General features: G+C 56.6%; 1 protein-coding gene and 1 long non-coding RNA gene across 2 annotated transcripts; one reads left to right on the top strand and one right to left on the bottom strand.

Moving 5' to 3' along the window:
* Window positions 1-15638: 15638 nt before the first annotated feature.
* On the bottom strand, window positions 15639-17857 carry LOC147912652 (uncharacterized). Its single transcript, XR_015549741.1, has 2 exons — window positions 17253-17857; window positions 15639-16280 (listed from the first exon to the last, which is right to left on the bottom strand). It is a non-coding gene; the product is annotated as an uncharacterized LOC147912652 (long non-coding RNA).
* A 344-nt stretch (window positions 17858-18201) lies between these two features.
* CD82 (CD82 molecule) lies at window positions 18202-68838 on the top strand. The gene is made up of 10 exons (XM_014792507.2): window positions 18202-18291; window positions 39800-39859; window positions 46060-46142; window positions 51208-51280; window positions 56042-56166; window positions 56329-56403; window positions 64621-64722; window positions 67126-67326; window positions 67578-67661; window positions 67927-68838. Exons 3-10 carry the CDS (start codon window positions 46080-46082, stop codon window positions 68002-68004), a joined length of 801 nt encoding a protein of 266 aa, XP_014647993.1. The 5' UTR covers window positions 18202-18291; window positions 39800-39859; window positions 46060-46079; the 3' UTR covers window positions 68005-68838.
* The last annotated feature ends 614 nt before the right edge of the window (window positions 68839-69452 follow it).

The following is a 69452-nucleotide window of genomic DNA, read 5'->3' as shown; positions in this document are numbered from 1 at the left end:
ATCTGCTTGCACTTCCGCAGGAGACGCGGCTTGAAGCAGGCTCCTGCTAAACGTCAGCTTGAAAATTCCTGGCCTAGGCCCAACCTGTTTCACAGAGAGAACAGCCCAGAGAGGGGAAGGGACTTGCTTGAGTCACACAGCCCAGGAGGTGAGGGGACAGGGTGAGAGAGGAGCACCGACCCCACCTCCCTATCCCCTTATCTCCAGCGTGTCTGCCTCTCAAGAAAGGTCTTCAGTCTCCCTGGGTGGGCTCATGCAGGCACAGAAGAGCCACTAGGAGGTGTGGTCCACCTGGACCATCGGCTCTCCTGACATCTTTGGGCAACCCAGACAGTCTCATTTATTCTTCGTTCTTTGTCCTTTCTTCCTCAGAATTCCGGGCTGGTGAGTTTTTCATTTCATTTCCACTCAGAGAGGCAGAACTGGGGAGGTGGGAAGTCTGCAAATGCCCCCAGCCTTCCCCAACCTTCCAGGGGGGACGTCAACTTAAGAAAAAAAAAAAAAAAGCAAGCAAATCAAACCTTTATCAACTATCCCACAGGACCTGGCGGCCTACCCACGTCCTGGCATAGCAATATTGCCCCCACCTGGCAGATGAGGAAACCGAGGCTCAGAGAGGTGAATAGACTCTCCTGGTGGTCCCAGCTGAGACCAGAACGCAGGCCTCGAGACTCCACGGCGCATGCAGCTTGATACGGTGAGGCTTCTCACGCCTCTCGCGGGGCCTCGTCCTGGATGCAGAGCCACCTGCCTCCGCCCCCATCTGCTGGGCCAGCAGCATCCTCAGGTGTCATCCGCTCCGGGTGAGCCTGGACCACGGTCTCAGGGCCCGGAAGTGCCCATTTCAGAGACAAGGGCGACACCTGGTGGACGCCTGTGAGCATGACATGCTGCTACAAGTGACCGGAGTAACCTGGAAGGAGCCTGGGCCCCTTGACTCCTCCGCTGCCCGCCTCCCTCAGCGCGGATTTATTGAAGGCCTACTATGTGCCAGGCACAGCCTGAGACATCGGGAACACAGAACTAAACGTGATCTGCCTCAAGAAACTTCCAGCATATAACACGGTTTATATTATACAACAATAATTGCAATGCAAAGTATGACACCAAGTTTTCACATCTTTTTCCTTTTAGTCAGAGCAAATGAAATCCACATGGAAATGTAATTTGCAATCACAGCCAACACTTATCAAGCATTCACGACACGCGAGCACTGTCCTAAGTGTTTACCTGAACAAACTCATTTCATCCTGCCAACATCTGCTAGGAGGCAGGCCTTATCATGAACTCCATTTCACAGACAGTAAATATATTATAGCTACATCTACTATCATGTACGTGATAAGATACCATTGGCTCCGTTTTCAAACTAGTGATCAGAGAAACTGAGCAACCTAGCCAGGGTCACACAGCTCCAGAGATGAGTCAGGATTTGAGCCTGGGCAGACTGGCTCTGGAAGCCCTGCCCTTCATCTCAATGTTATACTGGCTCTGTGCACGGCTGATGCAAGCCTGGCTTCTCCGGCTGAAAGGGAGGGGATGGTGTAGGAGCCACGCTTGTTCGGCCCGTCCCACACCTCCTCTGGACACCCAGGGAGCCCTCAACAGCCGTTGAGCTCAGTGTGGAACTCAGTGCCCACCTGACGTGGAGATGTTGACAGGTTTTGAGCAGAGAAGAAGAACAATTGGGCTTGCATGTTGCAATGGTTGCTCCAGGGGAGAACAAGGGGCTCAGGACTGGAGGCTGCCATCAGAGTTAAGGGGCTGAGCTGGGGCAGCAGCCACGGGAGTAGAGGGCAGGAGGGCAGAGGTGAAAAGGTGCTCTGTCTTCACCATGGAGATCATGTGACCACAAGCTTAGTTTTTAATTTACTTGGAGGTGAAGGTGGGGGTGGGATATGTTGCTAGTTTGCTTCATGAGCCAATTAATTCATTCACAACTGTCTATAGAACATCTGCTATGTGTCAGTCATTGTTCTAGATGCTGGGGATATGGTGGGGAACAAGGATACAAGGTCCTGCTCTCACAGAACTTACACTGTATGGGGAGAGTCCAACAATAATCTAAAAAGTAAATAAGATAAACGAAAATGGTGATAAATGCCGTGGGGCAGATAAAGCAGGGCAATGTGCTGAGAGAGCAATATTTGTAGCAATTAAGAGTAGAGACTTCAGAGCCAGACCAGCTGGTATGAATTCTTACATTGCCACTGACTGTGTAGATCTGAGGACAGAGTGCTTCTGGTGGAGGGAACAGCAAGTGCAAAGGCCCTGGGATGGGAAAGTGCTTGGGGCATGAGAGAAACAAAAAGTGTGACTGAAGCATGGAGGGGAGGAAGTCAGAGAAGTAGGCAGGGGTCAGATCCCATGCATGGTGGCAAGCTTGGATTTTTGTCCGAGAACAGTTAGGAGGTGATTATATTCATCCAGGACAGAGGTGAATGGTGACTTGGAGTAGAGTGAAAGTGGCAGAGATCAAAGGAAAGGGAAAGATTCTGATGTATTTGGAGGTAGAATTGGTGGGGTTTGCTGACAGGCCATAAATAGGGGGCAGTCACGGGAAGGGAGGAATCAAAGGCATGTTCTAGAGTTTGGACCATGGATGGACGGTGCTGCACTTCACTGAGATGAGGAAGGCAGGAGGAACAGGTATGGGCAGGAGGCTGAGGGGAACGAGAGTTCTACACGTGGTTATACAAGAAGAGATGAGACATAAACTAATGGATATATGAATCTGGGAAATACTGACCAGATCAGATCTGGAACGATAGATGGTGGTGTCATCTCATTAAGAGAAGGAGAGCTATGGACTGGGAGAAGATATTCATAATTCTACATCCAGACATGTAATGAACTCCCATCAATATCACTGTTAATACCAACAGTGTCAATACCATACCATTATCAGTGGTAATGTCAGTATGTTACAGTCATCAATGCCACCACCATCACCATCACCACCAACATCACCATTAGAACCATCATCACCACCATTACCATCAGTACCATCACCATCATCACCATTACAATCACCATTACAATCACCATCATCACCACCATCACCACCATCACTATCACCACAATCATCACCCTTACAATCATCAACATCACCACCATCACTATCATCACCATCATCACAAACATCACCATTACAATCATCATCATCACCACCATCACCATCATCATTGCCATCACTACAATCATCACCATTACAATCATCAACATCACCACCATCACCATCACACCATCACCACCACCATCACCATTACAATCATCATCACCACCATCACTACTATCATCACCATCACCATTGCAATCATCACTATCACTACCACTATCATCAAAATCATCACCATCCCCACCACCACCACTATCAGTTTCACTGTTAATACCACCAGCAGCATCACCATACTCACTATCACCATCAGCAGTGCTATAGTCATCTCCATCACCAACATCACCACCAGTACCACCATTACGATTCCCATCATCACCATCACTGTCTCTATCACACCACCATCATCCCCGGCAGTAGCAGCATCGTGTCACCATTACCACCCTATCCATCACTATCATTATCATCATCATGACCGACGCCCGCATTACCTTACCATCATGCCGTCACCATCCTCCTCATCACTACAGCCATCACCATCACCATCATCATCATTACACCATCATCAGCATTATTGGCATTGCCATCATCATCATCACACCATCATCAGCATTATTGGCATTGCCATCATCATCATCATGGCCCCCACCACCATCAGTGTCACCATTAACACCCCTAATACCATTGCCATCCTCGCTATAACACTTATAATCATCTCCACCATTATCATCATCACCATCAGAAACAGCAGAATCGCCACCCCCATCACCACCACCATTTCCATTTCCATCACTGTCGTCATCATCATCATCTGTTCTGGAATTCCATCCTTCTTGTAAAGCCCAACCCCCTTGACCTGTGACCTCACTCACCTGCACTATTCCTCAGTGACGTTGAGCTCACTCTTTCCACTTGACAGATGGTTGGGGGGTGGGGGTGGGGTTCAAACAGAGGCGGTACCTTATTCAGAACCAGCCACGGAATGAGGGATGGAAGTTTTGCTTCAGGCAATGAGGACTTGAGTCAGGGGCCCTAGAATTTGAAGATGATTTTAGAAAAAAGGTCACCCTCAGAATCCATATAAACTGAGTGAATCCCTCCAAGAGAAATTGCCAGGGTACAGATTAACCTGCTGTTAGCAAGACTCCAAATCCAGCGGCTTCAGCAAGATGGAAATTTCTCTCTCTTGGGCCAGGCTGGCACGGCTGCTCAAGGTTGATGGGGACCCAGGCTTTCTATACATTTCTCCATCATCCTCAGCAGGCAGCTTCCATTCCTAGCCCGAGAAAGCTGCCCGGTTCCCACTGCTGTGTCCGCATTGCAGGCAGCGAAATGGGGGCCAGGGACGAGAAGGGCACTCTCTTCTCCCGTAAGGACTCGACTCAGAAGTGCACACCCACTGGCCGGAGAGAGGGGTCTCTGTCCACCAAGATAAGGATCTGCATTCCATTATCACTAATTGTTGTATTAATAAAATTTGCTGCTTACCAAGTCACGACTAAATGTTAACTTTTATGCAAAAATTTCACACATACCATATTTAATCTCGTGAGATAGGTATTACTGCTCTTTTCATTGTACACGTGAGAGAAAGGCTGTTCAAAGAGGTTGGGTCCCTAAGGTACTCGCCGGACTCTCCTCCGGGACAGCCAGACCTCAGCCGTGTCCATTCGCCGATCCGTCTAGTCAGGGTTAAAAGGACTCTGGAGACGGAACGCCTGGCTTCACACGCTAACTCGGCCAATTCCTGGCTGTTCGCCCTTGGACACGTGACTTAGGCTCTATTTCTCTATGCTTCAGTTTTCTCCTCTGTCAAATGGGGCCATTCAGGATGACATAATTCGTGAAAAGCCCTCAGCACAGTGCCCGGCACACAGTGAGTGCTGAGAGAATATTAAGCAGTAATAATAACACCAGTTGTAGCAGCAGCAACAGTATTTCTCAGCGGACGTCATTCCTCCTGGGTTGTGACCTGACAGCCCCTCTACTGTGAGTCCTTCCACGAGGGGCACTGATCAGTGACGCTAATGCTGCTGCGGCTGATGGAGAAAAAAGATGCTGATGGTGACTCTGATGGTGTTGAGGAAGACGATAGTGATGATGGTGAGGACGGTGTTAATAGTGGCACTGATGGTGGTGGCACTGGTGACGGGGGAGCGAAGATGATGATGACAATTGTGATGATGATGAAAGTCATGGGGCTGGTAGTGGGGGTTGTGAGGGTGGTGATAGTGGATTGTAATGGGAATGGTGAGAATGGTGAGAATGTTGGTGGTAACATTGATGACATCACTGGTGACCGTGATGATGGTGGCTGTTGATGGTGATGGTGGTCATAGTGACGCTACTGCTAAAGCTGATTTCTCTCTTATGTGAACGTCCAGGTTGGCAGACCCAGCTGAGTATGCAGTTGAAACCCCAGTACCTTCTGTCTTTGTTGCTCAGCCTCTTCAACGTTTGGCTGCTATCTTGAAGTCTAAGACGGCTGCTGCATCTCCAGCCATCACATCTGTATTCTAGCCAGTGGGAATGTGGGGGGTGGGGGTGGGAGGAGGAGGGAAAGGCACTCTCCTGCCCTTTTAAGGGCATGACCTAGAAATTTTAAAATATAAATCAGACAACATTCTTTATAAATACTGCTTTATCACGGATCAAGTTCATTATATGCCCCCATGTCAAAATATAGAAAGACCCGCAAGCAAATTCCTCTCAGACCCCGGAAAAAGGTGGTCTCTCGTGATGAACTAGACGTTTTCTTCCACTAGAGGCAGCAAAGGGCCCAGGCTCCAGAGACAGACGACTGGCTTCCCGACTGGACCAGGCGGTGGGGCCAGGCTGGGGTCTGGCACCAGCAGCGCAGACTTGGCGCCCTAACGAGGACTAGGGAAGGTTTCTAGAACGTCAGGGACAGGTCTTGGCAGAAAGCGTTTTTTGCTTCTGCTCCTTAAAACACGTTCCTAGTGGACTGAAGTTAACATTCGATGTGACTGTTTCAAGTACCGGTTAAGACAATGAACTTAGGAGTCCTGAAGACGTATTTCCTCATTTTGGCGCCCGCAGGCCCTGTTTCACAGTCTTAGGCAATTCTCTGAGTCTCGCTTTTCTTCTCTTACTTTATTTTTTATTGACTTAATTTTTTTAGAGCCGTTTTGGGTTCACAGCAAAATGAGGAGACGGTACAGAGGTTTCCCATACACCCCTGCCCCCACACAGGCACAGCCTCCCGCCTTGTCCAAATCCCCCACCAGAGTGGGACATTTGTCACAGTTGATGAACCTACATTGACACATCACTATCACCCAGAGTCCATGGTTTCCATGAGGCTTCTCTCTTGGTGTACATTCTATGGGTATGGACAAATGTGTAATGACTGTGTCCATCATTATAGTATCATACAGAGCAGTTTCACTGCCCTAAAAATCCTCTGTGCTCAGCCTATTCATCCCTCCCTCCCCAAACCCCTTAACCCCAGGCAGCCACTGATCTTTTTATTGTCTCCATAGTTTTGTCTTTTCCAGAATGTCACATAGTTGGAAGCATACAGCATGTAGCATTTTCAGATTGGCGTCTTTCACTTAGTAACATGCATTTAGGTTCCTCCGTGTCTTTTCATGGCTTGAGAGCTCATTTCTTTTTAGCAATGAATAATATTCCATTGTTTTGTTGTATCACAGTTTGTTTATCCATTCACCTACTGAAGGATATCTCGGTTTCTTCCAAATTTTGCCAATTATGAATAAAGCTGCTATAAACACTTGTGAACAGGTTTTTGTGTGGATGTAGGTTTTCAAGCCCTTTGGGTAGATATCAGGAATGTGATCGCTGGATCGTATGGTAAGAGGATGTTTAGTTTTGTAAGAAACGGCTAGACTGTCTTCCAAAGTGGCTGAACCATCTTGCATTCCCACCAGCAATGAATGAGAGTTCCTGTCTCTCCACATCCTCACCAGCATTTGCTATTGTCAGTGTTTTGGATTTGGGCCATCCTAAGGTGTGTAGTGGTGTCTTGTTGTTGTTTCAATTTGCATTTCCTGATGACACGTGACGTGGAACATCTTTTCGTATCCTTTTTTGCCATCTATATATCTTCTTTGGTGAAGTGTCTGTTAAGATCTTTGGTCCATTTTTTAATCAGATTGTTTTCTTATTGTTGAGTTTAAGGAGTTCTTTGCATATTTTGGATAAGTCTTTTATCAGATGTGTCTTTTGCAAATATTTTTTTTCTCAGTCTGTGGCTTGTCTTCTCGTTCTCTTGACATTGTCTTTCACAGGGCAAAAGTTTTTAATTTCAATGAAGTCCAGCTTATCAATTAATTATTTCTTTCATGGATCACGCCTTTGGTGTTGTATCTAAAAAGTCATTGCCATACCCCGGGTCATCTAGGTTTTCTATGTTATCTTCTAGGAGTTTTATAGGAGTTTTGCATTTTATATTTAGGTCTGTGATCCATTTTGAGTTAATTTTTGTGAAGAGTGTAAGGTCTGTGTCTAGATTCCTTTTTTTTCACATGTGGGTGTCCAGTTGTCCCAGCACCATTTGTGGAAAAGACTACCTTTGCTCCATTGTATTGCCTTTGCTCCTTTGTCAAAGAACAGTTGACACTGGTGGGTCTGTTTGTCCACTGGGCGCACGCTGTGTGGACACGATGATCGGGGGCTCCTTGGTGAATGAAGGGTGTCAGTCCACCACTCAACCATTTCTCTAGGTTTTTCAACAACACCGTGTCATGCTCTGGAAAGGTGGTAATGCATTCCAGAACGAACAACACTTTTATGATCACTCTTTACTTTCTTATACATGAAAAAAGGTATGGGCAGTAGATGTGTGGCCAAATGAATGGTTTCATCCATCATTTCTTTCATTACCAAACTTTTCTATCAGCAGATTAGATTTTCTAGTTGAGATTTTCCAGGTCTCCTGGCTCAACTTCTTTCTTCCCAGGCTTTTCCTTTTTCGTAGAAAACATTAACACTTAAAGACACGGGGAGGACGCCAGTGGTGGTTTCTGGCCTGTCACACAGTGTAGACACTGGATGTGGCTCTCCAGGAAGACCCACTGAGATGTAACCACCACTCGCATGGTCTTCTTGCCAGATCCCCCCACAGCGGGAACCTTCTTACACCGTTTGCCTGCAGAGTCATTAGAGCAGGCTTTTTGTTCATTAGTCCGAGAGTGGATTTGGGGTAAATATTTTTTTCAAAATGTTCACATTTTTTCATTGTGTGTGTGTATCACCCTTTCTTCAGAGGAAATCTTATTCTGATATGTAGTTGAACAGTTGAGAGCAGAGCTGCTGGAGGAAGGGGGTCGGGGGCCCGAAGCCCCTCCACTGAGCCTCCACCGTGGACCCCAGGCTCGTCCGCACTGTGTGAAGATGTCCATCATCCTACAGCGTGCTCCGAAGTGGAGCTCAGTTTTGTGCTCACCTGGAGCTTTCCTCAGCTGGGCTTTTTACAGATGTAACTTCCCTGGCCCTTTACGTCACGACTCTGTCTTTTTGCCTTTGTTGGTGATGTTTTCTCATCTCTTCTCCTGGTCATTGCTGGCTGCTCTTGGGGATATAAACAAATTGATAGATGTGCTTCTGAATGCCCTCTGGGCCACCGTGGCCCAGGTCAACATCTCCGGCCTGGGTTACCACAGTGGCCTCCTCCTGGTCCCCCTCTTCTAGCCTTGCCTCCCTGGGCTCTCTTCTCCACCCAGCAGCCCGAGGGATCCTGTTAAAACATGAGTCAGATCATGCCATTTCTCTGCTCAAATCCTTCCTTCTGAGTAGAAACCCAAGCCCATAAGGCCCTCCGTCACCTGGCCCCTGCCACCTCTCTGCCTCATTTCCCATTACTAGCCCTCATGCACCCTATTCCAACCTTGCTTCAGCCTCAGGGCCTTTGCACATGCAACCCTCTGCCCGGGATGCTCTTCCTCTGGGTATCCTCAAGGTCTCACTCCATCACTTCATTCAGGTCTCTGCTCACGTGTCATCTCCTCAGATGGGCTTCCCTGACCTGTTATACGAAACAACCTCCCTCTTCCAGAAACTTCCTGCCCATTACCATGCCTCAATATTCTCCAGCGCACTTGTCACCACCCGCATATTATATATAATTGTCTGTCCTTCAGGAAGGTAAGAAGCTCCAAGAGGGCAGGCCCTTGACTGTTCTGTTCACTGCTGGTGTTCTCCATGCTAGAATATTGCCCAGTACACAACAGGCCCTCAGCAATATTTGTGAGACGAAGAAATGAATTACAGTCACACGAGAGTATGAAGCAGGATTTATTCCTTCAGTTGCTTTGTAGCTGGTGTGTGAGGTAACTCCACTGCCGAGGGTCCAGCTCTCAGTCTGGAGGGGCTGGCGGTGGAGGGTCCTCTTGTTCCCAATCCTCCCCTCCCTGTCCCTGCGGGATTAGACAGCCCCGCCCACTGTCATGTGACCCGCAGCCCCTCCAGAGGGAGGACACTGCTCTGCCCACTGAGGCGGAGCTCTGCCCTGTGACTTGCCTTACCCAGTGGAAATGTGGGCAGGAGGGACAGACTCCACATCTCAGCAGAAGCTCTGAGAGCCGTTCACGGAGCTGGGCTGTGGAGAAGAGTGTATCCCTAATAGGGGCCAATTTTTCATCTTGCACCCGGGAATGATGAAGACACAGGGACAGAGCCTCACCTGATCCAGGCCATCTTCAGGGGTCATTTGACATAAAAGTGAAATAAACCTTTGTTGTTATAAGTCGATGAGATTTGGGGGGTTCTTTGTTACTGCAGCATAACCTTGCAAGAGCTGACTGATATGGGGCTAAGGGGCAGCACCGGGCAAGTGGTCAAGTTAGCTGACCTCTGAAGTCCCTTCTAGGCCCTCACTCTGGACTCCCTGGCTCTCTCTCAGTGAACAGGACGTGAGTCCTGAACAAGGAGGCGTGCTGGGGAGGCCACATAGCATATTTATGAGGTTTCAGAGTCAGGCAGTCCTGGCTTGATCCCAGCCTTGCCACTTACCAGCTGCGAGATCTTATTCAAATTATCTAAACTCCCTGAGCCTCAGTTTCCTTCTCCATAAATGGGGATGGTCATTGTTCCCACCTCAGAGGGTCGGTGTGAGGGTTAGACGAGATAATGCCCAGGGTCTGGCGTGTTGTGTGCCCTCCGTCAGGAGGAGCCGTGGTGGACACTGGTCATGGTCACAGCTGCCGTGCGTCCTCTGCAGTCTTCCTATACTCGAGGAAACTCCCCCATCACGAGTTCTACCTCCCTAAGTGGGCATCGAACTCTAACTCCCAGCCACCCCGGCAGCCAGCCTGCAGAACGGCCTAGGCCCACGCAAGGCCTGGATTCGGAGGGAACAGGCTCTGCGAGGGGCTTCTGTGCTTAGTGGTGTGACAGAGGGGACCTCCTGGTGGTGTCTCCCAGGGGTTGCGGAGCTGACTTCCTGGGGCAGAGGATGGTGACTTATTAGGCCGGTTCTGCAGTGGAGTTTGGGGCCTTATTCCTGGGAATTGAGCTTGGGCCTGACTCTCCAGCCAACCCCAACTCGCCACTCAACAATTCAGGGGGCTTTATAAGTGCCTTTGGGTAAATTTTTCTGCATAAACTAGACTGCATAGACTCTACTTTCTATGCTTATAACTCCTACTGTAGTTAATATTATTTCATCGCCATTATTAAATAAGAGTCATGGGGTCCTGGAGGCCTCCAGACACCCAGGGGACTGTAGGCCAGCCAGCATTGGCTTGTGGATCCCACACCACGTTTCCTTGTCTGGGCTGGGGGGGAATCTGTAGTTGCCCCCGTCTGCCCTCACCTGGCCCTCAGGCCAGGGCTTCACTCTGCTCCTGGGGGCCTGAAAGGACCTGAAGCCAGGAGGAACCCCCTCCACGCCCCCACCCACCCCCCACCAGCCCCAGCCCCAGCCTTTCTCCGTCTCTCCCCAGGCTGCACTGAGCGCTGTGGACACCAGAGGGCAACAAAGGCTCATTTTGGAGGGAAGTGTGTGGAGAAGTTTGCTTTTGTTTTTGTTTTTTCTCTCTCCATTTCTGTTGGTGAAAGGAATGACAGGGAGACAACTAACTAGAACATTTTATGGCCCTAAAATAGCAAATGTCGCATGTGCATTTTCTGCAGCTTACAGGCGGGAAGTGGACCCAGAGTAGGGAAGGTGTGCTTAGGGTCACACAGCTAGAAAGTTAGCAGAGCAGGGACGTGAGCCTGAACCGTCTCTCACAGGGAGGGCCGTGCTAACACTGCAGCTTTCTTAGGGAGGGCCCTGGAGAGAAGGGAAGAAAAGAATGTGGTGTCCCTGACTTCCTGCAGAGGTCTGTGTGGCACTGCTGCTACTCAGAAAGCTCTCAGAATAAACGCCAATTCAAACAGTATCTGTTGGGTTCAAGATCGCAAACTCAGTTGCCCACAGGGACCAGGCAGTTCATAGAAATGAGGGAAGCAGGCTGGGTGTGCAGTAGGGAGTGGTGGGGACTGTGGCCAGCTGGAGGGTGTACGTTACAACTGAAGGTGCAGCTGCACTCAGGTCCAGCCAGCTGTGGCCCTGTCAGAATGCATATCAGGATGTTTGGATTTTTCTGTTTTTCAACAGAAGCTGTACATGCAAACATTAATGTGAAAGTTCCCCAATTTTGAAATGTTGGCAACAAATTCAAAACTTTTTCGACTCAGCTCTCTGAGCCTTGGTGTTCTCAACCATACAACGGGAAGAACGTCTACACCAGTGGCTTCTTGGGCCACAGGAGTGTTCTTTTTAACCTTGGGCCTGATTCAGGGAAGGCCCTCACACTGACTTTAGCTCCACGCAATGGCAGGTGTGAGAATTCCCCTTTCTGCAGCATCTCCCCATCCCTCCCTCCGACGGCTGAGCACCTAGAGACACTGAAAAAGGCTCGTCCAGAGGACCCCTCTCTGTTTGCTGCTCCAACCACTCTGCCCTCTGGGCACACAGGCCATGGTAGATGGTCTCCACAGGATCTACTGGGGCTCGAGGAGAAATTAATACATTGCTTTGTATTTATTTATTTTTATTTTTGTATATATTGAATATTTTAAATAATTTTTTGTCTTGTCTTTTTAAATTTTTTTGTGTATGGTTCAGAATATGCAAAATGGCCAGCAAATTAGTACATACATCTCAATTATAAATAAATAACATATACTGGGGTGTGGGCTCATGAGTGTTTGGGGTGCCCGACCCCTACCATGGGGTGGAGCTGATGCCCAAAAGGGGCAAACAGCAGGTGTAACAGGGAATTGTGGGTGGGGAGACATTATTTAATAGTTCCAGTTACTCAAGTGCCACAGCTGGTAAACAATAATTTTAAAGAGCTTCACAGGGGCCGGCCCCGTGGCGCAGCGGTTAAGTTTACGTGTTCTGATTCGGCGGCCTGGGGTTCGCCAGTTCGGATCCTGGGCACGCACCTACTCACCACTCCTCAAGCCATGCTGAGACGGCGTCCCACATAGAAGAGCTACAAGCCTACAACTATGTACTGGGGCTTTGGGGAGAAAAAAGGAAAAAAAAAAGAGGAAGATTGGCAACAGATGTTAGCGCAGGGCCAATCTTCCTAAAAAATAAAAAAAGCTTCATAGTATGTAAAGCGCTACACAAAGGCTAGATACCAAATTAGTTAAATATACTCAAGGTCATTTTTAAAATTTCTGGTGCACGGTAGCAGCTTACTTTAAAAATAGAGGCCAGGGCGGGGTGGCGTAGTAGTTAAGTTCGCGCGCTCTGCTTCAGTGGCCTGGGTTCACAGGTCTGGATCCCGGGCGTGGACAGACACACCGCTCACCACGCTATTCTGTGGTGGTGACCCATATACAAAAGTAGAGGAAGATCGGCACAGATGTTAGCTCAAGGACAATCTTCCTCAAGCAAAAAGAGGAAGATTGGCAACGGATGTTAGCTTAGGGCAAATCTTCCTCCCCAAAAAAATAAAAACCCCAAAAAACAAAGGCTGCTGTTATTGCTGTCGTTGCTATTGGTGTTGTAACCCCACAGGGCACTAGTGCAGTGGTTTATGGGTCAGCTTCCCCCGGGAGGCCGGGGCTGGGTGGGATCAGAGCAGGGGTCTGAATCTCTGTGAAATGACTGAGACGGGATGGAACCAACAGCTCAGTCTCTTTGGTGGGAACTTGGGTCCCGTCCCAGCTACGAGGGGCTCAGAGTTCAGATCCTCATGCAGTCCTTCGGAGAAGAAAGTGAAGGTCGTGGTCCTGCTGAGCCCATTCGAATGCAGGGATTACTGTGCTGAGGAATAGACTGAGGCTCAGGAAACTGCTGTTAACACTTCCTGGCCCGAGACTCAGCCAGAGGACCGAGCATGGGGCAGACTTGGCCAAGCAAGGGCCGGAGTCCAGCTCTCCAGGGTCAGAGTTCTTTCCGCTTCTCAAGCGGGAAGCCGGGTCCCTTCAAGGCCCCGGGAGGAGCTCTCTGACCAGCGTGAGTCTTTAGGGATAGACTACAAGGCTCAGAGTCGGTGCTCAGAATCTGGGTGTCTGCACCCTGCTCAACTTGGGCCTTTTCCTGGGGTTCAGCTTCTGCAACCGAAAACTGGGTTGGCTATAAACTGCCATTTCTCTTTCCTCCGTCACTTACTGGTTGCCTGACCTCAGCCAGGGTACTTACCTTCTCAGTGCCTCCTCTGCCACATCCTGGAAATGCGCATCATAATAGTATGACCCTCATTGGGTCCCCGCATGAGGATCCAATGAGGGCTACTGAAGGTCACAACTTTAAGGAAACAGTGCAGGGCGAGGGGAGGGGGTGCTAACTCCATTCCGAGGACTCTGAAGAAGGAAAATCTCAAGGCTAATTGGCCACTACCGGACTTATTCATTCGTGCACAAATGGTTGTGTGAGAAATATTGTATACCTTTTTCCTTAAATCAGCTTAATTCAGACTCTCAGTTCCCACCAGAGGAATTTCCACTCCAGTAACTCTGAGGACCTGCTTGGGGCAGATCATATTTTCCAGGTTGAGTCTCCGGCCAGCAAGGATATCTGCAACGGTATCTTCAGTCCCGCAAGCTCTTCTAGAACTTTGCCACCCCTCATCAAGAGAGGGAGACTATGTCCCCTTCCCTTGAACCAGGTGGGCCTTTGTGATGGCCTCCTCTAACGGAATACAGAGGAAACGATGCTACAGGACCGCGAGGCTAGGTCATGAAACGCCATGGATTTCTACCTTGTTCTCTGTCCACTCTGGAAACCCAGCCATCTTGCTGGGGGGACGCCCAAGAGGCCTGTGGAGGTGGCTCATGGAGGGGAACTGAGGCCTCGGTCCCCAGCTCTAGCTGAGCTCCCAGCTGACAGCCAGCACCAACTTGCTAGCCATGTGAGTGCGCCATCTTGAAAATGGATCCTGAACCTCCAATTGAACCAGCTGACATTACACAGAGCAGAGAGAAGCCTTCCCCACGGAACCCACCCCAAATTGCAGATTTATGGGCTAAACAAATGATTGGGTGGTGTGTTACATAGCAATAGGAAATAGATGCACCACTCTACCTCCACCCAGAGCTGTGCACAAGTCTCGGGGCTTACCTTGGCCCAGGCACCAAGGAGACCCTGACACCCATGTTCTTGCCCACAAGGACCTTCAGGTCTCTTTCTCTGCAGCTCCTATGCCACCTGGGGTGGGACAATCTTCTGAGAGTCTGGGAACCCCGTGGCCATACCCTTCTGAGGTCTGGCCATACCACCATCTCCCCTACCTCCAAGTTGGCCACTTGATCTCTTCTTTCAAGGCTTTCTAGAGTGGCTCTTCTTGCCCCTATTCCCACCTCCAGAATTCCCAGCTTCACTTCTGGAATGGACGAAGGATTTCACAAAAGATGGAAGTAGGCTCTGACTAGAGGCAGCTCTGTTCTCTGCCTGGCAAAATGCCCCAGGTAAGTTATGACGAAGCCTGACTCCTGCTGGAAGAGAGGGGACGCTGGGAGAACCAACCGCATTGGATATTTCAGCAAATAACTCAGACACACATCTACTCCACGATGGGGCCCTTACGCTCCCACTGTGTACCAGGCATTGCGCTAGGTGCTGGGGAGATAAGGTCCAACAGCAGCTCCGCCCACAGACCTGGGCAAGAGGGCCACCCGTGTCCACTCAGAGCCTGCACCCCACCCTCCTCTTCCCTCACGCTTCAGGTCTCTAACACCCTGGACATCTCTTCCTAAATGCTCTGCGTCCAGTTTTAGGGCTTACACAAGCAACTTTCCCAGGTCCATCCTTCTGAGGGTACAACGCCCCCATGTGCACTCCTAGAGTGACCGAGTGACGGCTGTGGGCAAGGCCTGTGGATAGAGTGTGGGCCTGTGGGCTGGCGTGTTCACATGCCTGAGTCCTGGGCCACTGTGACACAGGACAGACATGGGCTAGGAAGAAACCAGGTCGGGTGGGCTGAGGGCTGGGGTCACGGCTGACCCAACACCGCCACGTTCCTGCACAGAATTCCAAAGAGCCCAAGGGTTCTAAATTTGCACACGGCCTTCTTGGTCATTATAAAGAACATGTCTCAAGACAGGAGAACAAACATTTTATTTTAGCCTGTTAGATGTTTAGATAGAAGGTACGAGGGCCTTAATTTTCACTATGAACATGTTAGGGTATTTCTGCAGGATAGGACCAGTGCCCCAGCTCCTATGGGAAGACCTTCTTCATGAGGCTGCAGAGGATGGCGGGGGAGCACGGCAGAGATTCCAGAAGCTGCCTGCAGACTGCCCTCCGCGTTGCCACAGCTGCCTCCACCTCTAATCTGGAGTGACAGGGACCGGAAGGGGTAGCAGGCAGGACTAATGTGACCAGATGTCCGCCTGGAGGAGGGGGGCTGATGGGATCCGGCTGTTCTGCCAATCACCATCACAAACACCCCAGCTGGAGGGGAGGGACACGGCAGGGTAGAAGAGGAGGGTATTTTGTGCCCATTTTTCATGGGCTGGCTAGGATCGCAGCCCAACACAGACCAGCACGGTGGTTCTCAAAGTGTGGTCCCTGGACCAGCAGCATCGACGTCATCGGGGAGCTGGTTAGGCCCGTGGCCCCTTCCAGGAAAGATGGTGACCCTCTGTGGGGAGGACAGCAGAGTGGGATGCTGCTTGGCTCAAAGATTCCCCAGCCACACTCCCCCGACTTGGTGTGGAGCTTCTGTGAAGCAGACTTTTACTGGAAAGAGAACATGTACAGAGCATGCAGTGTCCAAGACGGGGCAGACACTTCATGAACACTATCACATTTAATCCCCACAGCCCTCTCAAGATTGGTGGTAGTAATTTACCGCCTCATCCCAGAGAGGTTAAGTACCTTGCCTTGCCTTGGGTCGCAAGGCTCCCAAGAGGCTACCTGGTCTTGGCATTCTCGGACCACCGTCTCTTCTTCACCATTATGCTCAACAGTGGTTCTCAGACCACCGTCTCTTCTTCACCATTATGCTCAACAGTGGTTCTCGGACCACCGTCTCTTCTTCACCATTATGCTCAACAGTGGTTCTCAGACTGGAGTGTGGTTCGGAGTCACCTGGAGGCCTTGTTAAGACAAATGGCTAGGCTCCTCCCCCTGAGTTTCTCATTCAGTAGGTCTGGGATGGGGCCCCCAAACACACATTCCTAACAAGATCCTAGATGCTGCTGGCAGGCCAAGGTCCATGCTTTGGGAACCGCCAAGCTGGGCTGGGATCCAGCGCCCTACCCTACTCCACCCACGCCAATGGGGCATAATCATCCCCTCCCCACAACGCGTCCTTGTGAGACGCCAGGGAGATAATGCGAGCGAAAGAGCTGTGTCAGCTGCACAGGTGGATGGCCCAGTCAGGACTCAGTGACCCGCCCGAGGCTGGCCCCTGGGGGCGGAGTGCAGAGGGCCGGGATGCGTGTGGGGGCACCCCGGCCCTCTGCAGATCTTTTGCAGCCCTTTTAGTTCTGAGCCACTTCTCAAGGGAGAAAGCCAGCCTCGGAGGGCTCAGGCCAGCAGCCCCCCGTGCCACCCCCCTCATCGGCCCACGCCTCCCCCCCACCTCCTGCAGCCTGCTGAGCACTGCCCCCGCGGATGACTGGCCCGGGCCACTTCTCCAGGGCCAGTCCAGGCAAGCTGGGGCAGCTCAAGCCTGTGATTCAGGACCTGGGGCTGGATCCGGCTCACCTCCAGTGAAGACTCAGAAGCCACGACGTCCCTTCTCTAAGCCTCAGATTGCTCATCGGGAACGTGGGCGCCACCTGAGTACCACCTGCAGAGCGCTGTGCCAGTTCAAGGGCCAGTGCTCCTACAGCGCTTGGCGGCGAGCCCGGCCCCCGGCGGGGGTTCCGCCGGTGGCAGCCGCTAGCATTTTCAGAAAGCGCCTGCCCATGCCGCCTGCTGATAAAGGCCGACGGGAACGCGAGCCGCTCCCACGCCGTTGCCGGCTGCGCCCAGACGCGCCCGCCCGGGAAGGCCGGCGTGGGGCGAGGCCCGGCCGCCGGGGCCGGGGCTGCAGGGCAGCACTGGGGCGGCGCGGAGGCGGGGAGGGCGTGCCTCACCCCGGAGGGCCGGGGGCGGCCGGGAGGAGAAAGTGGCAGAGGCGGGGTGGAGGGAGGGCCCGGGGGCGGCCAGCGGCCGGGGAGGGGCCTGGGGAGGAGGAGGAGGGCCGAGAGGGGCGGGACGGCGCGGGAGCGCGGCGAGCGGGCTTCCCCCAGCAGGGCTCGAGCGCGGGGCAGGGCCGGGGGCTGGAGGGGCGCAGGAGACCGGGCCGGGAGGCGCGTCCAGGGGCGGGCTTCATGCCCTGCGGGGCGCGGGGTCCGGGCTGGCCGGGATAGATCAGGGGGCCTCAGCGGGGCGGGGCGGGCCGGGTCAGAGCGCGAGGCCGTGGTGGGCGGGGCCTGGCCGGGCCGGGAGCCGGGCCGCGTTCCTGCAGGGCCGGGGCGGGGAGCCCGAGGGGCGTGTCCGGGGCGGGGCCAGGGGGCGGAGCCTGGCCGGGCCGGCAGCCGGGCCGCGTTCCTGCAGGGCCGGGGCGGGGAGCCCGAGGGGCGTGTCCGGGGCGGGGCCCGGGGCGGGGGCGGGGCCTGGCGGAGGCCGCTGCGTTCCCCGACGGCCGCCGGGAGGGGGCCGGCCGAGGGACTGAGCCCGGGGCTGCGCAGTCAGACGCTGACCGGGCGCGAGCGGCGACGCGGGGCTTGCCGCGCTGAGCAGAGAGCAGAGCCTGCAGGTGAGAGGGGCCGGGAGGAGGCCGGCCGGACAAGCAGCGGCAAAGTTAGTTTCCGCCCTGCTTCCAGAGCCAGCTCAGGCAGCTTTCTCGGAACGAGTGACAGGTCGGGCCACGGAGGCAGCTGGTGGGAGAAAAGGAGCATAAGTTCCCGAGTCCTGAGCCCAGGTCTCCGGCTCCGCCATGCGCCAGCTGTGTGACCCCGGGCCCGTCCCCGCACCCGGCTCTGGACCTCTCGGGTTCCAGGAAAAGGAGGAGGTTGAACCAGGTGAACTCCTTGGTTGCCCTTTCTCACTAAAATCCCGGAAAGTGATCGCTGGCAGGTGAGAGCCGGCTGCAGTTCAGCCACAGGTGCTCGGATCGCGCTGCCCAGGCTGCAGTTCCTCTCCCTGCAGAGGGGCACCGAGGGAACTTGGACCCACAGGCCCTGGGGAAGGGGAGCCCAAGTCAGGGAGATTTTGGTCTCCCTTTCCCCCCAACACTGGGAGCCAGTGAGACTTCAGGCTGGAAACTCAGCGGGGCTTTTGTCCTGCTCCTGGGGCTTTTCCAGGTGAGCTGGCCTGAGACGCCCGGGACGGAAACCAGGGGACAAATTCTTATCCGGGTGCCTGGGGATTTCCCCACCAAACCTTGGGCCCGGACCCAAGCCCAGGGCCTGGGGCTCTTGCTGCATGCCCAGGATTAGTTCTTCAGATGGAGCTTTCTGTCCCTGGTGGTGGCGGGTGCTGTGTGCCAGGGCCATAGTAGCTGAGCAGCCTGGTTCAGTGGCCAAGGGTTTGGGCTTTGGGAGCAAAATAACCTGGATTCCACTCGCCCTCCGAGCTTCAGTTTCCCCATCTGTAAAATGGGGGTCATGACAGTACCCAGTGGCAGTGGTGAGGACTAACGAGAATGACATGGGTATAGTACTTAGCAAGGCGCCAGGCACCCAGTGAGGGCTCGCGACGTGACAGCTGCTCTGATGGAGAAGGGCAGGTGATGGGCTGGCTTCCTGCCTGGGAATGAGCCGGTCTTTGGAGGGCTGAAGGCTGGCCGCTGCCCCTCCTGACCTTGTGAGAGCCAGAAATTGCCACCTGCCACCAGCGTCACTTTGTCCATTTTGGGGTTGGGGAGGGTGTCATCTGGACCAAAGGGTGGCTGAGTTTTCCGTAATAGTGCGTGAGGATGGTGGGTGTCCAATTAAATAAACCCAAAAATGTTTACTGATCACCTACTATATATTAGATGGAGCAACAGAATACAGAGGTGAGCTAGCCAGACCTGGGCTCTGCCCGCATTCTGAGTTGTTGACAGTGAGGGCTCCGCAATCCCCACCATGCCCATGTTGGAGAAGATAACTCACACCCGGGCCTTGGGGCCAGACGGGGTTTCATGGGTCTGCCCTGCCCTGGTGGCTGGAGTCCAGCTATTCCATTGTCCACTTGGCTTGGGGTGGAGGTGAGGGGCAGAGTGGGCACCGGTTATCTGTTTGATCAGGGTTGGGCACCAAAGGAGACTGGGAGTGCTGCATGTTGGCTCCCTGCATCTCCTGGGGAGATGACCACTACACTTTGGAACCAGCTGGAAAGTTCTATGGGACAAAGTCTGATTGGAGGCTGCACTATGTGTGTGTATGAGGGGGTGGTGCTTAGAAGAAATGAGACACTGGAGAAACCAGGGAGCGGGGTAAGGGGCCTTCCTGGAGTTGGAGAGACTTGAGCAGGATTTTCTGCCTGGGTCCCAAGTCCTGGTTGGGCTTGGATCAGCTTGGGGCCACAGACTCCCCTCTCCAAGCATCTGAGCTCATAAGAGTTTGGTAAGGTGGGGAGGGAGGGGGGTCAGTTGGTGGTGCCTGCGGGGAGAGATGTTCATTTCGAACAGTGCTTAGTAAGCATCTCCTGGAAAGTCTTCCCTGCTGACCCTCCAGCCCACCTGATGAGTGACACACGATGACACGCTGACCCCAGCCTTGGTTGCTTACCGGCTGGTCAGGGACTTAGACAAGGACACCAATGAGTCTGATAGGAGAAGAAAGGATTAAAGGGTCTTCAGGAAAGCTCCGTGGGGGAGGTGGGAGTTTTGAGTGGACCTTAAGGGTTGGGAGGGTTTCAGCAGCTGCAGCACAGACTGGGGTGTTTGGGGCAGAGGAAAAGGCCTAGGCCAAGGCAAGGAGGTCAGAGTGTTCAGGGAATTTTCAAGAAACTGCTAGGCTGATCAGTCTGGCTGAAGAATGGGACTGTGCAAGGATGTGAAGGGGGAATGGTGGGTTGGATCCACTCGTGGAGGGCCTTGAATGCCAAAGTGAGATGTTTGGACTGCATTGGTGGAAACTGAGAGCCACTGAAGGTTTCGAGCAGGGGAGTGACACCATCAGAGCGGCCCTTAGGAAAGGCAGTGGTGCCAGACGTGCTGGGGTGGAGGACGCAGTGGTCGAGGAGAAATCAACCCATGGCTGCAGTGGTGGGGAAGGAGGGGCCTGGGGGCTTCGTGGATGTCCGCGGCTGGTAGTGAAGGAAGAGGCAACAGCCGTGGGGATGGAAAAGGCATGGTCAGAGGGGCGCGGGGAGCCAGGGCGATGCGAGGAGAGGAGCGAGTGGATGCCCCTTGTTCTTGCTCTTGCCCAGCCAGCCTAGCCCCTGGTGCATAGCAGGGCCTCAGGAAACTGCTGGATTGGGTGGGGGTAGGGGGCACTGGGGGGGGAGACGAGTGCTCCAGAGCAGTAGAGAGGGAGCCGCTCTAGAAGGCGCTGCGTCTGCCCATGGAGGGCGGCATCTCGCCATGGGGCAGGAGCTTGAGCGAGGCAGCGGTGAGTCTGCGAGCAGGCTGGGTGGGAGTCGTGCCTGTGGCTTCCCCGTCCCAGCCCCAGCCCAGGGCGAGCAGGGGTGAGAGGTCAGCCGGAGGGGGCACACGTTTCCCACATGGAGGGTGGGTTTTGGTTCCCCCCGGCTCCTCTGAAGTTGGCCATGTGGGGCAGTCCCCTCTCTCTTGAGGCCTCAGACTTTGAGCCACTGGCTTGAAGTTCCTCCTCTTCATCCCCTGCCCTCCACCCTGGGGAGCCTCCCTGGTTCCCCTGAGGACCAGACAGCCCCCTCCTGGCCCCGGGCTGAGCAGACCCAAGCCCTGAGCATTCCCTGGGGTTTGGAGCATCTGAGGCCAGCTGGCATCCCCTGGTTTTAGCTTGGCCTTGACCCCCTGGCTCCAAACTGTTGTACCCACTTCCTCCACCTCAAAGGCAGCTCGGAGGGGCGGTTAGGATTTAATCAAGAGCATCAAACCGTCAGGACTTCGCGCTGCGAGAGGCAGGCGGGAGGGCAGAGCCCGGGCCCCGCTGTGGGATAGGAAGGGGCCAGGGGTGGGGGGCTGGTTTAATCTCAGCAGGAACTGCCCTGCCCACCCACTTCCCCTCCTCTAAGCCCGGGTCTCAGGAGCCGGGATGGAAGCCCAGAGGTAAACACGGGCCGAGTGGTGTGGGACATGTTCCTTCCCTCCTCCCCTCGCCCCCGATGCTGCCTGTGAGGAGGCGGCCAACCACAGCCTGGCCAGAGGCCTCTGTAACAGGCCCAGTTGGTGTCTGGGGCCGGCTGGTTCCTGACTCACCACTGGGGATCCCCCACATCGTGGTCTTCCTGTCAGCAGCTGATTCACTCCGTCCTGACATGGAGAAGCAGCTGAGGGGAAGGAAGAGGCCTGTCTCCTGGTGCTCCGAGTTAGTTTCAGCTCTGCTGTGTGACCTGCCATAAGTCCCTTCCCCTCTCTGGGCTTCCCTTCCCTGCTCTGCTAAAGGCCTGTTCTTTACTTGGCTCTCAGGAGCTTTGTGACCTGGGATCTGTCGTTTGTGAAGCAGGGCACATGTGAGCGCGCACACACACACACACACACACAGCACAGGGTCTCAGGACAGAATGGAACTGGGCGACTCCTCTCAAACATATGACAATTGGTGCCGCCTCCTGACCCTTGCCTCTGCCCGACCTGAGGCACCACACCTACCTTCTGCCTGTGCGCAGACTAGGGAGATGGTGGAGCCTGGTGTGAAGAGTTGGACTTGGAGCTGGAATCTCGGCCCTGCCCCTTCCTGGTTAGGTGACGCTTTCTGAGCCTCTGTTTCTTAATCTGTAAATTGGGGGTCATAATATAATAATATAAAATTGCTCAGCAATTTTATACCCAGCACACATTGAATGCTCCATAAATGAGAGCTGCTGCTGCTGTTGCTATTTTCTGCATCTGGCCTGTCTTTCAAAGCTTGTACCAGGCTGCTTCTCAGGCCTTCTGGAACATTCCCCAGAGCGCCTACCTTCTGAATGGGCCCTCTGTGCCTCTCCAACCTAAGTGTGTGTGTGCCCCAAGACGCTAGTCATTTCCGGCTGTGTGGTTCTCCCCTGCTCTTTCTGGGGGTGGCTGGGTCTCCCCAGCATGACTCGAAGCTTCCTGAGGGGAAGTAGGTCTGACAGCAATGGCAGACCTTCTCCAAACTCCCTCCTTTCCCTGTCTACACCAAGTATTTTCTTCCTGTTCTGCGGCATATGGAGTGTCTCCGTGAACCCTGCCCTGTCCTTCTCTGTGTCCTTGACTCCTGGCCCAAGGCCTGGCACACAGCAGGCCCTCAGGAAGTGATGGTTGAATGAATAAGTGATTCTCCTCAGGGCGGCCCGGCAGGACCCAGCTCAGTGCCAGCTCCTCGGTGACTCCTTGGCAGAGGCGCTGGGAAGCAGGGTCTGGATGCCCCTGCTTTGCCCTCGAACCTGCCCGCCTGAAGCTGGGTCCTGGGAGGCGGGAATGGGCTGGCTGGCCTGGGATTGGTTCTGTCGGGCTCCAGCTTCCCCCGTGAGGCCTGGCCTTTCCCCTCCTGAGAGGGGAACAGCCCGACTTCCTCCAGCCCCAGCCTGGCGAGGGGTCACTCTTGCCTTGTGAACCCTGACTCAGCCAGAAAAGGCACCCACAAGTCAGCATGTATTTGCGGAACGTGCTGCTGCCCCATGAGGGCTCAGGCTCAGGATGGGGGCATGGGAAGGTGCCCGCCAGGAGGCCCAGCCCGGACATTATCCCTGCAGACCAGTGGCTGGGCGGCTCTGGGAGGCCCTCCCCTCTCCCCTCCCTTCCTTCCCTGCAGTGGGGGCTTCTGCCATTTCTTGGCCGCACCCCTGCCTTTCCGTGCTGAGTCGAGGGGTGATGCGGGGTGGAAGTTGTTGCGAATTCTGGACCTAGGCTCCTGGAGCTGATGCAGAGAAGTGGACTCAGTGCTGGAGGCTGGGCGTCAGGAAGCCTGGGTTCAGCTCAGGCTCTGCGGTGAAGTTGCAGAGGGACTTTGTCCAGGGAGGTGACCCCCTAGGCTGGTTTTCTTCCTCCTCAGGCAGCAGGTGCTCCAGAAACCTGTCTGGGGTCCAGCGGGGCTTGGCCCGGGAGAGTGGGGAAGGAACCACAGGTGGTGTCACCCACTCTGGAACCAAACTGCCTGAGGATGATCCTGCCTCTGCTAGTTCCCTGCTGGGCGTGACCTTGGGCCAGTGTCTTAACCCCTCTGTGCACCCGTTTCAGCATCTAAAATGATAATAGTACTTACCTCGTAGGGCTGTTAGAGAATGATATGAATTAATGTACGTGAAGCATTTGTGACGTGCCTGGCACACAGTAAGTGGTATCTATGTCCCCGCTGTTTTTGGTAGTGTTGCCATTATTAATAGGAAGCAGGATTTAAATCCTTGGGGCAGGAAAGCTTGGTGAACAGCTTGGGTCTGGGGATCAGGAGACCGGATTCTGATCCCAGCTCCTCCCTTACTTGCCATGTGACCTTGGGCAAGTTACAGCCCTTCTTGGCTGTGAAATTATAACGATTATCCTGCATTTGCTGCACTTGGCTTGTGTAAGCGAGGCACACTCAGTGTCACAGCGGGCAGTGGCAGGGTTTTATTCAGGGGAGGGACTTCTGGGTGCCCGGCCCACTCCCCTGCACTGAGACAGCCACCGTAGGTGGACTGTGCCTGGCCTGGCGCTGCCACGGAGGCCCTGCAGACACGGAATGGCAGAGCTGCCCCCACCCAGGACTGACTTCACAAGGCTGAAAAGTAGAATATATTTAAATATACACATAACAATGGGATGATATAGATCAGATTACAGACCTTTGTGTTTTTACTTTCCCCTGTTTTCTGAATTTTCTGCAGTGAGCCCCTGTTATTTTCACGCTCAAGAAAGAAAGAACACACTTATACAATAAAGCTATCAAAAACCTTCCTCTACATATTTAAACAAAAATGTATTATGTGAACTTGGGATCATATTGAGGCTTATTTCTTTCAAAATGGGGTGGGGTGTTGGTTTGAAGTAAATATCCATTTGTCAGGCCTCAGCAGACGGAGGGAGTGGCGAGGGCCTGGGAGCCTGGAGAGCCGAGTCAGATATGGATGGGAGTGTCGTCACCTTCCATGGTGGGGGTGCTGCGTGGTGTTTAGAAAGCTTTTCAACAGTCGTTGACACAAGGGCTTAATTGCCTCGTGTGTAAAATAGGAATAATAATAATAGCTAATGTGGGGGGGCTGTGAGGGGTAAAAGAGCTTAACACATGCTGAGGCTTCCCAGGGAACCCCTCTTCTCCTCAACTTGGAACCAAGTGAAAACAGTTCACAAAGATGGAGCTCCAGATGGAGGGGTCATTACTGAGAAGGCCGGCCAGAGAAGGTGGCTTAGATCCAGGGCCCAGAGGGCTTGCAAACCGTCGGCCCTGGAACTGGCAGAGTGAGCCGTCCGGGCACAGGCGGCGCTGGACAGGCGGCAGCCTCCGCGCAGGCGCAAGTGGCAGCAGCACACAGTAGCCCAGAGGGAATGCTGCCTGCAGGCAGCTCTGCTCTGTGAGAGGCGGGGCCCCGCTGAGCATGCCCAGCGTGTCTCCCAGACGAACCAATCAGATCAGCCGCTGTAGGCGTGACGCGAAGGGGGCGGAGCGAGGCCAGCGGTGTTCCCCAGGTAGAGGTCCGTGGCTAGGGAAACAAGTGGAGAGGCGCATATGCGTTCCCACTCATCCATATAAGGCACTTTGAAAGATGCCTGGGATGCAGTAAGCGCTCAATAAACGCTCATTTGTCGTCGCTAATAATGATGATAACAATGAGTAATTCTACTACTACAGTTGGAAAATCACTCTGGCACTCACTGCCTTGGGAGGTGGAATATTAGAATGTTGTTGCAATGGGCCTGATGAGCTGTCTCATGAGTAGAGGAAATAGAAAGGCGGGGGCGGGGGCGGATTGGTTTTCTGAGGTCCCGCGGCCAGGGAGTGGGTGGCCAGGCCTGACGTCACTGTCTCCTAGACAGCCGCCTGCCTGAGCCCTGGCCTTTCGGAGCACCCCGCGGGGCCGTCACTGGGGCGGGGAGGAGGTGTCCTGGGCAGTGTGAGGCTCTCAGAGAGCCCCCTGCCTCTGCCCCAGCCCCTTGCCCCCTGCCCCCTGCCCCCTGTCCCCTGCCCCTGCCCCAGCCCCTTGCCCCTGCGCCAGCCCCTTGCCCCCTGTCCCGTGCCCCCGCGCCCTGGCCCCTGCCCCCTCTCCGGCGGGGCCCAGCAGCAGGCTCCTCTGTGTGGGGAGACTGTACAGCTGGGGCCCTGCTCCTCAAAACTTGTGCAGCTCAGAAATGGCTGGGGGCCAGCTGCAGGGAGGGGCCCACTGGGGCTGTGCTTACAGCTTGGGCCCCTTCCGGCCCCTTGGGCCTTGATGCTGGCCGGACCCGGGTGTGAGCCAGCTCTTCCTCCCCCATCTGCTCACCTTCAGGCAAGTTCACAACCTCTCAGGGCCTTGGTGTCCTCATCGGTGGGATGGGGACTGGTGGTGGTACCCCCCCCCCCATGCTGGCCTGAGGATCAGAGGAGACGATGGGTGTGGGTTAGATGCTTAGCAGTGGCAGGCTGCACCCTCTGCACAAGCTAGAGCAGGGTAAGGGTGATAATGATGAATGAGGCCTGCGCTTGCCACTCCTTTGCGGAAATGACAGGGAGTCCTCCTCCCCAAAGGCTGAGACCCTGCTCTGGAGTGAAGGAGCTTTCCAGGGCTGCTTGGAACCCTAGGGGTCAGGACAGCCTCCGCCTCTGTGGGCTTAGTCCTCGATCAGACTGAGCCCAGCCTCGACCTGGGTGCTGTCGCCTTAGAGTTGGGGGCAAAGTTGGGCGCTCGTGATCTTGGTCTTGTGAGCAGCTCTGTACTTCATTGAGTCAATCTACCCACCCAGTCTGATGCCTGGACAACATCCAGCCTTTGCTTGCACACCTCAAGGCTCGGAGAGCTCACTCTCTTCCATCTCTAGACAGATCTCTTTAAAAATATGGTATAGAATTTGAGCAAACCCAGCGTCCCTTAGCTTCCACCCATTGGTCCTGATCATGCTGGTTGGGACCACGTGGAATGTGGACACTCCCTGGGGGGACCAAGGCTCCCTTGTAGCAGGGCCCCCACCCCAGCCAGTGATTTGGATGGAGAAAAGACGTCTCTGTCAACGTTTTTAAAAACTTCATCTCCATTTGAACCAAAGAGCCACTTAAAAAAAAAAAAAAAACTTTCTAGTTATTGAAGAAATGGTTTTTGTGGAAAAATTTGGAGGGTAAAGAGCCGATGCAAAGGAGGAAGTAACCGCTCGGAAAGAAGTGCTGTGAACAGTTTGGCATTCACACATACACACACATACAAGATTGGGATCGTACCGTATGAACCACTTCCTGTGCTGCGGCTTTTAGGTTCATATCGCAGAGGGAGGAATTTTCCATGTTACTCAATATTCGTCCCCAGCATGCTTCCCGGCCCCGTAGTATCACGCCCCCTGGATCTACCATGACCCAGTGAAACATCCTCCTGCTGTGACACATCTAGGCCGTTTTGAATTTTTCGTTAGTATCCACATTGCCATAGTACCACCTCGTCCAGACGTGTATTCTGTGCTCAACTCTGATGATCTCCCCGGAGTGAGTTCCTAGAAGTGGCATTCCAGTCTGATGGCTTTTAAACTCAAGGTCTGAGGACCGGATTCTCAGGGAAAAGCCCTTTCCCCGATACCCACCAGAGTGGACCCCCACATCCAGCTCCAGCCCCACTCGGGGGACAGGGCATTGACTGTCCCTCAGTGCTAATTAGCAAACTCACAGAAGGAAGGGGGCATTCTCTTGGGGTATGTGTGTGTGTCTCTTCAACTGTAGTCTGGCTTTGACCCTCCTCCTCTCTAGGAGCCTGCAGTGTCATTAACTAATTGTGGGATCCCTTCACTATTTAATGACCTCTCTCCATGGTGACTCCTTCCTCCCCCACAGCCTGCTGGGAGCCAGGGAATGGGAAGATGAGTCCGTGGGAGGAAGTTTCTCTGGAGTGGGAGGTGGGTCAGGGGTGGTGCCGTGGTTCCTAGACTCTGACATTCATCAGTCTCCTGGAGCGTTTGTTAAAGCACAGATGGTACCCCCAGAGTTTCTGACTCTGTCTTGGTCTGGGGTGCAGCCCGAGAAAGTGCATTTCTAATACGTTTCAAGGAGATGCTGCTGCTGCTGCTGCTGGTCCGGGGACCGCACTTTGAGAACTCATGAGTAGCGGGATGGGGCAGGGCAGGCTGCGTGGTGAATTTCAGCTCCTGGTGCTGCTGACAGTAGGAACCGTGCCTTGTTTAAGAAAGCGTTGTGTGAGGCCTGAACTCACCTTCCCTCCCAACACCCACCTCATCACCACCTCTCCAGTATGTGCTGTTATATATCGATGTGCAGGAGGATAAGATGATTGTCACCATCCCCATTTTACAGAAGGGAAAACTGAGGCTCTGACAGGTGACCTGATATGTCCAAGGATGCCCTGGAAGCCAGCAGGAGCGTTGGTACAGGAACCCTGGCCTTGTCACCTCTCCTTGCCCTCCCCTCACACGCTGCGGGCTTCCCCCATGCAGGTCTGGCGCAGGAGCAGAGGTGCCTTCCCGGAACACTGTCCTTCCCCAGGGCACCCCATGCGAGGAGGCTGGAAAGGCAGATTCCTCCACACTGTCTCTGAGCCAGAGTCTTGCTCTAATTTCTACTCCCCACTAGCCATTCGGTAACGTGATCTTCTTCCAAGATCTCATCTTCTCCAGCCAGTTTATGTTTCCAGTTATTGTTCTGGGCAGGTTTTCTGGGAGGCCGGAAACTTTCTTCTGCCGAGCTGGCGCTGCCTGGCAGGCACAGCAGAGGGCAGAGAGAACCCTCATCTGTGAACATCTAATGTGTGTCAGGCCCTGCCCTGGGCACTTTGTAGCCATGATGTCAGGTCGTCCTCCCCCCAGCCCCGCCAAGTAGAGGTATCATCAGCCCATTTTACAGACGGAGAAACTGAGGGTCCTGGAGCTGAAGCGACTCGCCCACAGTCACAGCTGAAAGGGCAGAGCTGGGCTTTCAATCCCAGACTCCAAGGCTGGGCCCCTAGTCTGGAGTGGCAGCAGGGCCTGGACCCGCGGGATGTGGGGGGCAGCCTGTTCTCCGCCCACCACCCATTGGAAGAAGGTCAGCCCCGGAGCGGGGCTCCCCTGGGATTCAGGGTCTTGCAGGGGGAGGGCCCTGGCTTAGCCATCAGGAGACCCCATTCAGGTCCTGTTCTGCTGCCACCTGGCTGTGTGACCTTGGGCAAGTGACTCCCCCACTTGGGGCGTCCGAGTCCTCATTTTTCGTAGTGATACCTTCTGCTTTACGGCTTTGACGGTGGGCATTTTCTCACGTACTTATTCCTGTAAGTCTCCCAGTGCTTTGTGAGATAGGGAGGGAGGGCATTATTACTGAGCCCACTCTACAGATGATGACAGAGGCTGTGTTGATTTGTCCCCATCCTGAGCCTGGCCCGTCACCGGGAGCTGCCTCCTAAGTCAGGAGGGAGAACCTCGGGCTCCCCTCTATTCTCAGCCTTAGGATTAGGGATCCCTTCGTTAAGCTGGAGGGTCCTGGGTGCAGGGGGCCCAGGACTCCAGAAAAGGCTGGCCTGGGATCCTCGCTCTGGGTCAGGAACTGTGGGGAGGGAAGATAGGGTGGTCCATGCTGTCCCTTTACCAGCTCCTGCCCAGGCCCGGGCATTTGAGGCTCCTGGTGGTGGCAGGAGGAGGGGTTCGGCCCACCTCCCCCTCCCCCCTCAGCCCCTGGCTTTCCCTGGGTACTGTGCCTGGCCTCCAAATGCATGCAACGGAATTTTCTAGACTCCTGGATCTCGGTGCCTGGGCCCTGGGGCTCTGCCTGGCTGTCCTCGCCTCCTCCCCTGTCTCCTGGCCTGAGTCTTGCTCATCCTCCCAGGCCCAGCTCCAGCCACCTTCTTTCATCAGGGAAGTCTTGATCCTCTGGCCAAGCCAACTCAGCTGTCTTGGGTTTTGTCCATTGGGTGAGCTGGCTAACTGGGTCAGTCACCTCCCAACGAGGCCATGAGAGCGGGGGCTGTGGCTTCTGTGGGTCCAAGCCAGGCCGGCAGGGCTCAGGCCGCTGGGTCTGCATGGGCTGGGACGGCTGACCCACTCAGGGTCATCCTCAGACCTGTGACTCACACTGTCATCTGGAGAAAGTGCTTCATCTTCTCTGACCCCTGGCCTCCCTCCCCTAAGAAGGAGAAAGCTCCTTTCCTTAGTGACCACTTGTAAGGCTTGCAAGAGAGAAAGTGTGCAGAATACCTACCACTGGTGTCTGGTGGGTTCAAGACTCTCAGGAAATTCCCATCCCTGCCCTTCCCTGCAGTCAGCTCTGGCTTCGTCTCTCCTCCACCCGCCCCGCCCCCTTGAGTCGGGTGTCTGGCTGGGCCTTGGTCTGGGGCCTGAACTATATCTGCCCCAGGTAGGGATGCTCAGGGAAGGATCAGGCAGAGGCACAGAGTCAGCTCCAGACAGGCTCTGCCAATTGCAAGTTGTGACCCTGGGCTCGGAACCTCCCTGAGCCTCGGCTTGCCCATCTGTAGAAGAGGGCTACCCCTGTCTCCTGCGTTCTCAGGCTCACATGGGAGGCCTCCTGGTGGAGCTCAATGAGGAGGAGTGGGAACCCAGGTGACCGGAAGCCCGAGTCTCCCTCCCAGGAGCCTGGAGGCTGGCCAGGCATGGTTCATTTACATATCCAGGTTCATCTGCATATCCAGGTTCATCTGCATATCCAGGCTCATCTACATATCTAGGCTCATCTACATATCCAGGCTCATCTACATATCCAGGCTCATTTACATATCCATTTTCCTACTGGAAGTAAACAGTCCCCTTTCCCTCTGGACACCCGGAGGCTCACCAGGCCCTTGTGCTCTTGGCTCTGGGCCTGGTGTGCTGGGTCACTCTGGGGGAGCAGCATGTCTCTGAGCTCCTTTCTTCCTGTGCAGCTGGGGAGCCAGCCCAGGCCCGAGGCCCAGCCTGACTCTGAGACTGAGGTGGTATCACTGCAGGTGCTTGTGCTGAGAACTCTTGGAGCCCCACACCTGGCCCCTGGGGCCCACTGGGGGCGTAGACCCCTTCCTGTAGCGCCAAACACCTTTCCTGTCCATTTCTGTCTGTCTGTTTGTCTGTACAACCCCCTCCTCCCAATTCCCTGTGGCCCAGAACCTTCTCATGGTGATAATCATCACCAGCTTCCCTTTATTGTGCTAGAGCAGTTTTATTCCGCAAGCCTCACACCTCCCTGTAAGGTAGGAACGGACCATTGTTACCCCAGAGAGGGGAGGGGCTTGTCACGGCACACAGCTGGGACTCACGGCCTCTCCACCCACCCCCATTCCCCAACTCTCAGCGGATGCTCACACTCTTGGCTAAATTTTGCCTTCCAGAGGCGTGTCAGTCGAATGGGCAGGGAAGTGGGTCGGCAGGAGGTGAGGATGACAGAGTCTTAGGTCTCCAGGATCAGGGTGGAGGGTCCTAGGTATCCACCCTGCATTAGGAGCCGGCATAGGGACCGTCCCTATTGCACAGAGAGGGCAGCTGAGGTTTAGGGAGGGGGAGTGACAATGGGGTCGAGCTGGCTGTGCTCTCGCCCTTGCTTCTCTCCTCTCCAGGACCCTGAGGCCTCTAGTGGGGGTGGGGGAGGCCCATGGGGCTGTTTGGGACCAAGGTGCTCATTTTGCCCTAGCCGGGGTCAAGTCCCCTCTCCCTGCTTCGGCTCCCTGAGGGTCTGTGAGTGGCTGCAGCACCCCTTCTGGTGATAAAGGTCCAGACTGCTCAGGAATCTCAGTGCAGGGGGGTGGGGGAGGGGGGTTCCGTCCAGGGCATCGCCTGGCACTCCCAGAACCTGGGGGGGCGCCGAGACTGAGAAGAATGGGCTGGAGGGGGATGGGCACTGTGGGTGACAACCACAGGGCCCTGGTCCCTCAAAGAGGCCACCAAGGAGGCAGGCTCTTGGCTCCAGAAGAGGCCGAGGGATGAGTATTGGGGCGGTGGTCTGGGAGAAGGAGCTGGGCTGGCTCCCATGGTGGGATCCTGCCTGCGCAGCAGGGCCTGTGCTCCCTGGTGGGTTTGCCCAGGTTCCCCTGGGGGCTTCCCATGGAGACCAGTGAGGGCCTGAGGTCTGCAGGATGGATCCCTGATACATGGGGGCTCCCCGCCCCCCCTGGGATCTGTCTCCCTGTACACAGTCTTCTTGTCCTGTAACTGGAACTATGTCCAGTTCATACTCTATTTCCAGTAAATGTGCGGAAACAAAACATTCATAATAAATTTAAAAAGATTGAAGCCATACCAAGTATCAAATCCAGAGAGCTATAGCCCTCTTTTAATTTCTCATGAATACTTCAATCCAGCATATTGTCTGAGATTTGGGGGTCAAAACCCATCCCAGGGTGACACCAGAGAGGGGGCTGCAAGGGCCGCAGATGTCCCTGTCATTCTCTGTCTCTCACTCTCCCCTCTGCGCCCTTCCCTACCTCTCTTTTTACTCCCCTCCTGATGCCCCCCATCAGTCCCTCTCTGTTTACCCTACAAGCGCCTCTGGATCCAGACCGTGTCTGGAGGGATTAGCAGGTGCCAGGGCCCGAGGGCACCTGGCTGAGTCCAGCCCGAGGGGACTCGTCCTGCTCCTCAGCAATCCCAGAGGACCCGAGAGGCCCAGGCCTCTTTCCCCCTGGGCAGGGAGCCCCGACAGGCTGTGCTGATCTCCTCTGTCACCTGCCTGAACTGCCAGGTGTCTGGGCTGGTTAAATCTCCACCACCCATCTGGGAACCAGGGGGTTGGCCTTACCACCACGTGGGAGGTGCAGCCCTTCCTTCCAGCCTCAGAGGGCCCGGATCCCTGCCGTTGACTGTGGAAACGGAATTCTCCATGCCACCCCTCCGTGGAGTGGGGCGGGCTGGGTAGGCTGGAGCCTGGGGCCTGTGTGCTGGGGGAGGTTGCCCTGGACACTCGGGATGTTCAGAGGCTCTCAGGCTGTGAAAGATGGTCTCAGAAACAGGGAGAGACAGGGCTGAGGGGAAGGCTCAGAGGAAGCCACTGACAGAGATGGGAACATATACAGAGGGCAGAGACAGGTGAGAGGGAGGAACTGGGGGACAGAGGGGTGAGGCCCTGGAGAGCCCTTCTGCTCTTCTCACCTGGACGGAGCTGCCTCTAGCTGTCTCTCAGCCAGGAAGACCCCACCCACCTCCAAGCTCTTGGAGTTAGAGACCTGCCCCTGCCATCCTCCCTCACCTCCTCTTGTCTGTGTTTTCCCCAAAGATCCATGAGAGCGACTCCCCATCCCTGTGTGTGCAGCATTTTGCCTTTGCCATGTCTGTCTCACCCCACTCTCTGTCTCTCTCTCTCCATCAAATATCCCTAAAGCCAAACAGCTCTCAGGCCTAGGGAGGTGCTGAGAACTACAGCCTTGGGAGGTAGGAGGTATTAACCCATTTTACAGATGAGGAAACTGAGGATCAGGAAAATTCAGTGACAGTTAGGGCCAGACAGAGCCAGGGTTTGAAGCCCCATCTGTCTGGTGCCCACCCTAGCTACTCATGCCGAGATAGTTAGGGCTGCCAGACAGTGCTCTGTGAGGGTCTGTGCCAGAGGATGTTCTGGAAAGGCTTCCTGGAGGAGGGGACATTTCAGCCACCCCATCTCTTCCTTCCTGAGCCCAGCACCTGGGGAGGGTATGCTGTGACGGAGGAGCCTGTCAGCTGCCATGTGACATCCCTGATTTGCATCCCCCCTCCTTCCTAATCACACCGCCCTACCAAGGGCCCACACCCAGCCCCCACCCTCGGTCTCTTAGGAACCCCAGCCCTGGACCAGAGGTTAACCTTTTGTTAGCCACCTGTCCCCAGCTGGCCGGGCTCTGAGATGGGTGTGCGAGCTGGTCCCTGGTGCCTGGCGCAGCCCGAGAGTGTCTTCAGTTGGTTGGGTTCAGAGGTTGGGCTGTGAAACCCAGTTGCTGTGGGTTGGGCCTTGGCGAGGTTATTTTAGTGACCTTTCGCTTATAACTCTGTTTCTGCAGGCAGCCTAGCATGACAGCAAAGCACATGCTGAGTCAGACTGTAGGGGCTCAACTCCCAGCTCCATTGGCTGTAACCTTGGGCAAGTCCCTTTACTACCCGAGTCTCAGTTTCTTCAACTGTGAAATGGGGTTAAAAGCTGTGCGTACCTCATCAGGCCCTTACAAGGATACACTGAGCCACAGGAAGCGCTCACCACCATCTCTGGCAAGCAGGAACTGCGAGATGTTAGTTTTTGTTATTAAATACTGGAGACTATGTTCTAAAGAGCCCATCGTGTCCCTCAAAGGGAGAGCCGGAGGCAGCTGGAGACACTGCTCTTTATGATCGTGTTGTTGTATAACTGCTCATTTTCATGTCTGTGCCCGTCCAGACTGGGCACTCTCTGAGGGCAGGGATGGGTTTTCTTCATCCATTTCCTGTGTCCAGCTCGGGGCCCACCCGGAGTGGGGATTCGATGCACTGCAAAGGGCAGTGGCTCAGGATGGAAGCTCTGAGCAGATCGTGGCCACTTGGGAGCCCCCCGGGCGGGCAGCCCCTCTGGGCTTCGGTGGCGGGAAGCAGTATTACAAAGCAGGCAGGACTCTGGACTCCTGGGTCAGAAGGTCTGGAGTGCAAAGCTCAGCTGGGCCTCTGTCCTCCATGTGACCGGGGCAAGAGCCACCGCCTTCCTGAGCCCCAGAGATCCTACTTATAAAACGGGGATGATGAAGCCGTGCTCTCCACCTGGCAGGGTGGTGTGGGGTCAAGTGAGATAAGATTTGTGATAACACCACTCACATGGGGGTGCTTTCTTATGTGTTCATTTCATCCATCAGTCTTCCCTCTACTCAACTTCTGTTTCAAGTTCTTAGGTGACAGTAACCTTCCTGGGGCAGTTTGTAGGAACCTGTGTGTGTCCCCCATCTCAAGGGACAACCTTTATGCATCCCCTCCTCCTGCTGTGTGAGGAAGGGACTCTGCCTCCCATGACCTCTTCCTAGAGTCTTCTGCCTCTGTCACACTCACATTCTGGGGTTTGGCAAGCTGATTCTGCCGTCTTACTGGACAAGCCTTGATATGCCCATTTTACAGATGAGGACACTGAGGCTCAGAGCGGGTAGGCAACTTGTCAAAGGTCACACAGCTCTGTGAAATGGGGTTGGAATTTAGCTGTCTCCATTCAAAGTCAGTACTATGACCTGGTGCATTATTCTGCCTCCCGCCAAGGGGCAGGGGAGGGGTCCTTGGAAGGTGGCTGACTCCTGAGAGCCCACCTGGGACTCTAGGTCCTCTTGTTAGGGCCCCTGGAATCTGGGGCTCCTGGACAGCCTCTCATATAGTCCTCAATAGCCCTCTAATTTGGAGCTTCCCAACTGATGTGCCCCAATGGGTTACAGATGTGTTGAGAGCCCTCTCCAGCCCTTAGGGCAGAGCCGCGGGCCGGTCCTCTGAGACCAGGTGCAGTCCCATTTGGGCACCCCAGTGTGCTGAACAAGTGTGCATACTTCTCTACCTGTGTTGTGACGTGAAACAGGTTGGGAAGCACTGAGGCCCTAACCAATTCCCTCCCTGTTCCCACCATACACTGAACACACATTTTCCTCAAAAGGGTGGAGATTCATGGTCCTCTCTGGGCCTCAGTCTCTTTGTCTGAGAAATGTGGGCCAAAGTAGGTGATGTCAAAGGCCTTTCTGGCGCTGTGAATCTGAGTGTATGAGCCTTAGAACCCAGCACTGCCAGGGAGTGGGGTCTGCATGGGGCCCAAGCAGCCTGCCAAGACGGCCAGAAACAGCCAAGAAAGGGAGCCGTGGAAAAGGAGAGGTCAGAGGCTATGGCTCAGCCTCAACTTGAGTCTTTGGCTGCATGGTGGCCAGGTGGGGAGGCTAGAAGCCTCCAGCTGTCTGTTCTCCCTCATGCTGCACCCTCCATCAGAGTGCCCCCTTCTTCATGCTGAAGGCCATCCAGTCTCATTGCCTGGGTCTCCTGCTGGGAAGGGCCACATCTGTCAGCCTCATCAGCCACACTGAAGGAACACCCTGGCCAGGATTGGTGGGGCTGATCTTTTCCTTCCTGCCAGGAAGCCAAGAGTCAGGCCTTGGAGCTGGGCAGGATGGGTGGGTCAGGCAGGCAGGCAGGCAGAGGTGCAGAAAGCTGGGGTGAGTGGGCTCCACCATCCCCCTCATTCACTTAGGCAGCAGGTGAGGAGGAAGGAGCTCTGGTGTCAAGTCAGACGTGAATTTTAACCATTACTTAGCCACTTACTTGTGTGGCCTTAGGCAAGTCACTGAGCCTCTAGTCTCAATTTCTTCATTTGTTAAATGGGATAATAATATCTCAGGGGGGAAGGTGTGTATTATAGAGATGAGATGAGAGGCAGTTGGGATGACGTGATACTAACTATAAAGTTCTGTCCCTCCTCTGCCCCAGTCTGGCCAGGGCTGGCTGCTGGCCTGTGCACCTCAGGGACCCCTGGCCTCCGTGGACCAAATGCCGGGAGTCGGTCCCAGCTCCAGGGTGTCAAGTCCTCAGGAGAATGGGAGCCTGTCACAGCGGCTCGTGAATCGTGAAATCAGGTGGCAGGAGCTGTGCCTCACTGGGCCTGCGTTCCGCATCTGTAAGACGAGCGGGAGGCCCTGGGGCTCCAAAATCCTGCGATTCCTGGGAGGGTCTGACCTGGATGTGTTTCTTCCAGGCCCTGGTGGTGGTGGTGGTGGGGTTTGCTCACTTGTGTGCGAGCAGGTGGCAGTGCCCCCAAAGCTCTTTACGCATCTCATCACAGTCCTCCCACAGTCCTGTGAGACGGGGCTCCTGCTGGCGTCCCCGTGTTGCAGATGAGGCACTGGGCTCAGGGAGGTGCAGTAACACCTTGCTCAAGGTCACAGCTAGTAGGAACCAGAACTGGATTCAAACCAGGGTCTGGAAAGAAACTTGAGATCCTAATCCTAATTTACGGCCTCACGATTTTCCTGTTGTCCAAAGTAACCGCTTTTTAATTTTTTTGTGTGTTCTAACAACAATAAAGGGTAAGATCAGAGATTGAAAAATAAGATAGTGGGGAGGTCAAAGAGCCAGACCCTGGAGTCAGCCGGGGTTTCAGGAAACTCATCATCTGTCCCGCATGAAAACAAACACAGCCACCTGTGACCAGCCTCTCTTCATGGCGATCAGGACAAAGTCCAGAGAACTGGAGAGCCAGGTGGCTAAGAACCAGGTTGCAGGTGGAACGCCGGCGGACAGCAGGGCTTCCAGAGCAGAATGGCCAGGCTTTCCCACTCCGCTTTCTGCCCCAGTGGGCAGACTGCCCTCCCACGGGATCATTTGTCCAACTCACCAAACTGGCTGGTCCTCCAGGCCTCTGGCAGGCCCCTGAGGCACAGCCCAGAGGCTCAGAGACAGAGGCCCCGCCCGTGCGGAGGCCAGAGGCCCTGCTTCCTGGGGCGGCCCAGCCCACCCTGCTTAACCCCCACCCCCTCACCCAGGAGCAGCAGGAGTCACCCTGTGGCACGGAGGCCTCCAGGCCGGCCACAGATCTAGAGGCTGGATCAAGCCCCTCAGAGGGCTTCGGACTGTCAGTCAGGAAATCAGCAATTTCTGGATAGTAATCATCCTGAGCATGATTGATGGCCTTTATTGGATACTTACTGGGTGCCAGGCTCTCGACAGATACTAACTCATATGAGCCTCACCGTAACCCATTATTAAGTCCATTTTACAGGTGGGAAAGCTGAGGCACAGTGCTGAAGTGACTGCCCAAGGCCACACAGCTGGGCAGATGCAGCAGCTTCGGCGTCTTCAGGCGGGAGAGTGGGAGGAGCGGGCCAGGCTGCCAGCATGGGTGGAGCCCTACTGTGCGCTGGCCTGATCGCCATTCACCTTCACACTGTGTGAGGCGGGTGGCTTTAGTATCCCCATTCACAGGTTAGGAGGCTGCTCTGCAGTGTTTCCCAACGGTCGGTGGCTCGTATGTGGCAGGGCCAGGGACGAGATCGCAGGGCCGCTGTGGGACTCTGAGTCCAGTTCTCCTCACCCCTCTCTGCGGAAGGCCCACTGAGCCAGGACAGGGCAGCAGGTGGAGAGAGAACTCTGGCCCGGGAATCTCCAGGTCCTCCCCCGAGTGCTCAGCCCTGATCTTGCTGTGCGACCTGCGGACTCCTACTCTCCGGCCCCTCTGAGAAAGCCAGTGATCTCAAAGGTCTTCTCTGGCACACGGATGTTGCTCTGGGCTAAATGCCCCAGGAGCAAGCAGCCTCCAGGAAGTTAAGCTTTGTGTGAGATTCTCCCCGGCCAGGCCCTGCTGCACCAGGAACGCCAGGCCCCACTCAGAGCAGAGGGACCCGGCCACGCTTGGGTCTATGGCAGTGGCTCTCAACACCTTAGAATCCCCTGGAAAGCTTTAAAAATCCCTGATGCCCAGGCCAATTAAATCAGGATCTCTGGGAGGGTGCCCAGCCCCAGCAAGAGCTGCCGAGGTGACTTTAGAGCTCCTGGGATAACGCTAGTGTGCAGCTGAGATTGGAGACCACCGCTCTGAACAGCTGGGAGATGGGGGAAGTAAGAAGCTCCAGGCTTTCTGGGGTTAGTACCCCCGAAACCAGATGAAAACGTGCCTGCCCTCTGTGTGCATCTTCCTAGGGAGAGAGTTCACGGCCTCCATCAGCTTTCCTGACCCAAAGGAGATTAAAATCCAGTCTCCAGGGAAGTAACCCCCTTCCCCACACCAACAATGTTTTGTGTTTTTTTTTCTTTTTTTTGTGAGGAAGATCAGCCCTGAGCTAACATCTGCCAATCCTCCTCTTTTTGCTGAGGAAGACTGGCCCTGGGCTAACATCCGTGCCCATCTTCCTCTACTTTATATGGGACGCCGCCACAGCACGGCTTGACAAGCAGTGCATCAGTGCGTGCCCGGGATCCGAACCCGGGCCGCCAGCAGTGGAGTGCACGCACTTAACCGCTGCGCCACGGGGCCGGCCCCAACAATGTCATTTTTAAGGACCAGAAACCTCCAGATGCAGAATCATTCATCTTATCTCTTCCAAGAAACCTTTCCTGACCTCTCCAGAGTCTATTTCCTATCTTTGTTCCTGCAAATGCATGTGAGTGTGCCGACTGTGTACGAGGCACGTTCTAGGCTCTAGGATACAGGGAGAATGAAACAGACGCAGTCTCATCCCTTAAGGAGCCACATTCTAATGGGGGCTTCAGACCCACTAGTGAACCAACAAGATAACAGCAGTGAGAGGGGCTGTGTGACAGGCCCCAGTGTTGAGGCTGCTGCTCCTCAGAGTCACGGGGTTGAGGGGGGCACCCGTTCCCTAGAGATGCTAATGGCTTGGTGGGGCAGGGACAGAGGACTGGGCACTGGCATATTTTGCTTCAAATGTGCAGCTGGAGGTGAGGCCTGCTGTATTTGGGGTGTTCAGGGAAGGCCTCTGGGAGGAGGGAACCCCGCCTTCTGAGCAACGCCTGTGGGAAGGGAAGGAGCCCGCCGGGGGCTTCAGGGGAAGAGAGCTCCTGGCAGAGGAGCCATGAGGCGCAGGCCCTGAGGTGGGCAAGGGCCTGCTGTACTGGAACAACAGGAAAGAGTGGCCTTTGTGCCCTAAGGGATGGGCGTGTGTATGCGGAGGAAGGAGGTGCTGAGAACAGAGGCGGGCCAGGGCAAACCAGGCAGGGCCCTGCCGGCCACATAGGAGCCCGGATTTTATAGTGAACCTGCCAGCTACGTCACCATTGGAGGGTTAACGTGTGGATAACCGACTGGTGAGGGCGGGGGTGGAACCCATGACCAGCCAGGGAGGCGAGGCGTGGGGCCTGCAGAGGCGGTGGGTTGGGGGAGACACGTGGGCTGTGGGACGAGGGGGATGTGGAAGAGACGGGAGTGTGGCTCCTAGGTGTTAGTCTGCGGCAGCTGGTGGGGCCCTCTCCTCCCCTCCTCCAAATCCTGCAGCACCGGCCCCAAGAACACCCTACCAAGCCTCTGATGTGGCGTTTCCTAAGACGTGTTCCACGCAGTGTTAAGGGCTGTTAAGTGACAAATGGTTTCGAGTCAGCAGTGCTGACTGCCGGGTGTCTAGGAGACGTCAGTAGCCTCGTGTACAGTGACTCACGGGGCGGAGAACTGGCGCCCCACAAACTCAGTGACGGCAAGATGTTTTGTTCTTCACAGCGCCTCTCGTGTTCTGAGGACCGCTCCGGAAAACGCTGCTCGGGTCCCATCATTTGACAGGTGAGGAGGCAGCCCCGGGGGGACAGTCCCCGTGCCAGGCCTCGCACCGCATGTCCTGTCCCAGAGCAGGGGCTGGGCCCTCGCCTCCTGACTCTGCCGCACCACCGCATAACTCTTTTCCCCAAGGCTGCACGGGGACATCCGGGTTCTAGAGTCGGGCTACAGGCTCCTCCCCATCCTCAGGTGAGGGACAAACCAGGCCTCCTACCCTACAGGTGCGAACTCACAGGGCCCAACACAGAAGGGATTCTCGTGAAGACACAGGCTCCTCCCCGGCCCCACCTTCTGAGCCCAGGGGCTCCAGGGAAGGCGGGGGAGCCTTGGCAATGGGTCCTGGCATTCAGAGCTGGCCCAGGTGCTCACCTTACACGACCCCCACCCCACCCCTTGGGTGAGCACAGAAGAGGCCTGAAAATAGTCTTAGCTGACTCTGGGGCAGTGGATCTCAGACCCCCCTTCGGTTGGCTGAGCACTTGAAAGTCCTGGTGTTCTATGTGGAAGTCCTTCCCATTGACCCCTCCATCCTTCCATCCCTCCATCCCTCCATCCTTCCATCCCTCCATCCCTCCATCCATCCATCCATCCATCCATTCCTCCATCCCTCCATCCCTCCATCCACCCATCCACCCATCCCTCTATCTCTCCATCCATCTCTCCATCCTTCCATCCCTCTATCTATCCATCCCTCCATCCCTCCATCCCTCTATCCATCCATTCATCCATCCCTCCATCCCTCTATCTATCATCCATCCATCCCTCCATACCTCCATCCCTCCATCCATCCATCCATCTCTCCATCCCTCCATCCACCCATCCCTCTATCTCTCCATCCATCCCTCCATCCTTCCATCCCTCTATCTATCCATCCTTCTATCCCTCCATCCATCCATCCTACCATCCCTCCATCCCTCCACCCCTTCATCCCTCTATCCCCTATCCATCCATTCATCCATCCCTCCATCCCTCTATCCATCCATTCATCCATCCCTCCTTCCCTCCTCCCTCCTTCCCTCCTTCCTTCCTTCCGTCTATCCATCCATTCATCCATCCCTCCATCCCTCTATCCATCCATTCATCATCCCTCCATCCCTCCATCCCTCCATCCCTCTATACCTCTATCCATCCATTCATCCATCCCTCCATCCCTCTATCCATCCATCCATCCATCCCTCTATCCCTCTATCCATCCATTCATCCATCCCTCCTTCCCTCCTTCCCTCCATCCCTCTATCCATCCATTCATCATCCCTCCATCCCTCCATCCACCCATCCACCCATCCACCCATTGCTCCATCCATCCACGCATCCAATCTTTCATTTGGCTACATTTGCTGGGAGCTTACTTTGTTCTCATAAATAACACACAGTCTTTCCCCTCAAGACATCACAATCCTGAGGCGAGATGGACAAGTGAGTAGAGAATAAGGGCACAGCATCATGAGTTATAATAGTAACCTCCATTTACTGAAAGCCTGCCATGTGCCTGGCATTTTACCCACGTTATCTAATTTAATCTCTGGACAAATCTGCCAGCTTTTATTTTCCTCATTTCACAGATGAGTAAGGTGGGGCTCAGAGACGTTAAGTCACTTGTCCAAGATCACACAGCTAGGTGGTGACTGAATTACATTCACACCCAGGAGGTCTGATATCAGAGCCTGTTCTGGGAATGGCTTCAGGATCCAGTGCCACTGGAAGGAAGCAGAGAGGGTGCCCCTAACCAACATGCGTGTTGATGGGGAGGGGGTGGCAGTGGCCGTGGTGACAAGCCTGGCTGGAGTAGGAGGTTTCCTGGAGGAGGTGATATCTGAGGTGAGTACTGAAGGGTGAGTAGGAGTTAGTAAAATATTAGTATGATAGTTTCCTTGTACAAACTGATTTGGCGTAAAATTGTATATTTGGTCAATTTAAATTGTGGTTGCTTAGAAATGGTTAATTTACCTGCTACAAAGTATAACATAAAATCAGCACCCCCTCCCTACTGCTCACACAGCTGTCAGTGACTGTTCTGGAATTTTCCGACAAGGCGTGCTTGCATTTCATTTCCTTGTTTTGTGGCTGTTAATACACCCTCGTAAGAAAGCGTGGGCAGACCTCCAGTGTTTACGGAAAGTGTGTACGTGAAAGCATAACGTCGGGAGACACTCTTTGTGCTTAATTTCATCTGTAAGTGAAACTCTCACCCCTTACTTCTTCCGAGAGTACTGACGATGGTAAAGACGCTTACCCCAGCCCCGCTCACTGAGCCCCGGCTCTGCCAGGCGCTGACCTCTCTCTCTATAACTGTGGGTTCACTTAGGACCCGCACTCTAGAGGTGAGGAGTGTGGGGCCCCATTAAGTCCCTTCCCTGTGGCCATGTGTTGACAGAGCCGGTATGTGAACCCTTGTCCCAGGAATCTGCGTCTTCTCTCTCCCAACAATTTGGTTCCTGCCACCCAGCTCGCTGTCCCCCCAAGATCCCAGGTTAAGGGCGGTCCTGACCCTGGCTGCCTCTTACACACACTGGCGTGTACATCATTTGATCTCCTACACCAGGGGCTGGCAAACTATTCCATAAAAGGCCAGACAGAAGATGTTCTAGGCTCTGTGGGCCAAATGGTCTCTGTCGCAGCCGCCCCACTCTGCCAAGGACAACGTGTAATCTCGTGGGCGGAGTTCACACTTTTATTTATGGACATTGAAATTTGAATTTCATGTGTTACAGAACATTTTTTCGTTTACTTTTTTCTAACTATTTAAAAATGTAAACTCTGATCTTAGCTCGCAAGCCGTATGAAAAATAGGCGGTGAGTTGGATTGGACCCACAGACCCAAGTTGGTCGACCCCTGCCCTCGCCCCGGCCCTTACTCCTATCTCATGGATGAGGAGACGGAGGCTCAGACCCCTCAGCATGGGAGAGCAGAGCTGGAATGTCACCCCAGGCCCTCTGAATCCAACTTTGGGGTCTCTCCGGGGCTTGGGGGTGGTCGTGGGCTCCCTGAAGAAAGACTCAGTATCCTGGGTCTCAGCCAACATGCCCTCGAGCCGCCTGCCCCGGGCTCTGCTTCTCAGCATCTCCTCCTCCCTCAGGCGATTCTCAGGTCCCGTGCTGATTGGCCAACCTGCCTGCCCATCATGGGGCTGCCTGGCTCCTGTTCCAGCATCTGAATCCCCCCAGCTGCCTCCTGGAGGGCATGGGGTGGCCCACCAGTCTAGGCGGCCTGGATTCTGTCCCTGCTGGTCCACATGCTGGTGACTTTGGGCGAGCTCTTTCACCCCTCTGGGTCTTAGTTTGCTCACAGGACACTGAAGGGCTTCGCCCAGGGCCTGGTACAATTGTGTGAGCCACCAGGAGACCAGCAAGGTTGCCCAGGATCTGGAGTATCAGGGAATACCAGCCTGGCAGCCTCTGCCTCCTTCTTGCCCCCTGAACCAGAGCGCCTTTGAGCTGTCACCTTGGTACTCACCACCTAATTGGTAACAGAATCCCAGCCCTCCCCAGAGATCCCCTTATAAAGTCGTGGTCACTGCCGGGATGACAACACTTCACAGTGGAAAGATCTGGGCTCTGGAGCCACCACTGCTTACGAGCTGTATAACTTGGGCAAGTTGCTTCACTTCTCTGAACCTCGGCCCCAGGGACAAGAATACTTTCCGGGCTGGTTGTGAGGACAAAGGGGATGACAGATGCCAATGGCCACCTGGAGTAGGTGCCCTTCAAGGGTGGCCGCACCTTCTCCCTGGGCAGGCCCGGTGTTTACTCTTGTCTAAAGACTGCCCCTCTCTGAGCATCCTAGCTCTGCAAGGCTGCCCTGGAGACCCAGCCCAGGAGCGGCCGCTATGGGAGCCGGAAAATGTAGAAACTCTCTTCCCGGAATTTCTAGAACTGTGCAACAGCGCAGGCCCACCGGAGTTGCCAAAGGACTGTTTCCACACTTGTTGATTTCACAAGAGCACAGCCAGCTCCCCTGCTCTCGGGGAGGCTGCTCGAGTGCAGTCAGTGAAGCTCTTCCAGGGACGTGGGGACTTGTCGCTGGGGGCTGAGCCCGGGTCAGCCCTCGGGGCGTCCCGTGTCAGTTCCGGGCAGGAGACTAAGCAGGTCCTGGTAGGAAAGAAAAGCTTGCCTCTCTCCGTGCGAGGACCTTTCCCCTCTTGCTGTTTTGTCCAGTGTGAGTTTATGAAGCGCCTGTGGTCGGTCAGGCGCTGTGCCGGGAGGAGACGGAGGGACACAATAGCTCCCCTTTGTGTGGGCCTTCCCCCGCAGGCCCCACTCGGGCCTGGCCTGGTTCTGGGGCTCATATCTCTGGACTCCTGACGTGGGGGCGCCCTTGTCTTTTCCCCTCTGGGTCTGGGGGGGCCCGATTTCCCTAGCTCCTGTGTCACTGCTCTCCCTGCATTTCTCAGACCCGGGCCCAGGACCCTGATAGACTGGAAGAGCTGTTCCATGTCATCGCCCCATGTAGCACTTGAGTCCCCCACAAGTCTTTATCAGACTGCTTCCATGCCGCTGGTGACGGGGCGCTCACTGCCACCCAGGCAGTCTTGTCCTTCTCTGGGTGGCTTTGCCTCATGTTGCGCCCAAATCTGACCACAGAAAGGCAGCTAAAGAAAGCTTTCTCTAACAGAGATGTCAGAACACTGAGCACGACCCCTGGGGAGGGGGTGAGCCCTCCCCCTCCCCCTCCCCCATCACTGGAGGTGAGGGGAGTCGAAGCTGAGCTCCCACTTGGCAAGGATGATGGGAGATTGTTGTTATGTCTGGAGAAGGCTGAGGGGATCACCGTGTGGACGGGGAGATTCACGAGACTCAGGGCTGCCTTGCACACTTGCACGAGGAGGGGGGGGTGAAGCCACGCCTTGGCCCTCCCTTCCCTCTGCTCCGTGCCCCCACCTCCATAGGGCAGTGGGGACATGACTGTGGCTGGTGCCTGCCTCCCCACCCCCGAGCCCGGCTCTGCCCTGCAGCTGTCCTGGCCCCAGCTGCCCTGCGCGGGCTGCCTTGGCCCCACCGGGGCTGAGGGCTGGCCATTGTCATTCCTGGGTTGTCTGGCCGCAGGGAGGGGGTGAGGGCAGCCAGCCTCCAGCTCCTCTCTTCCTGCCTTCGTCCTGCCTTGCCTGGAGTCCCTGGGTGTGAAGGGACCCAGCCAGAGTGCTCAAGCGTGGTTTGTGTTGTTTCAGAACCACAAGTGTGTCACCCAGGGCGATTGTGAAAAATTGGAAACACCTGTGTGTCCAATCTCAGAGCACCCAATAAACGCTCTGTGGCATATCTGTATCTGGGACTTTAACCTGGGGGCCCTGGGGGTTCCTGAACGGGCTTCATGGGGTCTGTGAACCCCCAGAGATTATTTGCAAAATGCTGCCTATACATGAGTTTTCTGGGGGAGTATGTGACCACCCCAGATGTTAATAAACCCAGGTCAATAGCGTGGACTCCTGTGCAACATGTGAGATTATGACGTGGAAGAACATTTTATCAGCATACAGAGGCCGTCTATTGTAGAATGAAAAAAGCAGGCTACGGATCGCTCTGTACAGTATGAGCCCAATTTTGTTTAAAACCACACACACTGGAAGTATAGCTGCTAAAGTGATGGCAGTTTTTATCTCGGGGCTGAGATAAAAATTTTTGTGGAATTTGTGTTTTTCTGTATTTGTTGGATAGTCTGCAATGCGTGTTTGTTCCTTGGTGATGAGGTGGAAGGAGCACTCAGTCCACTTTCTGAGAAGTGAGAGCTCTCCTTTTGCCCCGCAGCCCCCGCGGTCCAGCCCCTAGCCCCAGGGGGGATCTGCAGATCCGCGGAGCAGGCCACAGGTCTCGCCTCTGGTCTCCAGCAGTCGCTCACTAACTTGCTCGCCTCCCAGTTTCGACCAGCGTCCATCTGGGCAAGTTTTGGAGCCAGAGGGTCTTCTGTGGAACGTCCCTCCAGGCCCGGCCCTGGGGGAGTGGCTGGCCCAGACCCTAACTGCCAAGCATCACGCAGCCGAGACTGCCCGTAGGGCCACACTTCCTAGCTGTGCGGCCTTGGCCAGGCGTCTAACCTCTCTGGGCCTCAGGGTGTTGTAAAACGGGCCCTCATGTTAGCACCTACCTCGTGGGGTTGTTGAGAGGGCGAGCTGGTGTTGGGCGGGTGCCCGTCAACATTGGTTCCCTCTCCTCCCCCACCCCAGCACCCTCCCGCCCTACACTGACCCACCTTCCTTCTCTCTTCTCCCTAGGGAGCTCCAGGCCCGGCAGGATGGGGTCAGCCTGTGTCAAAGTCACCAAGTACTTTCTCTTCCTCTTCAACCTGCTCTTCTTTGTGAGTATGGCCAGCGCCGCCCTGATCGCTTCCAACAGAGACCCTCCTGCTGGGTGCATCCCAGCCCGACCCTCTGAGATGCCAGGCTGGGGACGGTGGAGGGGTCGCTAGTGGGGGCTGAGGATAGACGGTTCCAAATGGACCCGGCTGGGGGTGGCGAGGAGAGTCCCCAGGTTCCCGGTGGCTCCGCTGGGGACACCGGGCTCCTCCCCCAGCCTTGCCCTCTCCTGGAGCACCGAGGCCCAGGCCGGTCAGGGCTGCAGGGGGGCATGGGGAAAGGAGAACCCCTGGCATCCCCTGACTCGTCGGTGGGGGGTGCTGGGAGGAGCCTCTGGAATCTTCTCGTCCTGTCCCCCCGCCCCCGCCCTCCTGCACCCCCCTGGAGAAACTGCTCGTTAATAGTTCCAGGGCTCAGCCCCCACTGCACCCCACCCCCATTGTGGGGGTGTCCCCTGAGCTCCCAGAGGGTGGGCAAGAGATCCTGGGCTCAGGGCCAGAGGGGAACCCAGTCCCCCTCCCCCAGGCGCACCCTGGCGGGCCCCACCAGGTCCCCAAGCCACAGGGCCCCCAGATGGAAGCTCTGTGCACGTCTGGAGCTGGTTTTCCTGGGGCCTCGATCTTCCCCTCTGGCCTGGCCCCAGCGGCTCCTCCCGCCTTGGAGTTGCCAGGATGATGGTGTGTGTGTGTGTGTGTGTGTGTGTGTGTGTGTGAGTGTATGTGTGCAAGAGAGCGTGTGAGTGTGTGTATGTGTGTGAGAGTGTGTATGTGTGTGTGTGAATGGGTGTGGGTGTGTGAGAGGTGCGTGTGTGTGTGTATGTGTGTATGAGTGTGGGCGTGTGAGACAGTGTATGTATGTGAGAGTGTGTGTGTGTGAGGAGTGTGTGTATGAGTGTGGGTGTGTACATTTGTGTGAGAGTATGTGTGAGTGAGAATGTGTGTGAGGATGTGTGTATGAGTGCACATGTATGAGAGTGTGAGAGCGTGAAAGTGTGTGTGTGTGAGTGTGTGTGTGTGTGAGATGAGGGAGCGAGTGCCTAGAGAGGCCCTCATGGCCCAGAGGGGTGCTGGGGCTGCGTCCTCCCCGTGTCCTTGGGCCCCGTATACTGTTAAAAAATCAAGTTGTACAAAAGAATGTTTATTATGATCCAATTTTATTTTTAAAACTGGTACACATATGTGAATATTTTTGAGAGGAGAAGAAAATACCTCTGAATGTTCATGTTGGGACTCCTGGGAAGTTGGGTTGTATTCTTTATGCTTCTCTGCATTTTCCAGATTTTTTACAATAGACATGAATTACTTGTGGGGGAAAAATAGTTTGACATTACAAGTTACGTAGGCTTGTAGAAAGTTTGGGAAATAAAGAACCATTCTAAATTCTCTGTCATGACTTTAACCCAACACGCAGAGACTTACAAGGGTGTTCCTGGCACACAGAAGCACACACATGCGTGCACGTACACGCATGCACACGTGCATACACGCATGCGCAGACAGCCCTGGCGCTACGGTTTGTCCACCTTGACTCCAGGCCCGGCCCCTCCTCGAGGACGGTCTGAGGCCCCGCTGTGGCTCTGGCCCTCCGCTGATGGCAGCCAGGCCTGGAAGCCACCCTGGGCAGGGCCTGGGCACCTGGGTTTCCCCTGCTTGGCGCTCAGGCCCCTCCTGGCGGCCCAGGCCTCTGGAGAGCAGCTGCCCACGCAGCCAGAGCCAGGCCTTCTCTGGCAGGCGCTTGGCTCCTGGACCTCAGCCTGGCTTCCAGGGCCAGCTGGCCGGGACTGGGGGACAAGGGGTCCGAGTGCTGTGGTTCTATCACTGGGGGCTCGAGAGACTAGAGAGAGGGGTCTGGGCTATAGCCTAGGAGGTAGTAGGGCTTGGGGTTCAGGGCACAGACACCCCGTCTCCCCCCGTGCAGTGGGAGGGAGGAGGTAGAGACTTTGTGGAGAAAGGGACCCAGGTTGATGGTTTTGTCCCTTCCCGCCACTCTCCCAGGCCGCCCTCTGGAGCCGGAGACTGGGAAAGCTTCCCTCTGGCCAGCGCCTCTTCCCGGCTGCTCCAGGGCTGGAGGGAGTCAGGTGTTAACTGCCTGTGTGCTGGGGCCCCGGATGGCCCAACGGGATGTGGGGCTGTGGGGTGGGGGGGGGCGGCTTTTATTGCAGGAGGGGGAGGGGAAGGGAGACGGTTTAGGGACAGTGTGTTTGTTCCTTCACTCTTTCACCATATCTGCATTTGACACCTCTGTGTACTCAGGCCCTGTCGTGGGTGACAGGGAGACATTCGCCCGCAGAAGAGCTGTGGCTTCTGAACTCCTGGGGCTGATGTTTTGGGGGCGGGGGACTCCGATGAAAAACTTATTCAAATGGATGATAACACTGCATCGTGTTAGGTGCTGGGGATGAAGGATGCGGCCCCTAGGAGAGCAGGTGGTCCGGCGGGGAGCGGGGCAGAGCGGGCCTCCCCAGGGCGCGGCCGTGCAGGCCTCCAGGAAGCATCCGGCTCTTGCTGTATGCACGTTGGGAAATGGTTACGTGATGGCACTTGTGGTTTGGAAACGTCACTCCGGGTGCTGTGTGTGCTTGCCCGTGCACGCGTGTACTCGTGTACTTCCTTGCCTTGGCTCCCGCCTGACCCCAAACTCCCCAGAAGACGGCCCAGTCAGCTTTTCTCAGGTCCAGAGACACCCAGAGGCTGCTGGTGCCCTGGCTGTCCTGGGGGAGGGACGCCGGCTGCGAGGGTCTCGGCTTCTGGCTGGGTCCTGTTGGGAGACTCTGGTGGGGCTGGGGGTGGTTGATGTGGGGGAGTGCTCTGCGGCCCCAGGCTTGGTTCACAGAGCATGGGGTACCTCCCCCATTCTGGGCAGCCAACTGTGCGGGCCTCCTTCCCGGCTGACGCAGCCATACTTGATGGTCAGTCTGTGGTCATGAGACCCACAGAGGGACGAAACAGGCAGTGCCAGGGACTTCCCTCGTGGTTCCCGGAGGCGAGCAGAGGAGCTTAGCTGGCAGGCCGTGGTTTTGATCTGCTTGGGATTACGGTTGCCCAGAGGGAATTTTCTGCCCTGCCTCCCGTTCCCTTTGTGGAAGGGCGGTTCTCCCCGCTGCCCTGCCCCGTGAGTGCAGAGGTGAGCAGGACAGGGCTCTGCCGTGGGGTCTGAGGGGACAGAGCAGACCGTGAGCCTGACGACTGGCCCTTGGCCAGCTGTGCTGTGAAGTGTAGGGTCGGGGTAGGCAGGGGCTCAAGGGTCTTTGGGAACCAAACTCCTGGGTTCTGTAAAGCCCCCTTTTCCTCCCAGCAAGCTGTGCTGTGTGAGGTGCCGCCACCTGAGGGTGGACCCTCCCCTCCCCAGGGTCTCAGTGGCCTCCCTGTCCCCAGAGACTGGTTTTCTAGGCCAAGGCCCAGGACAATCCAAGTATCCCTGTAGCTGGTGTGCACCATCTGGCCTAGGTGAATAGTCCGACCCGGCTTTGAGCCCCTGATGGAGGAATTGGGTGCCCTCGGGCAAGGTTGGGGCCTCAGTTTCCCCGACTGTACAATGAGGACAATGACAGGGCCCATCTGAAAGGAGAGAGGAGAGGACGAGTGAGCTGCTGGAAGACAGTGGGGACAAGTATAGGGTGGTCATCACGCCTCCCTCCTTGTGTTATCTCTGCCGCTGTCCCTCCGGGGCCGGGACTAGGGTCAGGCGACTGAGGCTCTCGCTTCCAAGTGAGAAAGCGCCACGCCGTGTTGGGGCTCCGCTCCTCTTCTAAAGGGAAAAACCAGGAATACAGATCCTGACTTTATTTGAAAGTTTGATATTTTGTTCATCATGGATTTTTTCCCATTAATTTTGGTTTTTTAAGAAGAATTGCTGTAAACTCTTATTTATCTTGGTTACTGAGTTTTTGGTGTCCCCTTAATTTTTACACCCAAGGCAAGTGCCCCGTTCATCTTCCTCGGGTCCCAGCTCTGGGCTGTGATAACAGCAGAGGCTGGTCAGGACCCTGGGGCCAGTGCTCGCCCGGGCTGGGGGCTTTATCCACAGCTGCTTAGGGGATCTAGGCTGCGTCTGAGCTCAGGGGATGATGGCTGAGGTGGGAACCCGGGGCTGGCGGTAGAGGTGGGTGGTGACACGCAGGGACTCTCAAGGTGGGTTATTCCCCAGGTTGGCCCAGGCCAGGCCCCAGGGAAAGGCCAACCTTGTGGGGTGATACGGGGCCCCACCCTCAGGGGGAACGTGTGCCTGTGCCCAGACTGCAGGCCTTTGCCCGCCTTAGCCGGCCTGGTGGGACGGTAGGTCTCGGCCGGGGTTGCACCTGGGCAGGGAGGCTCCGGTGGTGGCCCCTGGTGGAGGGGGAGGAGGCAGGGAGTCCTGGGCCTGGGCCTCCGCCAGCCACCCCTCATGTGCTTACCTTTCTCCTCCTGCATTTCCAGCGGGGTTCATGAACTCCTCCATTCCCTGAGCCCTCAGCCCCTGGTGCTGCAGAGCTGCACGCACCCGGCCCTGCTCGCAGGGAGCCCACAGTCCAGCCAGGGGAGACACACGGCAGAGTTAACCCAGCGGGAATGGCTGTTGAGAGGGCCCCACCGTGGTTGCCACAGAGTGGGAGCCCCTTAGCCCTCCCGTCAGGAAGGCTCCTGCAGACGGAGGCCTGGGAGCTGAGCTCTGAGGGACATCTAAGTGGGCTTGATGTTCAAGTCCATGGAGGGTCTTCCCCAGTGTGTTTGGGAAGTTCCAGCCCCCGAGCTGGGCTAGGGTGGAGGTGATGACATGGGAAAGGGCCAGGAGATGAAGTAGGAGGGTACCCTGCTAGGAGGCGGCGCCCCACAAAGCCCGCAGGCTTGGTTTGACCATGCATGGGCGTGGGGGGGGAGACGGGAGATGGGGGGACTCCTCACACTGTCTGGATTTCTGGGGTACCAGGACTGGGGTTTGGGGCCTGAGGCCACCCTGACATCCTGGGCTGGGCAAGGATGGAGGTGGCTCCCCTGGGTCCCCCTGGCCTGGGCTGCAGGGGCAGCTAGGCGGGGCCCTCTCACTCTACCCGCTCTCGGGCCCCCCTTAACTGCCCCCTTGTCCTTGCAGATCCTGGGCGCGGTCATCCTGGGCTTCGGGGTGTGGATCCTGGCCGACAGGAGCAGCTTCATCTCTGTCCTGCGTAAGGACCCGCTGACCCCCCTCCCTGGCTGGCTCTGTGGGGTGGGGGGACAACAGGGACAGCCGGGGCAGCAGGCATGGCTCCTCCCACAAGTGCCTTAGCCTCCAAGCTGGTCACTCTCTCAGCTGACCTCAGGGTCCTGCCCAGGTCCCACTGCTGACCGCTCTGCTGTGGGCCCCTCTGCAGGGGTTTCCGGAAAGAATCTTCTCTCGCTCCCCAAACAAAGCTGCTGTTGTCTAGAGAACCCTGGGGGATGAGGGGCGCTTGTTCCCCCATCCTGCCTTTCGCTCAGCCCTGACCTTGTGAAAGCCTCTTATGTTCTCGCCCCTTCCATTTGCCTGGTCAGCCAAATGTGGGCAATGGTCCCTCCTTCCCAGTTCAGAGAGGTGTAAGACAGGGCCGGGATTGACAGATGTCAGGTGTCGATGAAGCGCCTACTATGCACCCGGCACCAGTGAGGTGGGTCGGGCTTGTGCTCTGGTGAGAAGGGTACCAGGCCCGACTTCCATCGTGCATGCTCGCTATGTGCCAGGCCCGGGGCCGAGCATTCTGCACATATAAATTGTCTTAATCCCACCTCAGCCCTGTGAGGTCGGAGCTATTCTATTCCTGCCTTACAAGTGAAGAAAGGAGGCTCATAGAAGTTACGGCCCTTGCTTAAGTTCACACAGCTCCTGAGGGACAGGTGTGGGACTTGAACCCTGAGAGCTTTGGTCTGAAATGCTGCAGTGGTGGGGTGAGCCACAGCGTGGAAGCCCCTTCTCTCGCCCTGTAGAAGCAGGAGGAAAGAAGCCCAAGGCACTCGTGCCTGGATGATGAGAGCCCTTACAGGTGTACTCACAGTCTCCTCCAGGAAGCCTGCCAGGCTTGCAGCACTGATCTCTCGTGGCCCTCTGTAGTGGGAGAGAGAGGGCCCCAACTGGCACCCTGACGCCACGCCTCTCAGCAAGCGCATCCGCGGCTCACTTCCCCCGCAGCAGCTGCCCAGAGCAGCAGGTTTGGACTCAGGCCCAGGACAGCTGCTCGATTTGAATAAAACGGAACCAGGCTAGGACGGGTGACGGAGGGGCCACACCTGTCGCTGTGTTCCCAGGGGACCTGGCCTCCCCTCAGATGTGAAGGGAGGCAAGGATGATCCACCCTCCAGACACATCCGATGCAGCCTCAGACCTGTCAGTCCTGCTTCCTTCTGGGGCGCCGTGAACTGCTCCCCCATTCTGGGGCTGGGGGGTGGGTTTCCTCCCTCAGCCGGGTGCCCGTGCTCCCCACACCCTCCGAACACGGGACACATCCTCCTCGGCCCTGACCGGGCCCAGGATCCCTGCTTCCTGGGCCGTGGCCCACACCCAGCAGGCACGGTGCCACAGGGCAAAGTCTGGAGGCCCAGCCCGCCCACAGCCTTTGTGCCCTCTGCACCCTGCCCCGGGGCGCCAGGAGCCGCCTGCCACGCCTTCCCCGCTCCCTGTTTAGGTCTGAGAATCAGGCCTGACTTAAGAGGCCCCTAGATGCACCCAGGGTGTTTTGATAAATATCAGGACCCGGCCCCCCCCGCCCCCGAGGGATCTGATTCCATTGGTGTGGGTGGGGGCCAGGAATACTGTGGTTTTTAAAAAGCTGCCCCGGTGGTTCCTAGGCAGCCAGGTTCAGAAACACCGATCTGCTAGCCTAGTCACTATAGGTTCAGAGAAGGGGAAAAAGACTTGCTGAGAGTCACACAGCAAGTGAGGTCAGAGCTGGGGCCCAGGGCTCCTGACCTACTGTGTGCCAGGCCTGCGTGACAGCTCTTCCCTTACCTAATGGAATCCTCACCGTCGGGCTAGACGTTACCATCCTCATGTACAGTGGAAGAAATTGAAGCACAGGGAGGGCAAGTCACTTGTCCAAGGGCACACAGCTAGAAGGTGGGGGAGCTGGGGTGTGAACCGGGTGGCAGAGCTCCAGAGCACCCCATACCCCAAACCCCTGTACTGCAGGGTTCTGTGGCATGCCACGCAATCCTGCCTTAACAAGAGGACGCAAGCGCAGTGGTTAAGGGCACAGACTGCAGCCAGACTGCCACGGTTCAAATCCTGGCTCTGCTACCTACATGCTGTGTGACCCTGGGCAAGTCACTTCACCTCTCTGTGCCTCTTTATCTGTAAAAGGGGAATGTAACAGAATGCACCTCATAAGGTTATTGCGAGAAATTAAATGAGTTAATATCTGGAAAGAGTTTAGAGCAGCTCCTAGTGAATAGTAAACCCTGCATAATGGTTGTTAAGAAGTTTCTAATACCATTTAATCCTTATAACGTCTTTAAGAAGTAGGATTTAGTTCCATTTTACAGAGAAAGAAATAGGGGCCAGAAGATGGCCTGCCCGAGAGCAGCAGAGCTGGGATTAGAACCCACTTCTCGTGGTGCTCAGTCCCTTTCAGTTTGGGCCACTTCCTCCCCACCTGGCTGGAACCTGCCAGGCCCAGTCAGACGGAGATGTCTCTGCCACGCACCGTGGGTGGGCTGCCTCGGGATATCACGCGTCCCCTTCCTGCGTCAGGACCAGGGCCAGCTGAGACCCTGAGGACAGGGACTGGTATCGACGAAATGTTCTGAGAAACCGAGACCCCCCCGCTCGCTGGCCTCCAGGGGAAGGGCCTGCTGGGCACCTGGGTGGCCCCTTAGCTTCTCTGGGCCTCGGGGCCCTGAGGGGCATGTCAGGATGTAAAGCCACCCTCGTGGCTGTTGTGGAAATTAAGCAGGACGGTTCCGATAAGGGCCCTGTGTGGGCTGGCACAGCGGGTTTCCAGGCCCTGCCAGTCCTGTTTTTCTGGGCGTAGTCATTGGGCAGACTTGGAGCCCCAACCCAGGAAGTTGAGGAGAAGTGAACTCTGCCGGCCGCCGCCTGCCCTGGTGATTGCTGAGAGCCAGGGTGGGGAGGGCTGGAATGAAAGGGCAGCTCAGGGCCAGGAACCCCCACATTCACCCCAGGGGGTCTCTGCCCGGCATCCTGGGGGCTCCTGTGAGGAGCTGGGCTGAGGCAGCCCTGCCCTGGCGCCCTGAGGCGGGGAGGGCTGGCCGGGGCTCTTCCTGAGCTCCAGAACGTTCTGTGTGTGAGCAGGAAGTGGACTGGATCAGGCCTTCCTACCGGCCCACTCTCCAGCTCTGTAGTTACTCCTGAAGGGCGCTGACGCCCCCTCGGTGGCCGAGGCGGGGATCCTCTCCGAGGTGGCCCGGAGAGCCGGCCCGTGTTCTCCCTGCTGAGGGCCAGCTGTGTCGGCCCCGGCCGTGCCCGAGTCAGTAGGAAGCACACTCAGAATGCAGATTCCAGGCGGTCGCCCAGGGACATCTGTCCGGCTGTGATGGACCCGGCATCTGCATCCCTGAGAGAGGCCTCTGATCACGGATGCGCTCCAGGCTGTCTCCAGCCTGAAGACATCCTGGCCCGGCCACCTCCGCGAGTGCTCAGCCACCGGCCCTCCCTGCATGTCAGCTCCTGGCTAGAGTGTACCCCAGCCTGAGGGGCTGGAGGTGGACACGACCTTTGCCCTGTGTGATCTGTTGGTCAATGGGAGATGCTGGTCAAGGGCCCTGATGTAACTCCTGACCTCCGCCCTCTAGGCTCTGTCCGCCTGTGGCCCTGAAGAGGGTCTCTTGCCCTCAAGCCCCTCTCTCTACGCCTCGAGCACATCGCCTGTCAGACTCTCCTCTCCCTCACGCTGGTCCCTTCTTCCTCGCCTTCTCTCCGTTCTTCAAATACACAAGCTTCAAGCTCACTCCTCCGCAGTCCTCTGCACCTGCTGTTCCCCTGCCTGCAATGCTGTTCCCTCAATCTTCACTTGGTCGACTTCTCCGTTCTCGTCTCAGCTCCAATATCACCTGCTCAGAGCAGCCTTCCCCACCCCCTCCCTGCCCCACAGTCCTCTCCACTAGTGGCTTCGGTGTCTCCATGGCCCTTCTCACACCGGAAGATCCGTACTGTTGACTTGTTGTCCCCCCGGCACATCCCACCGGCTGTCAGCTTCTTGGCTTGTGGACCTCATCAGTCTGACTTCTGTGTCCCCAGCCGCTGGCACCGTGTCTGGCACACAGTGGGCGCCTGGTGTGGATTTGTTGGTTGACTCAGTGAACAAGTGTCACACCCGTGTCACCATGTGTGCCCCGAGCGTCAATGGAAGGCGCGTGGTGCTGGAGGTCTGCGCATTTCCACATCCCAGCGCTGGCCCTGCCCATGCACCTCCCTGGGCCTCAGTTTCCTCCTCTGTGAAATGGGCCCAGCAGGCAGAGTCGTGCCAGAGTGGGAGACGGTGTGTGAAGCCCCCGGGGCCCCGAGAGTGGGTGAGAGCTGCTGGCGGTTATTATTACACGGACGAGGAGGAGGGCAGCCTTTCAGGTCTGTGGCCCGGCAGGACCGGCCAGTCTGCGGTTCGTGAATTCAGCAGATGCTCGTGCTGCACTTCGCTGGGCCAGATCTGCTCTGGGGGCCGGGGGTCCAGCAGGGACCGAAGTCCTGCCCTCGTCCAGCTGACGTTCTTGTGGGGGCGGCAGACAACAAGCCAGAAAAATCAGCAAAAGGTAGTCTTTTCAATGCTGAAAGTGCTCAGGAGAGAAACTAAAGCAGGCATGCGTCAGGATAGATGAAGTCGCGGCCATCCGGGGAGGCCGCTCCCAGGCTCCTCCCAGGGTCTGACCCCAGTGCCCCGACGCCCAGGAGGGGATTCGGGAGCCGCCCTAGACCGCGGGGCCCTGCCCCTGATTTTGCACTCAATGGCTGAATCGTCCCGCAGAGACCTCGTCGGGCGGGCTCAAGGTGGTGGCCTACGTCTTCGTCAGCGTGGGGGCCGTCACCATGCTCATGGGCTTCCTGGGCTGCCTCGGCACGGTCAGGGAGGTCCGCTGTCTGCTGGGCCTGGTGAGTACAGCCCTCCACACCGCCTGCCAGCCCCGGCACCCAGCCCAGGGGGCCTGAGCCCCGCACTGGCCCAGACGGGGTGGGAGCATCTCCCGAGGCGGGTGGGGCGGTGCACCTGGTGGGGGACCCGCAGCTGACTCTGTGCCTGCTCTGTGTCCCCAGTACATCACCTTCCTCCTCCTGATCTTCGTCGCCCAGGTCACGGCTGGAGTCCTCCTCTACTTCAACATGGGCAAGGTAAGCACCCCTCCCTCCCCGCCCCCGCCTGGACTGGACCTGCCACGCAGGGCATTGCCTCTGAGGGTGGGGGATGGACAGAAGGCCTCTCAGCTGTCACAGACGAGCCCAGTGGGTGCCAAGGCAGCCTCCCGGGCCTCCAGTGCCCTGGGATCACGTGTGGAATGTTAGAGAAAAAGGCAGTGTCTGTGGGTCGAGTCACTGCTGGGTCTGAACTCGCCTCTACCCCACCACTTTCTGGCTGTGTGGCCGTGGGGAAGTTGCTTGCCTCTCTGTGCCTGTTCCACCTTCTGTAAACTGGAGACAATAATAAATTTAACTCTCAAGGTTGCTGTGAGAATCCAGTGAGGTTATCTTAGTAAAACACAGCAAGTGCTTGGTTTATGGAGTAGAAAATCAGGCTGACTGTGGCTTAAACTCTAAGGAGATGTGTTGTTGGCTTAACCAGAAGTAGGGTTTGGAAGCTCAGAGACTGTGCTTCTGGCTGGCTGTTCAGTATCCTCATCGTGCCACTCACTGCATCATGCCACTCACCTCATGGTCACAAGATGGCTGCCACAGCACCAGCACAACATCTGTGCTGCTGTGGCCAGAAGAAAGGGAAAGGGGCAGTGCCAGCCATGGCCATCTCTGATCAGAGAAGCAAGTCCTCCAACATCTTCCCCTGACTGGGTTACAGAGGCACCCCTGGCTTCAAGGGAGGCTGAAACAGAGAGGATCCAGCTTTCAGACTGGAAAGACAGAGGCACAAGAGAAAAGGGAGCCGGGAATGGCTGTTGGGTGAGCCAGTTGATTGTGACTGTCACAGTTATCATTTATGGAGCACCTACTGTGTGCACATGGTATCTTCTAGAAGCTTTACACACATCGTCCCATCCACACAGCTCTGCACTGTGAGTATTCAGTCGACAGGGAACCAGATGCTCAGAGAAATGAATAACAATAGCAACATCAGTCATAGTCCTAGAAGCCCAGCATCCCTAAGGGGGGTTCGGCCCACACCGTGTACTGAATACGGCATTGGCCACTTCACTTCATTCTCTTGCTGACCCTCCCCGCGCCCTCGCAAGGCAGGGTGAGAGTCCCCATCCGACAGGTGGGGTGGGGGGCACCCAGCAGTCAGTGGCCAGGCCAGGTGAGCGTAGGCTCCCCGAGGCTAGCCCGGAGCTCACCCACTCCAGACCCCACTGCACGCGGCCCGGGTCCCAGCCGTCCCCCAGGGCTATACCGTTCTTGTCCCCCCATGGGGGTGGCGGAGCTGGCGGCCAGGTGGGCTCCTGCGTTTCACCACGTGAAGGTCACGTTGCCCAGATCCCTCTTAGAAGGGAGCGGAGAAAACGTTCCACCAACGTCAACGACCACCGCTTACTAGAACTTGGAACAAGCCTGGTACTAAATGCTGCGCTCAGACTGCATTCCCCGTACTTGTTCCTCACAGCAGTCCTCTGGGATCCTGGGTGTGGATACCCTCATTTTCAGATGTGGAAGCTAAGGCACAGAGAGGTTAAGCAACTTGGCCAAAGGTTACACAGCTGGTAAGCGGCAGAGCCAGGATTTGAACCCAGGCAGCCTGGCTTCTGGGTTCATGCTGATGAAATTTTCATTGTGGTGGTTCCTACCTGAATCTGCTTGACTTATTTATAATCCACACTCAGCCTGTTTCCCAGGAGAATTGGAGCTGACTTCCAACATAAGCACAGGGTAACTAAAATCAAAATGAGAGAGATCAGAATGCACACTGAGAGAGAGGAAGACCATTATTCCTGAAGCCAGGGGATGAGATATGGTAGCTAAGGGTCAGTTTGAACACTGAGCTTCCTGGCTGCCAAGGCAAAAGAGGAAATAGTGGTTTCAGTAGATGAAAGGAACCTCGCTTGGCTATGAGACAGGACGGCAGTGTTGAGGGGAGGGAAACTCGCTGCCCCATGGAAGGGTTGTAGGATCAGGTCTTCCTTTCTGCCCTTGGGTGCCTGGAGCTTATCTGGGACCCAGTCAGGGGTACGTTATAATCCGGGTGGATAAGAACTGGACCCCGGTGAGCTGGTTTCTGTGACTCTGCAGGGTCTTGGGAAGCCCACCTTCTCACACCCTGTGTGTTTCCCTATCTCACAGTAATAAAGAAGGCGCCCATCTTTTGGACACTAACCATGTGCCAGGGGTAGAGCTAGGAACTTGACACAAATTTCAGTTTTACGAGCATTTTCCAGTTTAAGAAACTGAGGCCCAGGACAGCAAAGTGACTGTTGGCCAGTCACACACAACTCGATGCAACAGAGGGATTTCCGTCCTGATCCCTCTGACGTGGGGCCCCGTCTCCCTCTGCCCCGCGCTGCTCCCCACCGGCTGGTATAATCCCTGCTTGGCTGACCGTCGGGAGCCGCGCCTCAGAGGCGTCCCCCAGCCCCGAGCGGGCCTTGTTTGGAGAACCAGGTCTCCAGTCCAGACTGTTTGGCCCCCTGTTCTCTCCTCTGCCTCCTGCACCCCCAGACCCCGCCCCTCACGCCCCTGGTCCCAGCCCACCTCACCTCCGCCCGGCTCCTCTTCTGGAAGGCAGGGGGAAATTTCCTGGCTGCTGGGGAAGTCCTGGCGCCACTCTGTTGCCCGAGTTGCAGTGAATGATTTATTTTTTCTTTCCCAGCACATTGTAAATCCCAGGGGAAGACTAAACATACCCTTGGTGGTGTTTATTCCTGCAGATGGGGCCCAGCTGGGGCGGTGGGACTCGCTGGAGCCTGGAGGAAACAGGCCTTTTACAGGCCGTGGGCCGGCTCTTTCCCGCGCTCCAGGCCTCCTGGGCAGGTGGGAAGGACTGAGCCCCGGGTTCCCCTGAGGTGGTCTCCCGGGCTGTGGTCTGTCCTTCCTGCCCTGCTGTCCCAGGGCAGTGACGGGGGAGGCTGGGACCTGAGCCAGGCCCGTGCCCTCTCAAGCCCGGGTCCCCGTCAGCCCGGCTAGGGCTGCAGTGAGCACCGACCGCACCACTTTTATAAAACAGAGAGCGAGGCCGGGGCCTCGACCCCAGAGCCGAGCTGCCCGTGCTGGAAGCCCTGCTCTGAGACCTGGGCACGTTCCGCGGCCCTCTGTGCCTCGGTGGCCCCCTCTGTCTAATGGCGGTAACCGTACAGGTCCACACCCTTATCTGCAGTTCTCAGCTCCACAGACCACTCTGAAAACCACAGCCACCGTCTGCCGCTCATCTGGTGGCAAAATCCAACCTGAACGGAAGCGAGGCGATTTACGGCCTTTTAAACCCCATTTAGGGTCCCTCGGGAGTTATAAACGGGAGAGGCGGCGGGGTGTGGCACGTACCCCAGCCCGGTCCTCAGATGGCAGCGCTCCTCGGTGCCGGCAGCGCTGTGCCCAGGATGCCGAGCGGTGCCCTAGGGGAGGGCGCAGCAGACGTGGCGCCTGGCCCCGAGCAGATGCTGGCCCGCATCACTGCAAGTGATTGTCATTGTCGCCATTAGTAACTTCGTTAATGCCTAGCAAGGGCCCAGTAAATGGCAGCACTCCTGTCATCATCAGTATTAACGTGAGTGTTAGCCAGGGCTGTGGGGACCAGGATTTGGGTGTGAAGTTAAGATTCCTCTGGCCGTTTCCAGCCTCCATTTCGTGGGCAAAGCCCAGCTCTGGGATTCAGGGACCCTGTGTTCTGGGGGGGTCTGCCGCTGATTGCTGTGTGGCCTTGGACAAGTTACCCAGCCTCTCTGAGCCTCGGGTGCCCTCTTGGGCCGTTCCCAGCTCTGACTCTCTGGGATGCTGACTTGTCCTCTCCAGACAGTGGAGAGGGGAGAGGGTCAGGAGGAAGGGAGTGGGCGTATGTTTCCTACGATGCTCTGGGCACTGGCTTTGGCCATTCCGCTAACAGCCTGCTGCGGTGAGGCTCTGAGAGGCATTATCAGCGGCTCGAGCAGAAGGCCTGAGGGCTGGCAGCTTGGAGGGGAAGGGGGTCGCGGGGTCTGGGGGGAAGTGGGGTGGGGGCGTTGACGGTGGCCGGGCTGGACTGCTGTGTGCTCCGCAGAGAGGTGGACCCCCCTTCCCTGTCCCACCAGGAAGCTCCAGATGCCCAGCGTGCACACGTCCTGAGGCATAGGTGGCAGAACGGGTTCCCAGAGGGCAGTGCGGTCCTGTGAGTCATCTGCTCACCGCGATGGAAACCTCCTGGTCCACGGGCTTGAGTTTCTGCCGGCCCTGGGGGAGGCGGCCAGACCCAGGACAGAGAGGGGACGGGGGACGTCCTTTGAGGACAGGGAAGAGGCGTCCAGGCTGGCCTTCCAGAAGGGATCACAGAGAGGGGCAGGACGGAGACTCTGGGGTCCCTGCTGGGCGCTGGCCTGACTGAGGCCCTGCCCTCAGGGAGCTTAGGGCTCAGGGGACGTGAGGGGGCCTCCTGCTGAGTCCTGGGCCACTGGTTGTGTAGACAGCAGCCCGGCTTTCAGGAAAGACTCACTAAGAGTGAATACACCACCCCCTTCACGTTCCCCATGGCAAGGGCCACCTTCCTAACAGGATTCCGGGAATGAAGGCTCAAAGCATTTGGAAACAGCTCCTGTGGGGACCCGGGGAGAGGACAGAAGATGTGGGTCCATTACATGGCACTTGGGCCACTCATTATAAGGGGCAGCCTGACACATCGGAGCATGCAGGGAGGTCTGAACACCGTCCCAGAGAGCCGTCACAGGAGCCTGGGGCTACCCGGGGGAGGAGGGCGTAGAGGGAGACGTGGTCTGGTCTCAGATATCTGAACAGTGTTTGTCCTGGGAGAGAGCGATCTGCTTGTTCCGTGTGATCCCCGCTGGGACTTGGGAGGAGGGGAGGATGAGAGCCAACACTAATGGGTAGAAGTCATTTGGGCTCAGCTTCAAGTGAATTGCTTGTATCCAGAGTCTTCCCAACCCTGCCATGTGCTCTTTTGTGAGGTACTGAGTTCCCCATCACAGGGAGCATTTAAGCCGAGCCTGGAAAAGTATGGGAAGGATTCTTACATTTGGGTGATACGCTGGATTCAACACTCGCTTCTAGTTCTGCCTCTCTGTGAAAAGTCACACCACCAGTGAAATACAAGCACAGCATTGGGGGGGTGGGGGGAGTAAAGTCACCCAGTGAGTGGCTTGCTGTGATTGAGATCTCAGGCTTCTGGAGCTGCAGGTATCGGGGTTACGCTCATCTCTGCTGCTTGCTAGCTATGCGATCTTGGGAAGTTCTGACTCAATGAGCCTCAGTTTTCTCTTCTGGGAAATGGGGAGGATGGTACCGGGCAGGCCCAGGGCTGGCTTCCTTGGCGTGCAGCCCGAGCAGTCACGCAGGGTCCCACACTTAGAAGGGTCCCATGCTCGATTGATGCTCTGCTGCTTCTGTCTTGAAATTCTTAACCGCTTTTAAACAAGGGGCCCTGTGTTTTCATTTTGCACTGGGCTGTGAATTACACAGCCGGTCCAGGGCAGGACTCTTGATTGCGTGTGACAGTAACCCGACTGAAACTGGCCAGGCTGGCTGCAGGCTCAGCTGGATCCAGGTTTCCAGGTTTCCAAAGGCTGCCACTAGAACTCTGTTCCTCTCCATCCCTCAGCCCTGCTCTCCTCCCTTGGCTCCCTTCTCAGGCAGGCTGTCCCCTGTGGAGCCGGAGGCGGCCACCAGCACCTCTCCCTCATCCCGCCAGATTAGCGGAAAGAGAGGCCATGTGTGTGACCCTGCGTCACGTACCCGTCCCTGAACCTCTCGCTGAGCCCAGGGTGTGGAAGGCACTAAGTGGCAGCCTGGGTCTCTGCCTGCCCATGGCAGCGAGGGGACAGGGCTTCCCAGCCACAGGGAGGGATGGAGGGGGGCTTTCCCCTAAGGAAAGGAGTTCCTGTTTCAAGAAGAAGAGATAATGGGTGCAGGGCAGGCAGATGCCGCAGGCGGCCCCTGCAGGGATGCACTGAGAGGGCGAGCATCGTCCCGCCCTCCCTCTCTCCTCCTCCTGGTCTCAGCATCTTCCTGTTGCCAGGGTGACCTCCCTGGGCTCCCAGCACGGCCTCCTGGGCGTTGGGATCCTAAGGCATCGGCCCCAAGCTGACCCAGCCCCTGCAGCCCTGCTCCCCGTGCCTGCCTGTGCCTCTCAGCCACATTTTGGGCTGGAGGATGATGTGGCATTTCCATGGAAACCACCCAGCCTCAAAGGAAACCACCCAGCTTCCATCACCTTCTCATTTCAGGGGGCCTGAAACAAGGAAGTCTGGGCTGCTGTGGCAGCCACACTGGGGTATAAATAGGGCCTCGGTCGGCGGGGGACGGTGGCTGGGGAGGATGTGAGGGAGGCGGCTCTGCATGCCGATGCCTCTGGGGAACCCCCCCTTTCCACGGCTCGGGGATCATCTGTCACTGGGGGTTAGAGGTGGAGCAGAGATGGTCCGGGCAGAAAGACCCAAGACCTGCAGATGGACAACCCTAGCTGTGTGACATGGGCAAACCACTTAGCTTCTCTCGGCCCTCCTTAAAACTGCTCCCACCTCCTTCACGGTGTGGCCATGTGCTTTAAATGCTGATAGAGCTTCATGGGTAAAAACTGGGGTTCTGGAATCGGACAAGCCTGGGTCCAAACCTCAGCTCTTCCGGATGTTGGCTGTGTGACCTGCGGCAAGTTAATTCACCTCTCTGGGCCTCGTTTTCTGCATCTCTATAAAGAGGGAATGAAGTCAATACATAGACCACAGGCCTGCTGTGAGGATTAAAGGGAGATAACGCATTAAAAGTGCTCAGCACAGAGTTGGTAGCGACAAGCTGTTGATAAAAGTTAGCCACTATTGTGATTTGTTACTGGTGGGAAGGCTTTGTAAGTTGTAGCGCACTGTGCCAGCAACACAAAAATGATCATGCAAGAGTTTTATCGAGAGGGAGCCGGCAGAGAGCAGTCCTGGGGCGGGGCTGCCGGGAGGGGGGCTGGGTTCGCAGGGTGAGTGAAGGGCCGGGGCCGCAGGTCCATCCGGAGGATGTGGCTTCTGTGAGCCCAGCGTGCGCGGGCAGCCTGTGGGGAGCTGGCGGAAGCCCTGCTTGCAGGGTTCCGAGCCAGGCTCTGAGCCTGGAAGCACCTGTCCCGTCTCCCCAATTCCCCTTTCTCAGCAACCAAGGGGCGGGGGCGCGGCTGTCCCCTGGGTGCCCCTGCCCCTGTCGGGCCCCTCGCCCTGGGATCCACAGCCCCAGCAGGTGGCGGTGACCAGTCCATCATGCAGGGGAAGGCGCCTGAGCAAAGTCCACGGGAGGGGCCGGGGTGGGGGCCGGCCGGGGCTGGTTCTCAGAGGCCCCCACACCTGGGGCCGGGCTTCTCGGGCCGAGGGAGGCCCTGTTCTCCGCTTTCGACAGCTCTCGGCAGGTTTCGGGTTTGCGTCTCTCTGCACAGCTGACTGCTTCCTGCCAAGATCCCCAGTGAGGGGCCTTTGGGGCAGAACCCTTTTGTTCCTGCAGCCCTCGTCTGCCTTCTTTGTGAATCAGTGTTTTCTCGTGGAATTAGGGAAAAGCAGATACTTCACTCTTCCTCGTCCTGAGCACGGTGGGGGATGTGGAGGAGAAAGACGATAAATCCTGAGAACAGATGAGCGTGTAATGCCGATGCTACAAAGAACCCTTGCGGGATCAGGAGGCCTGGGAGGGGATGGAGAAGGGCTGGTGTTCTGTAGGGTAGTCCAGGAAGGCCTTTCTGAGGCAGTAACAATTGAGCAGAGCCCTGAAGGAAGTGGAGAAGAGAGCCATGGTAATATTTCGAGGAAGAGAATCCCAGAAGGCGGGAACAGCAAGTGCAAAGGCCCTGAGGCAGCGTGCCTAGCACAGAACAGCAAGGAGGCCTGTGTAGTTGAAGCAGTGGAAGCAAGAACAGAGAAAACAAGGTCTGAGAAGAGCAGGGGCCAAATGAAGTAGAGCCTGTGGGCCACTGAGAGGACGTTGGCGTTTGTCCTGAGGATGGTAGGAGGCCACTGGAACAGCAACATGGAAAGACTCGTGTTTAAAAAGTCACATGGCTACTGAGTGCCGAACAGACAGCAGGGCGGGAGGGGATGGCCCTGACTACACTGGGTTAGCGTTGGGACCCGCAGGGGGCTGGCACCCAGGGAGTGCCAGGGAAGGGGTTGGAACGGACGGTGAAATGCCGTGAGCGCGTCCCCAGGGCTGGGGACCGGTTCAGGAGATGTGACCGGAGGTGGAGCCGGGTCCGGGGAATCTGACCTTGCTCCTGCTCTCCCTCTGCAGGTGAAGCAGCAGATGAGCGACATCGTGATCCAGCTCATCCGGGACTACAGGGACAACAAGGATGACAGCCTGCAGGAGGCCTGGGACTACGTGCAGGCTCAGGTAGGGTGGCCGTGTGTCTGCGTGTCTGTCTGGCCGTCCGTGGGCCCAGGTGCGCCTGATGGAGGACGTGCTAGCGGGTTTGTACGTGAGCGTGTGATTGATGGGGCGGGGGCTCCTGAGCAGTCCCCTCCTGGCACCCCGGCCGCCACCAGAGTCCCTGCTCGGGGCCCAGGGACCTGGACGCTGCTCCGCGGCTCGCGGTGTCCCAGCTGGGGCCAGAGAGGGGGCAGCTCTCAGCCCTCTCATCTCAGGCCGGGTGGGGGAGTGGGGGGCTCCGCCCTGGGCGTTACGGGACTGGGTGCCAGGCTGATGTGCTGACGCGAGTCCAAGTGGAGGTGACCTCTAGGGGAGGAACCTTCTGGGGTGAAAGGAATGTTCTATCCAAACTTTGATCCAGGTGGCGGTTATACTCGCATGTGTGTAGAGACTCATCAGGCTGAATTAGTGTGCTTAGTGTATGTGTATTCCACCTCAGTGACAGAGAGACAGACCGACTGACTGACGGACTGACTGTCCCACTGGGTTCCCAGCCGGCCTTGGTGGTGACCCCACCGCCACACACACGAATCGACCTCAGCGATCCGTCCTGGCTGTCCCCCGTTTCGTGGTCCCAGATGCTGTGTGCTCTTGGCGGGGACCCGCCCTCTCTGGGCCGCAGCCTGGTCCTCTCTCCCGTGAGGGCGCTGGGCACAGTGGTCACTGAGGCCCTGCTGCCTTGGGGGAGGGCCATGGGGCGGGGGGCTGGGCGCACACAGGAAGACGCCCCGTCACACCTTTGCTTTGACCCACGACTGCTAAGCTCAGGGGGAGGCGGATGTCCCGGGATGACCAGGCGCCACCCTGCAAGGGGCCTGGGGGAGAGGGGTCCCTTGGGAGGTGGTGAGCGCCCCGCCTTGGGAGGTGGTGAGCGCCCCGCCGTGGGAGGTAGTGGACTGGCTGGGGGATCCTGAGCAGGCAAGGCCTCTGGACGCTTCTGACGCCTGTCAGACGCTGCTCGAGACGGCGGCTGGGGGCCGACGGTGCGCAGGCCCCGAGGGCTGGGACGCCGACCCGCCGCTCCCTGTCCAGACCTGCGGGCCCAGTTTCCTCTCTACAGAGTGGAGCCACGGCTCCCCGCTCACGGGGATGAGTCCATAAATGACCGTGTGCCGCGTTGGCGGTGGTGTTTTATTAGTCACACAAGCACTGGACGGGGGTGGTGGCTGGGGACCGACCTTGGCCCGCGTCAGGGCAGGGCCTGGAGAGGAGGGCTCTGCCTGTGTGGGGAAGGGCCAGGGAAAGCTGCCTCACGTTGCTGGGGTGCGGGAGGGCTGGGAGTGCCCCCCAGAGGGCCAGCCTTTCTGCCAGAGACCAGGCAGCTGGGCATCTGCAGCATCAAAAATGAAACCTGGGCTGGGAACCGCCTGCAGCCGGGAAGCCTGAGCGTGCTTGGCATGCCCCCTGCTGGCCGCTCGCCGCCCTGAGATGGGGAGGAAGAAGGTGGGGGCGCCAGCTCACCTGCGCCGGCCCATTGATCCTCCCAGGGCCCCCAGCATAGTGCTGGCATCATCCCATTCTCCAGATGAGGAAACCAAGGCTCAGAGAAGTGCCTCGGCTTCCCACGCACAGGGCGGGGCCAGGATTTGAAGGCACCCGCCTCCCCTTCACCTTTCCAGGGCATTTCCAGCCCAGGCCCAGCCCCTGGGATCCCAATCCTTTCGGAATTCAAGCCCAGATGTTATTGATCTGAAGCCTCTTGGGGTCCCCTTCATGAGACCCATGGAGACCCCACTTAGCACACGGAGCCCAGAAAGGCTTTCTTTGCCTCTGGAACTAGAGCGTTTTCTCTGCTAAAAAGGCAGAATTGACCACGTCTCCTTTTTTGCTTTGGCCACCAGGAAGCTCAGAGCCAAATCTCAACTCTGGCACCTGAAAGTAGGACTGGCCTTCCCTTGTTCTCAAGCCCTGGGCTGGGCACTTTGCCTGCCTTGACCCATTTAGTCCTAACAGCCCTGTGAGTTAGGGATCTTTGTTGCCCCCATTTTGCAGATGAGGAAACAGAGGTTAGTACTTGCCCAAAGTTGAGCAGCTGGCTGGTGGCAGAGCTGGGATTTGAACCCAGGAGCCTGACTCCAGACCTCACCATCATAACCAGATGCCGTCTGCCCTCCCTGCGTCCCACACCCCTCCGTTCTGTCTTTCCACTTGAACTTCCCTCCTATTCCGCTTTATATTTTTGTGGTCCTGATTTTTGCTTCCTACCATGTTCGTGGTTTATGGTGCGTGTTTCCTGAAAGCCCCTGTAAATTCCTGTGGCTCACAAAAGCCGGAGTGAGACCCCGACTCTAATCCCACCGTGTGGCTGGGACCCGGGAGGCGGCCCCCGGAGCGGCCTGGCACGAGCAGCCTGTCCCCGCTCTGCAGGTACAGTGCTGCGGCTGGCAGAGCTCCTACAACTGGACGGACAACGCCGAGCTCATGAATCGCACCAACGTCACCTTCCCCTGTTCCTGCAAAAAGAGCCAGGGCGATGACAACCTCCTGGAGAGGAAGGGCTTCTGCGAGGTCCCGAGCAACACAAGCCAGAGCGGCAACAACCCCGAGCTCTGGCCCGTGTACACGGAGGTGTGTGGGGGCCGGGGGTTCAGACACTCGGGACGCCCAGGCTGGCCTGGCCTGCCGCTCCTCTCTTCCTCCCTCCACTCAGCTGTCCTGCCTTTGATTCATCTGTTCCTTGTCATTTATCCATCCAAGGAGCATGCAGACCCCTCTCCGTGGGCCCTCTGGGCTGGGGGCCCCTCCTGGCGATTCTGGGTGATGGAGTGGGCGATGTGGCGTGGGTGACGTGGGTGACGTGGCCGTGTTGTCCCTCGCAGGGCTGCATGAAGAAGGTGCAGGAGTGGCTGCAGGAGAACTTGGGTGTCATCCTGGGCGTGTGCGTGGGCATCGCTGTCATTGAGGTGGGTCCCCCCCGCCCTCCCCACACTCCGTCCTCTCGGATTGTCCCTGCTCCGCTCATGTTCTTGGGGAGGCTGAGGCCCTGCGGCGAGCCCGGCCCGAGCACCGTCCCTCCCTGGCCCCTCTGCCGCCCGACTCCCAGGCTGGTCATGAGGCCCTCATTGAGGATCCACTTCATCTGGAGGAAACCCGTGTGTGGACCTGGACGGCGAGATGCCGCTCCGGGGCCTCTGGGGGACCAGCCTGACTCGCCCTCTCCCTCCACAGCTCCTGGGGGTGCTCCTGTCTGTCTGCTTGTGCCGGCACATCCATTCCGAAGACTACAGCAAGGTGCCCAAGTACTGAGGCAGCCGCTGTCCCCAGCTCCCTGCCCGTCCCCCAGCCTCGGGCTCCGGGGCTCCCTGGCTCCCTCCTCCAGGCCCGCCTCCCCCCTCACTGCCGAGGCCCCTTGCCCGTCCTGTGCTGGCTGGAAGTGGGGGGCTTTCTGGGGCCTGGACCCCTCTCCCTGTCTGTCTGCCTCCGGCTTTGAGCCCGGCTGTTCCGTGGCTCCTCTGCTCCCTGCCTGCAGGGTTCTCTTGGCAGCTCCGAGCAGATGCTGTCTGCAGCACCCCTGCGCAGGTGGGCTGGGTTTCTCCCTGCTTTCAGGGCTGTATATAGTGTGGAGGGGAAATGTATTAGAAACCGGGGTGGGGGTGGATCAGGCGCCTGGGGCTATCAGGGACTGCCCACTGCGTGGGTCAACTCGTTTTCCACTTTGATGCTTATGTATTTGGTTTTCACATCTTCATTAAAGGTGGTGGGAGAGGGTGGGCTTTACCTGACTTGGGAGAGACACCCCTTCTCCAGGCCTGACCCGGGCCCACCCAGGCAGCTCAGATCCGCCTGGCCACCACGTGGCGGCAGCGTCCAGGTGAGCTGGGCCGAAGGGGTCTGGCCTGGCCCTGGGCTGCTGAGGGAGTCAGAGGGGCGCACCCTCGGGGCGTGGCACCCAGCTGGCCCTGCATTCGCCTGGACCCCGAGCTGTCCAGGGAAGGGAGCGAGCCTTCTCCTGTCCTCCGCCCCCGGGAGTGGGTGGGTGAGGCTGTGCCTTGTAGCGAAGTGGGGAGGGGCTCCGTGCAGAGTTCTGTAAAAGACGCTCGAGATTTGACAACTGACTTGATTAAAGAGGCTTTGTAACAATCCAGCCTGCTGTGGTGGGGACGCTGCTTCAGGGGTGGAGGAGGGGCCGAGCGGAGGGAGCCAGGGTGAGCAGAGTGGCTGGGTCTGCAGGAGAGGGGGGCGCCCTTTCTCGGCATCTCCGGCCCCCTGTTAAGCCTGGGGAGTGTGATGCCCGGCCCTGGTCCGTCTGCCTGGCTGCTGGCGCGGCTGCAGTTTGATTTGTGTGCGGAACCAGGTGTCGATCATACCTCTAGGTTCCTGCCTCTGAGACCAGGGTACAGGTGACCCCAGAAGGGACACAGAAGTGGGCTGGGTGGGGGGTGAGTGAAGCCACAGGATAAACGTGGCCTCTTTCTAGAGCATCCACTCTGTACAAAGGAAGGAAACATTTATGCATTAAAGAAATGTGAGGGGGTAAGGTGAGGTGTTCCAGCAGGACCACCAGGTGGCGCTGCTGCCCCAGCCGAAGAGCCTGAGGACCCCAAAGTTGTTCCCGGTCGCCCCAGGCCTGTGGGTCTCACTCCAGTGGGAGCGCTGGTGAAAATGCAGATTCCAGGGCTCAGGAATTCTGAGGTGGCCGATCTTGGCTGGGGACAAAGGTTGCTTTAGATCCTTAGGCCCTGATAAGATGTAGC

This window comes from Ceratotherium simum, chromosome 34, assembly GCF_057802395.1.
Source record: "Ceratotherium simum simum isolate JZ-2026a chromosome 34, ASM5780239v1, whole genome shotgun sequence".
NCBI lineage: Eukaryota > Metazoa > Chordata > Mammalia > Perissodactyla > Rhinocerotidae > Ceratotherium > Ceratotherium simum.
The sequence above is the reverse complement of the archived record's forward strand: the minus strand, read 5'-3'. Positions and strand labels throughout refer to the sequence as shown.

Bases quoted from the DNA above. Each gene is read 5' to 3' on its own strand.
- CD82 (XM_014792507.2), top strand. From the start codon at position 46,080: ATGGGGTCAGCCTGTGTCAAAGTCACCAAGTACTTTCTCTTCCTCTTC. The intron at 56,167-56,328 runs GTGAGTACAGCC...CTGTGTCCCCAG, and splicing joins TCCGCTGTCTGCTGGGCCTG to TACATCACCTTCCTCCTCCT. The intron at 64,723-67,125 runs GTAGGGTGGCCG...CCCGCTCTGCAG, and splicing joins GGGACTACGTGCAGGCTCAG to GTACAGTGCTGCGGCTGGCA.